This window comes from Bos grunniens, chromosome 5 (assembly GCF_055505025.1).
Source record: "Bos grunniens cultivar Pamir isolate PY7600 chromosome 5, Bosgru_T2T1.0, whole genome shotgun sequence".
NCBI classification, from domain to species: Eukaryota; Metazoa; Chordata; class Mammalia; order Artiodactyla; family Bovidae; genus Bos; species Bos grunniens.
Genome location: NC_141169.1, coordinates 60,889,755 through 60,950,702, shown reverse-complemented (window position 1 = coordinate 60,950,702; position 60,948 = coordinate 60,889,755). Strand labels below are relative to the sequence as shown.

Genomic DNA, 60,948 nt, shown 5'->3' with positions numbered 1-60,948 from the left:
TGCGGTGTATTAGGCAATCAAGTGATACATCACTGTAAACCTCTCTGTGTGTGTGTGTGTGTGTGTGTGTGAGACCTCTCTCACTAGACTGAAATTTTCTTTGGGAAGAAAACTCTCTACCGTATATTGCCTGGGAGAGCCCTGTCAGTGCTCAGGCTCTGTTTACTGACGAAACACTTTATGTCTTATATAAACCACAACTGTTAATTCTCTTTTAAAAATGCCAAGGTTTAAAAAACATGTTTTTACTTACTTTACTCGGTATGTGAAGTAAGTCAGAAAGAGAAAAACAGGGGACTTCCCCAGTAGTCCAGTGGTTAAGAATCCGCCTGCCAATGCTGGAGACATGGTTAGATCCCTGGTCCAGGAAGATCCCACATGCTGAGAGGCAACTAAACCTGTGAGTCACAACTACTGAAGCCCACGTATCCTAGACCCTATGCTCTGCAACAAGAGAAGCCACCACAATGAGAAGCCCACACACCAAAACTAGAGAGTAGCCCCACTTGCCACAACAAGAGAAAGCCCAAGTGTAGCAACAAAGACCAATGCAACAAATAAATATCTTTTAACAAAAGAGAAAAACAAATATCCTATAGTAATGCATGTATGTGGAATCTAGAAAAATGGTACAGATGAACCCATTTATAGTGTAGGAGTAGAGTCACAGTCATAGAGAATGGACATGTAGACACAAGGCAGGGAGGGGCAGTGCCATGAATTGGGAGGTCGGGATTGCCATGTGCACTGGCACGTGTAAAACAGATAGCTAGTGGGAACCTGCTATATAGCACAGGGAGCTATGTAGTGACCTAGAGGGATGAGATGGTGGGGGCGGGGTGGGAGGGAGGTTCAAGAGGGAGGGGATATATGTCTACATGTAGCCGATCTACTGTACAGTAGAGACTAACACAACATTGTAAAGCAACTATACTCCAATTGAAAAAATAAACATTTTTATTTGTATCGTTTTCTGCCAGCAAAAAATACTGCACATTTTTTGCAATGGCCAAGAGGAGGGATTCTGAATCCCACTCATCTCTTTTCCTATGAAGATCCAAAATTTGGGATACAGGTGGAAGCTGGTTTTTGGGCGGGGGAAGGCTCCAAGCAGATCTCCTCAGATGGGGCCTTAAGAAGAAAAACAAAATAGGAATAAAACAACCACATGACCCAGGAATCCCACTACTGTGCATATACCTGAGAAAGCCACAACTAAAAAAGATACATGTACCCCAGTGTTCACTGCAGCACTATTTACAATAGCCAGGACATGAAAGCAACCCAGATGTCCCATTGACAGGTGAATGGATAAAGAAGATATATGTGGTATGTATTTACAATGGAGTATTGCTGCTGCTGCTGCTGCTAAGTCGCTTCAGTCGTGTCCGACTCTTTGCGACCCCATAGACGGCAGCCCATCAGGCTCCGCTGTCCCTGGGATTCTCCAGGCAAGAACACTGGATTGGGTTGCCATTTCCTTCTCCAAAGCATGAAAGTGAAAAGTGAAAGTGAAGTCACTCAGTCGTGCCCGACTCTTAGCGACCCCATGGACTGCAGCCCACCAGGCTCCTCCGTCCATGGGATTTTCCAGGCAAGAGTACTGGAGTGGGGTGCCATTGCCTTCTCTGCAATGAAATATTACTCAGCCATAAAAGGAACAAATTTGAGTCAGTTGTAGTGAGGTGGATGAACCTAGAGCCTCTTATAAAGAATGAATTAAATCAGAAAGAGAAAAACAAATACAGTATATTAACATGTATATATGGAATCTAGAAGAATAGTACTGATGAACATATTTACAGAGAACAAATGGAGATGCAGAATAGAGAATGGGCTGGTGGACTCAGGGAAGGGCAAGGCAGGACAAATTGAGAAAGTAGCATATATACATATGCATATATATGAATATACATATACACACTATCATGTGTGAAATAGATAACTATCGGGAAGCTGCTGTTTAATATAGGGAGCCCAGCCTGGTGCTCTGTGATGACCTAGAGGAGTGGAATGGAGTGGGGGAGGATTAAGAGGGAGGAGATATATATATAAAATTATGACTAATTTTCATTGATGTACGGCGGAGAACACCACAACAATGTGAAGCAATTATCCTCCAATTAAATAAACTAAAAATAAAAAAGAAGAAAAACAGGACATTGGTACGGTGGAAGACTTCCTGGAATTTAACTGGGAGCACAGAGGGATGAGTAGAGGGTCTGAGGGAATCCCACTGTAGATTGCACCAAGGTTTCAGAGCCTGAAAGTGGGAATTGTCTTTCCTTATTTAGCTTGAGCCTTTTGAGAGTATTCCAGTAGCACCCTTGTTTCTCAGATTTGGTTATCCTTAAATCTACTAACTGCCCTAGGCAGTGTCAAAGCTTGAGAGAAAATTCTTTGTCCAGGTTACCACTGTTCATATCATATAGATCATGTATTCTAATACCCACATAGAAAAACCAAAGTGCAGAGAAATGAAGCGACTGTTTAAGTTCTATCTCTGTGCATGCTGTTCATGACAGCATCAGGAGGAGATTCCAAGTCTCTCACTCTGGTCTTCTGTCTGGTGTACCATCTTGCTTTTCTCTTATTGAGGTCAGGAGTTTGCAGGGCCAGGGAGCAGGAGCTGGATGTTGGAGGCTGTAGAGCCTCCTGTGAGAAGAGGTGGGAATTAGGCTTTTCTGTGAAGTCACTGCTGTCAGAGAATGTGCTGTGGTTGTGGTGAAAGCCTGCAATGGAAATGTAAAAGAAACACATCATGCTTTTTTTAAAAAAACTGAAGTATAGCTAATTTACAAATGTTGTGTTAGCCTCAGGTGTACAGCAGAGTAATGCAATTATATAACTGCGCTTAGTTGCTTAGTTGTGTACGACTCTTTGCAACACCATGGATTGTAGCCCACCAGGCTCCTCTATCTATTCATGGGGATTCTCCAGGCAAGAATACTGGAGTGGGTTGCTATGCCCTCCACCAGGGAATCTTCCCAACCCAGGAATCAAACCCAGGTCTCCTGCATTGCAGGAGGATTCTTTACCACTGACTCACCAGGGAAGCCCACACAGATGAATTCTTTTTATTCTTTTACATTATAGGTTATTACAAGATATTGAATATATTTCTCTGTGCTATACAACAAGACCTTGTTGTTTATCCGTTTTATGTATAGTATAGTGTGTATTGGGCTTCCCAGGTGGTGCTAGTGGTAAAGAATTTGCCTGCCAATGCAGGAGACACAAGAACTAGTTCAGTTCCTGGGTTGGGAAGATCCCTTGGAGTAGGAAATGACAACCCATTCCAGTATTCTTGCCTGGAAAATTCCATAGACAGATGAACTTGGCGGGCTACAGTCCATGAGGCTGCAAAGTCAAATACAACTGAGCAACTGAGCATACACACATAGTGTGTATCTGTTAATCCTAGACTCCTAAATTACCTCTCCTGCTCCTTCATTACTCCCTTTGGTAACCATAAGATTGCTTTCTATATCTGTGAGTTTTTTTCTGTTTTGTAAGTAAGTTTTTTTGTATCATTTTTAAGATTCCACATATAAGTGATATCATATGATACTTGTCTTTCTCTTTCTGACTTATTTCAATTAGTATGATAATTTCTAGATCCATCCATGTTGCTGCAAATGTCATTATTTCATTCTTCTTAATGGCTGAGTGATATTTCACTGTGTATATATACCATATCTTTTTTATTTGTTCATCTGTCCATGGATATTTAGGCTGCTTTCATGTTTTGGCTTCCCATGTGGCACTAGTGGTAAAGAACCTGCCTGTCACTGCAGGAGACATAAAAGATGCAGGTTCAATCCCCGGGTCAGGAAGATCCCCTGGAGAAGGAAATGGCAACACACTCCAGTATTCTTGCCTGGAGAATCCCATGGACAGAGGAGCCTGGCTATGGTGCGTAGAATTGCAGAGAGTCAGACACAACTGAAGTGACTTAGCAGGTATGCATGTTTTGACTATTTTAAGTAGTGCCATTGGGGTGCATGAATTGTCTTGAATTAGAGTTTTCTCTGGGTATATGCCCAGAGGTAGGATTGCTTGATCATATGGTAATACTATTTTTAGTTTTTAAAGGAACCTCCTTAGTGTTTTCCATAGCAGCTGCACCAATTTGCATTCCCACCAACAGTATAGGAGGGTTCCCTCTTATCCACACCCTCTACAGCATTTATTTGTACTTTTTGATGGTGGCCATTCTGACCCATGTGAGGTGATATCTCACTGTGGTTTTGATTTGCACTTCCCTAATAATTAGCAATGTTGAGCAGCTTTTTATGTCTTTGGAGAAATGTCTATTTAGGTCTTCTGCTCATTTTTGATTGGGTTGTTTGTCACATCATGCATCTTTGAGACAACTGTAGGCACTGGGTTGGTAGAAACTTCCATACCCTACCTGGGGAAATGTTTCTTGCTACTACAAGTGATCTTTAAAGTTATTTGCAGCAGCAGCAGCAGAGACATCAAAGAGTCATGTGATGTAGACTTTCTATTGAACTCAATGTTTAGAGTTATAAAATGATTACCTATACTTTTATTCTTATTCTTTTGTATAGATTACTGAGCACTGCTGGAGAAAATGACAAAACCATTGCCAATCCATGTTCTGCAACTTGAGCTGAGCCCCAACGTTATTCACCAATTCAACTACTAATATATGTTTCTATTATTCTTGTCCTTTCTCCATAGTGGTGATCTCAAACCTTTATGATCTTCCTCAGATTTCCTGCCTCACAATTTTATTGCTGACCTGACAGGTAAAAGGGAGAAAAGAGTAAGCATACATTTCTTGACCTCCTCTCCAGATGACCAATGTAACTAGTCACGCCTGTCCTTTTTCATTTCCTCTCATCTCAAAGATCTGTATCTTAGTCCCTGGCTGAACCCTCCAAAAGTGCTTTGGATCTCAGCTCATTCCCACTCTCCACTGACCTCACATCATCATTTCCCTACCCTCCTGAACCATGGTCCCCCACACTCTATTGATTCTTTTCCGCCAGCAAATATACATGCTTAAAACTTCATCATCCTAGGGAAAAAAAAAACACAAAACACTCCTTAGAGACTCTTGACCCTTTTATCTACTTGGCTTGCATAGTTTCCTATTCATTTTTCACATTAATATTATAAAGCCCTGTCACACAAATAAAAATACTCTTATCAAGTTTCCTAATCATTTTCTAGTGGAAAATCTAGTGGTATCGTTGCACTGTCTTTCCTACTAGATATTTTATGACATATGTTACTGAATACTACACCCCCTTCTCGAAACATTATTTTTGTTGTTGTTGTTTTTCAGTCGCTCAGTCATGTCCAACGTTTTGTGGCCCTATGGACTGTAGCACGCCAGGCTTCCCTGTCCTTCACTATCTCCTAGAGCTTGCTCAAACTCATGTCCAGTGAATCGGTGATGCCATCCAACCATCTCATCCTCTGTTGTCCCCTTCTCCTCCTGCCTTCAATCTTTCCCAGCATCAGGGTCTTTTCTAATGAGTCAGCTCTTTGCATCAGGTGGCCAAAGTATTGGAGTTTCAGCTTCAGCATCAGTCCTTCCAATGAATATTCAGGGTTGATTTCTTTTCTAAAGTTACTGTGTTTCACTGAATCTGATAAGCTATTGTTTGTAAGGCTTATAATTATTTTCAAGGAGGCAAGTATATGTGTGTGTGTGTGTGTAGGACAAAACTGTATATCTTACAATTACATTGGTTAACAATGCCAATTGTTAGACCCATTCTATTTCAGACATATTCAAATACAGAAAAATGTACATCTTAGAATAAGTGAAATACAGCATCTCTAACCACAATAACTCCTCCTATAATGAAATCCTATTACCCTAGCAGAAAATAGAATCTATTACTTATTTGAAATGTGTAACTCCTGAAAACTTCTTCTCTGGCAAAGCAATTCCAGTCTTTCTGTATACCTGACTTCTAGCCAAAGATGGGACATGTTTGAGAGAGGAACTGATGTGCTGGGTATTTCATGAATTGTGTAGAAAAGTATAGTCATATAGATTCTGCACAGCCTGCTTTGCTGGACATCTTGGCATTATTTTTTGCTTGTGTGAGGCTGACATCTGCTGGACAAATAACACTTGATCAGAATTTTGTATTTTAGAGTAAATTAAAATTTTTGGCAGTGAAGCTTAGCTGTGGTGCATATACTCCATGTTTTCTATTTGAATTTGGTAAGTTTGGCAGTTAATTTTCTTTTCAAATTTTGTATGCTGTGGCTGAGTCTCAGTGAGCTTTAGAATGAGAGCTTGCCCTTGGGGTATCTTTAATATGTGAGGATAAAGCCCTTTAATTAAACTAGTTGTTCTTAACCCTCACCGGGTGCCAGAATCACTGTCTGTGATAGACTGTTTATAAACATGGCCACAACAACCCTCCCATTCCACATGCCTTTTCACAGTGTGACTTTGCCACTCCTATTAAAAAAGTAAAGCATGTTTTCCTTCCTTTTGAATCTAGATTGGCTTTGCAATTTAATTTGAGCAATAACATGTGGTTGAAGGGGCATTGTACAACTTACAACATATCCTTAAAAAGAGGCATTGCAACTTCAGTTTTTGCTGAACATTCTTCCGTTAAGACTACTGAAGAATGACTCAACCCCCATGGAGAGAGTACCTGGCTGACAGTGAGCACCAAGATTCGGTCCAAGGTCAGCACCATTAGGGCGAGCCCACTTTTGACCAGATCCAGCCCAGTCAACTAGCCAAAAGCAGTTGCATAAGTGAAATCAGATGAGACAAGCAGAAGAATCCACCCAGCAAACCCACAAAATAGAAATAATAAGTAAGTTTTTCTTTAAGTCACTACATTTTGGGTGGTTTATTATACAACAATAGATGATTGATATCACTAGGAAAACTTTTAAAGAAGAATAAACAATAATAATGCCCAAGTTCAAATCTAAGAGATTTATATTTAATTCTATTAGGTGGAATCCAGGAAATAAAATATATTTTTTTAAAAAAGCTTGCAAGATTGGGAATCACTGATCTAAATATTTTATGCCCATAATTACTTTTTCCTAAAATATCATCATCATCTACAGCAGCAACATCATAACTGTTACTCCAATAAATCACATTTCTTTCACATACTCCTTGAAAGGTTTCATAGGAACAAACAAAAGTTGATTTCTGCAAGATTACTGAGCTAGTATGAGGTAGGTTATTTGACTTCATATCCTAAATTTTTTCAACTGCACATAGTAGATTGCTGCTTCTGATATTTACCTCTTTTGTGAGTGACTGATAGCTACTAGTTATGTACCTGGAGATAAAGGTAATGGGCACAAGAGAAAATAAAGTGACTAGGGCCCTAAAACCACAGATAATAAGAATTAAAGGAGTTAGTCTCATAAAGACTTTTGTGATTCAGGACCAGTAACAATGAAATTTCAGTGTTAATCAAAATTTTGGTTAACAACTGGTTAATAATCAACAATTTGATTATTATCAGACTAGGAAGTACAGTAAATAGTAATAAAACATCCAAAATGGAGGGAACCCCAAGCAAGATGATTCATTTACTTAATTCAAGAAAGATTTCAGTTCTTACTCTTGCCATATTCTCTGTGGTCCTAGGGGACAGGCAGTTGTAGCACCAGGAGACTAATTTCTGCTTAGTTTAAATACAAATCTTTAGCTAAAATTAAAAAGAATAAAAAATACCTCTGAAAGAATTAATGCTTGAAATTCACATCTAGAGGAAAGACATTTTAGCTTCAGTAACTACCTATATAATATTAATGGTCCTTCTTTGAGGAGGGAAGGAAAGCTTATGTATACCTAACCCGAGCTGCAGGATGGACCTCATAGCTTAAATGAACACATTAAGGAATTTTGCCTCAGTCCTATGATTTAGGCTGATTAGAAAGCAGCTAAAAGCAGGTGCGAGGGTATAAATCTCCATGGTTGGTTTTCACCTGCTGCAAAACTATAATGCTTCTTAAACTTCAATGTGCAAGCAAATCACCTAAGGGTCTCAGTAAAATTCGATTCATCAGATCTAAGATGGGGAAGGGCTGGGATCCCACATTTCTAACAATATCCCAAGTGATGCTAAAACTGCTATTCTGTAGACTATATTTGAATATTAGGGTAATATAGAATTTTCTCCCCGGACAACAGTTTTCAGACTGTAATCACCAAACCAACCACATCAACATCACTTGAGAACATGTTAGAGATGCAGATTCCCAGGCCCTGTCCAGACCTATTCAATCAGAAACTCTGGCAGTGAGGACCCAGGCATCTGTAGTGCCTCAAGCTTTCCAGGGGATTTTGATGCTAAAGTCTGAGAGTCACTGATTTAGAGAAGTATTTATCCAGCCATAATAGAATCACCCTACCTAAGAGCTTAACAATAAAAAAATCAGTCCCTGGGCTCCATATCAATTAAATTAGAAGGCAGGATGTGGGACACTTCATTATGAGTATTTGTAAAAATTTCAACATGTGCTTGCAATGTGCGGCCCAGTTTGAGAACCAAGAGAGACAGAGAGAGACGAGAGATCCACTTCACTTACTTCTGGAGTCTTCGCCAGCAGAAGTCTGGCAGAGGTGGTGATGTCCAGGTCTGCTGGGCCAGTGGCTCTCCTCCTCCTCACTGTTGCTTTGCACCTGTAACCAAGATCCCTGCAGAACTCAGTCAGTACCAGTGGCAGGGGAAAGTGCAGGACAGCAGGCGACTATAGGGGAAAGAGGCTGAGTGTACTTGAGAAACCTGGGCTCTTCTCTTGTGGTAGGAGCCTGGCAGTGAGGAAGGCAGGGCCAGCTCTACATTCAGTGAGAGGCGACACACATGCAAACAGGACTGCAAATCACCACGCTTCTCTTTGTGGCAAGGGTTTGAGGGATTTTCCTTGAGACTCTGGCACTTGATCATAGCACTGTCTATAGACCCAGGCAAGAGGAATCCCGAGTTTTAGAGAGCTCATGGGCTGAAGAATCAGTGGACCGAGAGAATGTGTCCACTTTGATATTGCACTACCACTTCTAGACCATGCTCTGGATGCCCACAATCCCCTCCCCAAATGCAACTCAATGGCCCCAAGCCTATTTCAGGGAAATGCATTGGTTTCGCCTGGTGTCTGTTCTCTCTAGACTGGCCTTTTTCCTAGGGTATGCACTTCTAGGCCTGAATGATAACTGGTAGATGGTTATATGCATTGGTAGGGGGGTTGTGGGGGCTTCCCAGGTGGCGCTAGTGGTAAAGAACCCAGCTGCCAATGCAGGAGATGTGAGAGATGCAGGTTCAAGCCGCAGGTCAGGAAGATCCCCTGGAGGAGGGCGTGGCAACCCACTCCAGCATTCTTGCCTAGAGAATCCCATGGACAGAGGAGCCTGGTAGGCTACAGTCCATAGGGTCACAAAGAGTCGGACATGACTGAAGTGACTTAGCGTGCATGCACACATGCAGGGGTTTTGTGGCATTTGAATATGCCAGCTGGGGTGTTCACACATGGTGTGCAAAATCCCTTATGGTGCAGGACAGACATAGGTATGGGAAGAGAAAGAGATAGGCCAGGGCTGGGATGGCTCTGCCCACGCTGCCATGTTCTAGCGCTGAAGTCCTAAGAGTGAGAATTCTAGATTTGAATCTGAACTTCTAGGTCTTCATGGTTATATACTTGCCAAGGTAGAAGAGATTTTATATAATCGTGTTTAGTCTAGTGTGTAACTGACCTTATCTTTACTCTTGTGTGTATCCCACAGATGATAGGGGTAGGTGTGTTTGATGGGAAATTTTAGTGAAGATCAGCCTGGAAGAGGAATTAGAAAAATAGTGACAAAAACTGGGTGCTCTTAAGAAACTGGGTCTATTTCTCTTTCCCCTTCCTTCTATATTAATGTTGGTTGATCAGTTGTATCCGACTCTGCAGCTCCATGGACTATAGCCCACCAGGCTCCTCTGCCCATGGAATTCTCCATGCAAGAATACTGGAGTGGGTAGCCATTCCCTTTTCCAGGGGATTTTCCCGACCTATGGATCAAACCCGGGACTCCAGCATTGCAGGCAGACTCTTTACCATCTGAGCCACCAGGGAATCCACTTTCAAAGGTTTCTGAATGTAATTCAAGACTTGGTATATCTGACAAGGAAGATATATTTTAACCCAAGGGCAGGAATCCAGAATTCATGGGCAGGAATGCCAACCTCTCCTTCACTTTCAACCCACTCACCTCCAAGTCCAAAGTGTCCTGCCACTGCTCAGTTAGAGATCGGTGCATTTCTGTTCTCTCTTGACTCTGTTTCCATTTCTGTTGGATGATGGACAAATCCAGTGATTTAACCTTCTTGCCCATGGGATTCTTCTGAAACAGACTCCTTCTTGCTCTGCTCTTTCTTATCCAGAAGGCATCATCCTTGACTGAATGGGCTTCCTTACTGGTCGCCTGTAGCCCCCAAAGCTCTCTCTTTACCTGTGCAGAGTCTGTGTTCCACTGTATATCTGCTCTGGGCAGAGAACGTGAGCAACATGGTATTTTGAGGTCAGAATCCATAGTTTCTGAAGGTTCTTGCCATGTGGACATCCCCTGCTGTGTTTCTTCTTTAAGGCAGAGGACACATGGACAGGAAGAAGTAGGCAGTTTTGTACCCTTGAAAGGAGGCACGGGATCTCCCTGTGGGCCTGGTCCAAACCCAGAGTCTTGCTGGAGGACCAACTTCTCTCCTCTCACTCTGTCCATCACTTCCCACACCACCTGGTCTAAACTGTTTCTTTTGGGAGTATGGTCGGGTGGTGAGAGCCTATCTCGTGGGCATGTGTACAGGCACATTTTGGAGATGGCTTTCCGGAGGCGCTCTCTGGGTGAGTGAGGTTCAGGCTCTGGGGACAGAATCTTGATGGATGGCACATCAGTTGGGTTGCAATTCCAGAACATGTGGGATGGTGTGAACTTTTGGACAGGTGTCTTAGACACGTAGGAGTAGAGACAGAAGAAGGCATCTGCAGTGACGGCCAGTGTTTGCACTTGCTTAAACCTGCCTGAGTGCAAGGAATGAAGATGATGAGTCTAGGAATCATCAGAAAATTACTTCTTGAATTTTTCCCTTCAATAGCTTTCCTAAAACTCAAAGTTCAGAAAGAAGATGCCAGTTTCTCTACCAATATCTCTCCCATTTAGATTTCTTAGACCTAGGATTCCCTTTCTTGACTTTTTGACTCTTTATCCCCAGTAGTCTAGAAATTAATTCTATACAGGATGAGAAACCTTTCCATATCTTGATTTAGCATATCCTTTCTGCTGTCAGTATACAATGGCCTCTATCACTATGTTTGCTTCAGCAGTCCCCAGCCTTTTTGGGACCAGAGACCAGTTCCATGGAAGACAATTTTTTCCCACGGACTTGGGGTAGAGGGATGGCTTCAGGATGATTCAAGCGCATAACGTTTATTGTGCACTTTGTTTTTATTGTTATTACATTAACTCCACCTTAGATCATCAGGCATTAGATCCCAGAGGTTGGGGACCCCTGCTTTAGATGACAAACATGACTAAAAAAGGCAAAACTAACATTGTGTTCTTAGTAAGAAAAATTTAGGGTTATGGAAATCTTCTTTGATAGAAGCAAATTTGAGAGATAGCAATTAGTAGGCAATGGACAAGGGTAGAGAAATCTAGATGGACTATATTATTTCTAATAGACTTTGCTTCTCAACGTGTGGTCAGTAGTTCAGTAGCATTGGCATTACTTGGGAACTTATGTAAATACAGAATCTCAGACTGTATCCCATGCATCTTAACAATATCCTTTCATAATTCATATGCACATCCATGTTTGAAAAGCATGTGATAAACCATTTACCCATTAAACTATAAGTGTCCTAAAGGCAAGATCATGTTCCTCTTGCCTAGCTGCTGTTCTTCCAGAATTTAACATCTGTACCTGGCACATAAAATACATTCAACAAAAACATCCTCAACCTTTAGGGTGCATAAGAGTCATATAAAGTGCTTGTGAAATACTTCCACTGAAAATCCTTATTTCAGCAAGTGGAGCTCAGGAGTATAGTTTTACCAAATTTTGAAGTTGAATCTGATACAAAAGATCTGAAACAACACTATCAGGAACACCATTATGATGGGAGGGGGTGGGCTGTAAAAGAATATTATTTGAAATATATTCTAACACAAAGAATAAAATAGAGTCTTTCATCCCTCATCAAAGTAGAGAAGCCCTCTCATATCTTTCTTCAGTATGGAATTGGGACACCTTAAGTCATTGTTTCCCTAGATGTGGTAAGATTATACATAAAGATCACTGGTGTGCTTAGATCACTGGTGTGCTTACTTAAATATTTCTGAGCCCTTCCTTCTGTGGAAGAAAAGCCAAAGAATATGAATGCTTTATAAACTCCTGCACAATTTAACATAATTAACAGAACTTCTGTCCTAAATGGAAATTGTATTAACGTAATGGCTAGAAATGGGGAACATTCACTAATTCCAACTGAGAAATAGAAAATGGTGATAAGATTTAAAGATACCAGTCCAATTTGAGTCAGCAAAAAGAGAGAAGATCTAAAAGAAAGTCACTGTGATACCAGGTCTCTTGAAAACTCTTCAAGAGAGAGAAGCAGAACTCGAAGTTCTCCATTCACTGAAGACAACAAGGAAGAAACAGACACAAGAGACAAAGGGTGAAGAGAAGCTAACCAAGAGAAAGTAGGATTTAGAGCCATTGATCCCTGTTATGACTGTCTGGAGGTTGAGAGAGAAGTAGAGCACGGGTCTGTGCTAACACTCACTGGCCAGCATGAGGCAAGGGTCTTCCATCTCAATCCTCCGCACCTGGGACTTCAGGAAGAGCTGGAAATCAATGCCTTTGGCTTGAGAGGGGGTGGTGAAAAATCGAGCAGGAATTCGAGAAGTGTCTTTGTGGTCCTCCTGACCAAAGCCCAGGCTGAAAAGAACATCTTCCGCATCTTCTTGCACCTTGTCCAGAATCTCTGAGATGCTGAAAAGTGGGGGTTTGGGTAAACACAGAAAGCTTTGAGAAGCAGGGTAATCCAGACTATCTAATAAAAGTGTCAGGACACTGAGATATCTTTCTGGCCATTTCTCTATCTACCACTGCAACCCAGAAAAGCTTTCACTTCTCTGAATCTAAATTCTCTGTCTGAAACCTGGGAATTACAATCTGGCCTTGGTTTAAAAATTGAACATGATTCTATTAGAGTACTTCAAATGACTGATTAAAATGATTACAGATGAATGAAAATTTGCTATGAGAGGGATCTGAAAAACCAAAATCAGTATAGTTGCAAAATGATCTGTGGTTGTGTTATTAACCAGTCAGTTTCCATTTGCTATAAGATATAGCTGGCTTTTGCCACGTGCTTTGTCACTTGCTTACCAGCTTGCACCAGTGGTTGGTGGAACAACCAGGCAATAAGTGTGTAAGCAACATAGAACTCATTTTATTCTCACCCTGAGGATAAAATTTTATCAATACAGCTGTGTTAGGTAGGCCTGTTTGTAGCACAATTTCAGGATAGAATCCCTGCATCTGTAGATCAAACACTTTCTCCAACATCCATCTCTGTGCAAATCGTTGCAGTACCAGGCTGGTGACACAAGAGCTCACTCACACTACATTCCAAACATCAGTGAGAGTAGGGGAGCTGTGAATTATTTGAGGCTTTGACTAATCACTGTTAATCTCTTCAGAAAGGATGCCGGTGTTCCAAACTGAAATCATCTTGTTTAAGTAAAAGCTGGATAATTGGAATCCCTGGCTCTATTCTTGTGCGTTCCTCCTAACTGCTAATTTCATCTCCATGATCCCGAGTTTCCTTATCTGAATTGTCTTCATAAGACTAGATCCCTGAGGAGGAAGGAGATCAAGGCGGCAGAGAAGGAAGATGCTGAGCTCATTGCCCTCAGTGAACACACCAAAACATATATCCACACGAGGAGCAGTTCTTGCTGAAAACAAACTGGATGGAGACTGGCAGAAAGACTCTTCAACAACTAAGGCTATAAAGAATGATCTACATGGAAGTGGGTAGGAAGAGAAGAGAAACGATCAGGTCAGGATCTGTATCCCTAGGAAGGGACACAGAGGAGGAGGGAGGTCCCAGAGGCTCAGAGATCCTCCCTGGGGAATGGATGGTTCAAACCACAAATTGGGCACCAGAGCCCTCGAGTCTGATGCTGGGCAGAGGAGTCCCATTCGCTAGCTTGAAAACCAGTAGGACTAACAGGAGGGCAGTAAGAACTGTGCTTGCAAAGATTATGCACACACTTGCTTACTCCTGAAACAGGGATGAGGAAGCAGATTCAATGTGTCTGGGGCTCTGGCCAGCTTCCTGAAACCTACACCGAGCATCACTCCAGCTCTTCTCACTTGCTAGTGCAGTGCTCCACTAGGGTGGAGGCCACTATTTATGAAGACAGTGTGTAACTGTGGGGGATGGAGCTGGCTTGGACCTGGCACTACATCTGAAAGGGGTGATGGCAGCCATTACTGTTGCTCCCAGAGGAGGCGGATCAAGAACGGGCTGAAACTCTAACTGAATGTGCCAGAATTTCTCCAGAGTGTGCCCTAGCTTGCATTGGGTACCTGCTCTGGCCCTTCTGGCTCTAGCACTGTTCCCCTCCAGGGCACAGGTACCAAAGCTGGGATGGGGGAGACCACACACTAAAAGAGAAGGGAACCAGCTCAGACCTGACCCTCAGGAATCCTGTCCAAAAACTTAGGACACAATCCTGCCCTGGATAGGGAACTGTCAGTCACTGAGCACAGAAGCCCTGGCTCACACCTAACTTTGGCTCTAGCCAACGCCCTCACCCCTGATCTCTAGCTGCACTTTCCACTAAGGTGATAGTTCCCAGCACACTCTGGGGGAAGATGTGACTTGTGCTCATTTCAGATACAGCTCTTTTATAAAGCTAGTCATCAAAGCAGTATGCTACTGGCACAAAAACAGACATACAGATCAATGGAACAGAACAGAGCCCAGAAATACACCCATGCAAGTATAGTCTAGTAATCTATGATAAAGGGGGAAAGAATATACAATGGGAAAAAAGACAGTTTCTTCAGCAAATGCTGCTGGGAAAACTGGACAGCTGCATGTAAAAGAATGAAATTAGAACATTTTCCTACCCCATATAAAAAATAAACTCAAAATGGATAAAGACAGTTCCATAAGAACAGAAACCATAAAACTCCTAGAAGAAAACACAGGCAGAACACTCTTGAACATAAATCACAGCAAAGTTTTTTTTTGATCTGTCTTATAAGGCAAAGGAAACAAAAGCAAAAAAGAACAAATGGGACCTGATTAAACTGAAAACATTTTGCACAGCAAAGGAAATCATTTACAAAATGAAAAGAAAACCTACTGAATGGGAGAAAATATTTTCAAATGATATGACTGATAATGAGTTAATATAAAATGAATATACAGCTCATACAACTCATATCAAAAAATTAAAGAACCTAATTAGAAAATGGGCAGAAGACCTGAATAGATATTTTCCCAAAGAAGACATATGGATGGCCAATAGGCACGAAAAGATGTTCATCATTGCTAATGATTAGAAAAATAAAAATCAAAACTACACCTCACACTGATCAGAATGGCCATCATCAAAAAGTCTACAAACAATACATGCTGGAGAGGGTATGGAGAAAAGGGAACTTTCTCGCACTGTTGGTGGGAATATAAATGAACACAACCACTATAGAGAACAGTATGGAGATTCCTTAAAAAGCTAGGAATAAAATTATCATATGACCCAACAATCTGCTACTCGGAATTTATCCTGAGGAAACCATAGTTGAAAAAGACACATGTACCCAAAGGCTCATTGCAGCACTGTTTACAATAGCTAGGACATGGAAGCAACCTAGATGTCCATCAACAGACGAATGGGTAAAGAAGTTGTGGTATATATAGAGATACCCTAACCCTAACTCTAACTCTAACCCTAACAACTATAGGCTAGTTGTGGCATATATATATATATATATATATATATATATATATAGTGGAATATTACTAAGCCATAAAAGGAATGCATTTGAGTCAGTTCTAATGAAGTGGATGAACCTGAAGCCTATTATACAGAATGAAGTAAGTCAGAAAGAGAAAAATAATATATTAACACACACACACATGCACACACACACACATATATGGAACCTATTGGCAGAGCAGCAATGGAGATGTAGACATAGAGAACAAATTTGTGGACACAGGGCAAGGAGAGGGTGGAACGAACTGAGGGAGTAGCATGGAAATACGTGCGTTACCATAAGTAAAACAGCCAATGAGAATTTGCTCTAAATCAAAAGGAGCTCAAACCTGGCGCCCTGTGACAACTTAGAGGGGTGGGATCAGGTAGGAGGTGGGAGGGAGGTTCAAGGGGCGGGGACATATACCAATGGCCGATTCATGCTGATGTGTGGCAGGAACCAACACAATATTGTAAAGCAATTATTCTCTGATTAAGAATGAATAAATTAAAAACCAGAAAATCAAGGGAAAAATGATGTGGTATATATCAGCCATAAAAAAGATTGAAATAAAACCATTTGCAGCAACACAGATCTAGAAATTATTATACTAAGTGAAGTAAGTCAGAGAAAGATAAATATCATATGATATTTCTTACATGTGGAATCCAAAAAAATGATACAAATGAACTTATTTACAAAATAGAAATAGACTCACAGACATAGAAAACAAGCTTATGGTTACCAAAGGGGATAGCAAGGGATGAGAGATAAGTTAGGAGTTTGGGATTAACACATATATGCTACTATATGTACAATGGGTAAACAATAAGGACCTACTGTACAACATAGGACACTATACTCAATATCTTGTAATAACCTAAGAATCTGAATAAGAATATATATATATATATATATATATATATATATATATATATATATATATATATATATATATTTGAATCACTTTGCGGTACATTTGAAGCATTGTAAATCAAATGTACTTCAAAAAAAGTTTTCTTTTAAATGCAGACATTTGAGTCTCACCCCCAGAGATTCTATGTTAACTGAATTGGGGTGTAAGGCTCAGTGAGTACAAATCACTAAAAATAGTAAATAAGCTAATAAGTCTGCGAACCAGGTTTGAGATTCAAACTTTGACTCCAAATTCCAAACAATTTTTATAATAGCACACTAGTTCTCATCATTTTCCACCTTGTTTTAGAGTTATTGGTGTGTATTTTTTTTTTCACCCTATAGAATTGTTGAGCTCCTTCAGGCAAACTTTTTATCTACTTGATTTTCAAATTCCATACAGTCATTGCCTGGCCTGAATTTGGAGATACAAAATTGCTTGAATGAATCAATATTTTATCACATCAATTGATCAATCAATTAATGGATACACTTATTGATTGTTTTGTTGTTGTTCAGTCACTAAGTCATGTCCAACTCTTTGCAACCCACGGACTGCAGCATGCCAGGTTTCCCTGTCCTTCACTATCTCTGAGAGTTTGCTGAAATTGATATCCAACTGATTGTTTACTGAGAACTTGTTATAAGTCCTGGAAATGTGATTGGACCAATATTACACTTCCTGGGGTACAAAGTTCAGGGGAGGAGACACCTGTATTTTACACACAGCAACCAGCTCTGAGTAGTAGATATTTGTGCATCCCTGCTATTCTTGAAGCATGCTGTCACCCTTGTCAAGTATGTGACTGCATAAAAGCGCTAGTAATAATATATCCCAGAAAAAAACTGGCAATGGTTCTAAGTTCCAGTCTCTTCTGCCTCTCATCTTCCCTGACCTTATAACCCTGCCAAACTTGGTACCTACCTTGAACTGGTCTTGTTGGTCCCACCAGTCATGCTGCTGGAAGCCAAACTGCAGCCAAGATCTAGTAGCTGTCCGGGCCGGGATGTCTCCAGGAAGCTCCTGCAGGGATCAATGCTAAGACACACTAATCTTGTGAGCAATCAGTCTGTACTCTGGCTTCTAGACATGCCCTGCAGGGCACAGTCACTCCCTGCTGGGTATGTTTGAACCATCTACTGTAAAAACTGAATCTATGGTCTCATTTCTGGTTGGAAATTTCACTCTCTATTGTGAAACTGCAGCTCTTTGTTTTTAATCTCTTGGACTCTGACACCCACCCCAGTTCAGTAGCTCCTGAAGGAGATATCACTCAGCCTGGCTGAAACTAACACTTACCTGGAGTAGAGTTTGCTGCTGGCGGCCAACAGTGTGGCTGGACAAGTAACAGAAAGACAAAGTTAGAAGGGGAAAGGAAAATCATCTGAGCTGCCCCTCTGAACTGAAACCTCGGCCCCTTCTGTTCCTTTCTGCTACTACTACAGGCCCATAAACCCTATGAACCCTGTTCTTTAGGAAAGTATATGAAGATTATCAAACATAGACCTGGAAGGGGGACAGACATGGCAGAGAAAAACTGGCCCCATGCCTCCGAACTTCTGAACCATGCCTGGTGTCCAGACAAGAGTTTCTCTGTCCTGAGGAGGACAGAGTCATTCAGGCCCCCAGGCTAGTGTTCCTATCTCACCACATGGGTCTCTAAGGGTCCCAGAAGACACAGGTGGGTTGATGTACCTCCATCCTTCATTTTAGCCTTTATCTTCCTCCAATGTAATCTCTCTCTTACACCCAGTACTCAGGCTGCTTGGGTCTTCTATATAGAAAACCATTTCAAAGATGTCTGGGCAGCCAACTCTAGGGTGATTTTATGTATTATCTTCCTAGGGGCCAAAGGAAAGCTCCAATGATGAACCAGTAAATGTCTTGATAGGATGGTGAGCAGACAGTTCTGGGCATGTGATGCTTTCTGAGTTTTCCATTAGATCATATGGGATTGCTCTTTCCCTGCAGAGAAGATGCCAGGGATGGGCTGCTTCTTTCTGCAGTTCTTCCCTTCCAGTCTATCTTCATTCATCCAGTGGATAGCCGCTTCTTCAATCCCAACCTGAGAGAGCTGTGCCACTTACCCTCTGCTCCAAGGCTCAAGTCATCTTCAAAGCTGGTTCCATGGCTGGGGCACCCTATCAAATAATGAGGCAAGGGCTGCAGAAAATCAGGCTTGGACTCACACACATGCTTACACACTTATATACACATCTACAACCACACAATCACATCACACATCCACACATTTGCAAAACAACCCCAGCCATACATATACAGAAATCACATTCATAATTCTGATTAAAAATAATCATGTAAAATTTTTTTTTGTTTTGTAAAATTACCTATAATTAATATGTCCCCAAATCACATAGTCAAGTACACAGTCCTTTATCAAAGAATTAGCACATGGAGGTATGCACTCAGATACATAAACATACATACACAGACACACACATTTTACAAAGCTCTTTTTCCATAGCAGTGATTATTAGCTGCTGCTGCTGTTGCTAAGTTGCTTCAGTCATGTCCGACTCTGTGAGACCCCAGAGACAGCAGCCCACCAGGCTCCCTTTTCCCTGGGATTCTCCAGGCAAGAACACTGGAGTGGGTTGCCATTTCCTTCTCCAATGCATGAAAGTGAAAAGTGAAAGTGAAGTCGGTCCGTCGTGTCTGACTCTTCGCGACCCCATGGACCGTTAGCCTACCAGCCTCCTCCGTCCATGGGATTTTCCAGGCAAGAGTACTGGAGTGGATTGCCATTGCCTTCTCTGATTATTAGCTGAGCAACCACTAACAGAAGATAACCTTTGAGGACTAGTCAGCCTGTGGGCTCTCAGCCAACACTATCTTCTGGGCCTCCTGGATTGCCTTATGACCATTAATAGGTGTTCTGCAGGCAGTGAAAATATAGCATCTTATGCACTCATATGCATGTGCATGTACACACACACAGTGATGTCACTGTCTAAGGTGGATGAACAGAAGAAAGAATAGAGCCTCTACTTACCATTGTAGTTCAACTGTCCTGCTTCCTCAAAAAACCCTTCTTCAGAGTATCTAAAAACCAAAAAGAAACACAGGTTGAAATCACTATGTTTTCAAAGGGGCTTTTCTTCACATATCTCCCACAAGTTTGTATAATTTTCTAATGAGAGTCAGTAGTATTTAAATCACTTTTATGTTGAAGAAAATGGAGAGTGATGATTTGACTGACAAATCCATAGTGGTAGTCAGCGGGCCCCATATTTTAAATTGGGCTGCCATCTATGGGGTTGCACAAAGTCGGAAGTGACTGAAGCAACTTAGCAGCAGCAGCAGCAGCAGCAGCAGCAGCCATCATGCTGACCACAGTGCCCCAAGTCAGCTTAGCAATAATTCTTCAGAAGCTAGGAAAGAAAGAATATGGAAACAAAACCGGAGAAATCTATGTACAGAAGCAGGGGTTTGAGTGCCATAAACTTTCCATTACAAATGCAAATATTGAGACTAAGAAAAAATCTTTTAGGAGATCATCTTATTTACCCACCTCTCCTTCCTTTCCTCTGAGCTCCTTTCTTGGTGAATATCATGTCTTTCAGGAAGCAGTCGGAACAGCATTTTGGTTAAAGATTATGTTTCTACATTTTGAGATATGTGCTTTATCAAACATTCACTATCTCCACAAGAACAGATGGAAGTCAGCATACACGGTAGTGAGAAACAGCTTAAACAAGGAAGAGATTCACTGTCTGAAGCAAGTGAATGAAGTTGTCTATGAAAAACCTTTGAATGGGGAACAGAGTACCTGGATTCCAGTCGTGGCTCCTTGCTGCTGCTATGTTCTCAAATATATTAAGTAAGGGGATTTAGAGGCCTAGATATTATCATTTTCTAAGTTCACTTTGTGGAGAAGGTGATGGCACCCTACTCCAGTACTCTTGCCTGGAAAATCCCATGGATGGAGGAGCCCGGTAGGCTGCGGTCCATGGGGTCGCTCAGAGTTGGACAGGACTGAGCTACTTCACTTTCACTTTTCACCTTCATGCATTGGAGAAGGAAATGGCAACCCACTCCAGTATTCTTGGCTGGAGAATCCCAGGGACGGGGAGCCTGGTGGGCTGTTGTCTATGGGGTCACACAGAGTCGGACACGACTGAAGCGACTTAGCAGCAGTAAGTTCACTTTGAGCACTGATGTGTTGTGAGTTTTATAGTTGGCTTTCCTGAAAGTTTAAAAAATGGAACTTGCACATGATGCTTTGAATATAATCTCAAATGGAGGCTGGAATAAAGAGTTGCTAAAGCGAGTTAATGGGGAAACTGACTGGAAAGCAGCCATTGGAGCTGTTCTTAAATAAGTCTTCTTTATTCAGTGATGGTGTGATCACTGACCTAGAGCCAGACATCCTGGGATGTGAAGTCAAGTGGGCCTTAGAAAGCATCACTATGAACAAAGCTAGTGGAGGTGATGGAATTCCAGTTGAGCTATTCCAAATCCTGAAAGATGATGCTGTGAAAGTGCTGTACTCAATATGCCAGCAAATTTGGAAAACTCAGCAGTGGCCACAGGACTGGAAAAGGTCAGTTTTCATTCCAATCCCAAAGAAAGACAATGCCAAAGAATGCTCAAACTACCGCACAATTGCACTCATCTCACACGCTAGTAAAGTACTGCTCAAAATTCTCCAAGACAGGCTTCAGCAATACGTGAACCGTGAATTCCTGATGTTCAAGCTGGTTTTAGAAAAGGCAGAGGAACCAGAGATCAAATTGCCAACATCCGCTGGATCATAGAAAAAGCAAAAGAGTTCCTGAAAAACATCTATTTCTGCTTTATTGACTATGCCAAAGCCTTTGACTATGTGGATCACAATAAACTGTGGAAAATTCTGAAAGAGATGGGAATACCAGACCACCTGATCTGCCTCTTGAGAAATTTGTATGCAGGTCAGGAACCAACAGTTAGAACTGGACATGGAACAACAGACTGGTTCCAAATAGGAAAAGGAGTTCGTCAAGGCTGTATATTGTCACCCTGTTTGTTTAACTTATATTCAGAGTACATCATGAGAAACGCTGGGCTGGAAGAAACACAAACTGGAATCGAGATTGCCGGGAGAAATCTCAATAACCTCAGATATGCAGATGACACCACCCTTATGGCAGAAAGTGAAGAGGAACTCAAAAGCCTCTTGATGAAAGCGAAAGTGGAGAGTGAAAAAGTTGGCTTAAAGCTCAACATTCAGAAAACGAAGATCATGGCATCCGGTCCCACCACTTCATGGGAAATAGATGGGGAAACAGTGTCAGACTTTGTTTTTCTGGGCTCCAAAATCACTGCAGATGGTGACTGCAGCCATGAAATTAAAAGACGCTTACTCCTTGGAAGGAAAGTTATGACCAACCTAGATAGCATGTTCAAAAGCAGAGACATTACTTTGCCAACAAAGGTTCGTCTAGTCAAGGCTATGGTTTTTCCTGTGGTCATGTATGGATGTGAGAGTTGGACTGTGAAGAAGGCTGAGTGCCGAAGAATTGATGCTTTTGAACTGTGGTGTTGGAGAAGACTCTTGAGAGTCCCTTGGACTGCAAGGAGATCCAACCAGTCCATTCTGAAGGAGATCAGCCCTGGGATTTCTTTGGAAGGAATGATGCTAAAGCTGAAACTCCAGTCCTTTGGCCACCTCATGCGAAGAGTTGACTCATTGGAAAAGACTCTGATGCTGGGAGGCATTGGGGGCAGGAGGAGAAGGGGACGACAGAGGATGAGGTGGCTGGATGGAATCACTGACTCAATGGACGTGAGTCTGAGTGAACTCCGGGAGTTGGTGAGGGATAGGGAGGCCTGGCGTGCTGCGATTCATGGGGTTGCAAAGAGTCGGACACGACTGAGCGACTGATCTGATCTGAATGCAGTCAACTACTAGAATGACAAGATCTACTGTTCCATTTAATGCTTGTGCTGTCAGTACACAGTAATGCAACTACTAAAGCCCACTATTAATATGACTACAATAAAACATACTATTGTTGCATTGCTAGGTAGGCCATCAATGGAAATGACTATATATATTCACCAAAAGAAATAATATATATAATAACCCAGAATCAGGAGACTCCCAAATCTCTAGTTATTTTAAAGTGGATAATTTCCATGATGGATAGATGGACAGGGCTACACAATTAAAAAGAAGGACCTATTGCTGGGTGAAAATGGGTGGATGAACATCGCAAACTTAAGGCTGAACAAAAGAAGCACACATAAAAAAGTGCATATAGTATGATTCCCTTTATATAAAGCTTAAAAAGTACAAAACTTATCTATGATGCTACAAGTCAGGGTACTGGTTACCCTTGGAAGTAGGGCAGTGAATGGAACAGGACACAAGGGGCTTCTGGAGTGTGGGCAATGTTTCACTTCAGATTTTTCAGATTTCATCACTCTATTCCCTTCGAGAAAATTCACTGAACCATATACTTAAATCCTCACTTATTTTTCAGTAAATATTTTATACTTCAATGATTTATATTGCTCTTATTTTAACAAGTTTTTTTTGAGGTACAATTGATATACAAGAAACAGTACATATTTAACATGTGTAACTTGATAAGCTTGGACATATGTAAACACTTGTGATACCACCCATCACCAATCGAAGAAACAGACATATCCAACAATTCCCAGGGTATCTTCATTTCCCTTTGACTTTTTTTTGAAATAAGAACACTTAACATGGGATCTACCCTCTACACAAATTTTGAAGTGCCCAATACCATATTGTTAACTACAGGTACCACGTTGTACAGCACTGGTCACTAGAATGTATTCATCTACCATAGCTGGAGCTTATATTCATTGAGTTGTACAATTCATATTAAAAAGAAAAATTCTACTGATGTGTATACTATACTTCAATAAAATTTACATTAAAATCCCACTGATAAAATTCCTTATTTGTCCAAAACAAAATTTGGTAACACAAGATTTGTTGGGTGCGCATCCTTTGTTTCTATTTTCTAGTTGTGCTCTAGTAGGCATTTCTATAGTCTATATAAGAGGACCAGCTCAGGCTGACCCTTGCTTTTCTTTGTGTATGTGGGATACACAACAGAAATATGGACAAAAGCCTGGATCTGTTGATGTCTTCTCACTGAGAATGGTGGTCTGACATTTCACAGCCCTCATCCAAGTCCCAGGCCTTTCATGAGTTATTGCTTAGGACATAAAATCAATGACTAGAGACTAGATCCAGAGTTTGCTCCTCTCCATATTTGCATTGAAAGGTCCCTTAGCATCATTTCATTCTGACATAGAAGGGCCAAGTTACTGCTCTTCCTATATACTGAATTCATAAACAAAGAGTACAAAGGAGTATTGAACTGTGGGAAGCATTTTAAATCCTGGGACAGTTCTTACACACCCAAACCTGCAAGCATTCCCATTAACATCATCCCTTCAATTCCCTGTATTTTGATTACCCTTAATTGACTTTTGAAGTAAAAAAATTTTGAACCAGATTATGACAATGAATAAAGACAATATGTTTAATAAACAACAGCAACAAACAAAACAAAATAAATCCTTCCTGGCCTTACCTGCCAGGGTAGAGTTAAAATAAACAACCTTGGATTATGCAGTGATATTTATTTCCTACCAAATCAACCAGGATGGGCTTATTTTTATGTTAATAAATGAGTTTAGATGAAAGGCTATATCAAGCTAGAGACATTTCTGGAGAGGAAATAAAGAGCAGGCAGTAGATTTTAAGTTCTGAGAATTCATTATCACACAAGTGATCACACTTAAACAGGTCACAGAAGCTTTCCCTCCGTGTCTGAGTAGACTGAGCCTAAAATGGGACAGCCTGTTGGGGGTGTGAGGCCTCAAATTTTAAGAGTTTCTCAGGAAAGAAATACTACAATCTGCCTTGAAGTACCTATTCCACTTAGTCAATGCTTTGAATAACTAGGGTAAATGCTTAGCCCTTCCTGTGTTCTGTTGTAGAAGTAAACAATATAATGATTCATAATGATGAATTACTTTGATCATAAGAACAGTTAGGTTTTTAACTCCTCTTCTGTCACACAGTGTAAGACTCTGATCCAAAGGGAAAAGTAATGGAGCAGGGGTCTGGAATTTAGCCGTCATTCACTATGGCTGCCAATTTCCATCCTTCTTGGTTTTAGACCAGATCCAGTCTGTGTTTCCAGACCTTCACCCTAACTTAGTCTCAGCCCAGAGAGGCACTTGACTCACAGCCCTAACCCCCACACTCACTCAATTCTTTACAGACCCCTCTCACTCATTTCAACCTCACTTCTAATTATTAGGCCCAATTAAAACTCATGTCCCTGTCTTTGAGTCCTCCAGTCAGGACACCCAACCACCAACCATGCTCAACACACCACTTTGCTGGTACTTACCCACAATCTTGCAGCCAGTCTTCAATCTTGTTGATTGGATTTCCTAGAAAAGTCAGATATCGGATCACTGTGGGGACTGAAGGATATCAGACTTCCTCCCTGGAACTCACCCTGTTCCACAAATTTATCCTTATTCAAGCCACCTCATGAACCCTTCTTATTCCCATAAAACTTTCCCTTAAGATACAAGAGTGATATACCCATGTAAAAAAACAGTGGACATCTCTTTTCTCTTGGCCTCTGGGCCCCCTTTCTCCCAGAAACTTGGGAAATACTCCAAGGTTTGGGAGCAGGGGTAGATTATTCTGTTTAAAGAAAAAAGAAAGAAAAAACAAGAAAAACCAGCACAATTTTGCTTTTGTCCTTTTTGTTTCCTATCAAATAAGCCAGGGTAGGCATATTTACATAAGATTTATTTTTTATTTTTCAATCATGTCTGTAGCATCATTTGAACCTCCAAGAAGTTCTGAGAGGCATGTGGAAAAGGTAATATTACTATTTCAGGTACTAATACTTCAATTAGACAAGTATGTTCTAGAGGGGTGAGTGACTTGCCAAAGGTCACATCAGCAACTGAGCAGCAGCCAGAGTCCAGGCACCAAGATTGAGTGTAGCTTTGTCACACATTCAACATAGAAACACTCTAAACATTCACAGAGATACCTGGCCTGGGGTCCTCACAAATACTCAAGACGACGCAAAAGTGCACCTCTTCCTCTTTCTCAATCTTATGCCCTTTCTTTTGTACACAATTCATACCTTACGTCACTGTCTTTATGGTCTTCCCTTTAGCCCATTTAACCCAGTCAAAATGAGCCACATGGAGTGAGAGTGAAAGCCGCTCAGTTGTGTCCGACTCTTTGCAACTCCATGGACTATACAATTCGCGGAATTCTCCAGGCCAGAACACTGGAGGGGGTAGCCTTTCCCTTTTCCAGAGATCTTCCTAACCCGAGGATCAAACCCAGGCCTCCCTCACTTCAGGCAGATTCTTTACCAGCTGGGCCGCAAGGGAAGCCCAAGAATACTGGAGTGGGTAGCCTCTCCCTTCTCCAGGGGATCTTCCCAACCCAGGATTCGAACCGGGATCTCCTGCATTGCAGGCGGATTCTTTACCAACCAAGCTATCAGGGAAGAAACCGGGGACCCTCTGCCCTCACGGCAGACCTGGGCATCTGCCACATATTCCCTATCTCAAGACAATATGCCTCTCTGTTTGGCCTCCTTACCTTCCTGGAAAACGTCATCCATGCCAGAGGGCTCGGCATCTGGGACATTCTGCAGGGCCGCTGCAGCCTCCTCCTCCAGGACCTGGGTCTGCCAGTGCCGGCTCTGACGGAGCCAGGCCCTGCGTCTCTCCCAGGATGTGGGGCTCAGCACAGAGCCCTCCATGGCGCCGATTCAGACTTCAGGGCCTCTGGCCACAGAGATGCTATCCTGAGAGTTGGAACACAGTGATACACCATCATCCTGTGTTCAGAATCCACCACCCCCAGGGTTGCCTCCACATTTTCCCAGCTCTGCACAAAGGAGCATAACCCTCTGCCTATTCAGGAGCTGGGAGGAGATGTCTGGTTCTTCAAAGAAAAAAAAAGGAATGCTCTGAACAACCTAAACACCGGGGCAATTTCAGATTTCTTCAAATCTGAAAACTTGAAACATCGTATGATTTAAGGGACAATGAGAAAGGGCTGCCTCTCATGATAGGTTAGCTGCCGTATTAGAAAACATTTTCTTTAATTCTTAAGAATTTTGTCTCCCAGAATATTCCATTGAAATGAAAATATCTTTAAATTTGCAATGTGTAAATTTCACTTTATTTGATCTTCATAAAGATATATGAAAGGGGAAAAATTAGATCTCAAAGGTTAAACCAATTTTCTAAAGGTCTCACAACCAGGATGTCACTCTAACTACAGTCATTCTGGGCTTGTCTTGTTTCCTGTTTAAAATAGGAATTCTCTGGGGGAAATGGGGGTGGGAGAATCCCATAATAAAAACAACACGGAGACACTGTTGTTATTGTTGTTGCTCAGTCACTAAGTCACATCCAACTCTTTGTGACCCCATGGACTGTAGCACACCAGGCTTCCCTGTCCTTCACTGTCTCCCGGAGTTTGCTCAACTTCATGTCCATTGAGTTGGTGATTCAGCTCAATAATCTCATCTGCTGTCACCCTCTTCTCCTTTTTCCTTCAACCTTTCCCAGCATCAGGGTCTTTTCTATTGAGTTGGCTCTTCACATCAAGTGGCCAAAGTATTGGAGCTTCAATTTCAGCATCAGTTCTTTCAATGAATATTCAAGGTTGATTTCATTTAATGTTGACCAGTTTGATCTCTTTGAAGTCCAAGGGACTCTCAAAGCTCTTCTCCAGCACCATGGTTCAAAAGCATCAATTCATTGCTGCACAGCCTTCTTCGTGGTCCAACTCTCACACCCATACACGACTACTAGAAAAACCATAGCTTTGACTATACGGACCTTTGTTAGCATAAAAGTGGTGTCTCTGCTTTTTAATATACTATCTAGGTTTGTCATAGCTTTCCTTCCAACGAGCAAGCATCTTTTAATTTCATGGCTGCAGTCACCTTCTGCAGTGCTTTTGGAGCCCAAGGAAATAAAATCCATCAGTGCTTCCACTTTCCCCCCTTCAATTTGCTGTGAAGTGATGGGACCAGATGCCATGATCTTAGTTTTTTTAAGGTTAAATTTCAAGCCAGCTTTTTCACTCTCCTCTTTCACCATCATCAAGCGGCTCTTTAGTTTTTCTTCACTTTCTGCCATTATAGTGGTATCATCTGCATATCTGAGGTTATTGATATTTCTGCTGGCAGTCTTGATTCCCACTTGTGATTAATCCAGCCCAGCATCTTGCATGATGTACTCTGCATATAAGTTAAATAAGCGGGGTGACAAGGGTGACAATATACAGCCTTGTCATACTCCTTTCCCAATTTTGAACCAGTCATTTCATGTCTGGTTCTAATGGTTGCTTCTTGACCTGCATACAGGTTTCTCAGGAGGCAGGTAAGGCGTTCTGGTACTCCCATCTCTAAGAATTTTCCAGTTTTTTGTGATCCACACAGTCAAATGCTTTAGTGCAGTTGATGAAGCAGATGTAGATGTTTCTTTTCTGGAATTTCTGGATCAATTAGCAGTTACCACCTTTAGAATCATCACCTTCTAATTTGTCATCTTGGGTTTTCCCCCGGCTCTGAGTTAATTCCCCAGTTCATCAGTGTGCTAATATTTCATTTAACACTGCCTGATCAACACTTGTGTGTTTTTCCAAGTGATGCATTCCGATGGCACGAGCCACTTATTTGAAGAGGAAATCAGAGGGAATGAATCATTCAACTGTGCAAATACAGCTTAAAAGATTTGAGGCTAATATACTGTAATTTGTTTATACTCTGTCCTGCCTCTTCTCCACCAGCTGCACTCACAACTTCCACAGTGAACAGGTGGAGGTGGGACCACCCCTCATCCCTCCAGCTGCCATAAACACTCCATCCTTATACCTACACCTTTATCTGTTAGAGTTAGGAAAAATAAAAGGGGGGAAAATAAGAAGAGAGCCAGTTTCCAGAGACTCCTGCTTTTCAAACTGTTAAAAACAAAACCATCAGTGAAGCATTAATTTAGGCACTAAAATAGCTATTTTTGAAAAGAACATCCTAAATAGAAAAGCCTTCCTAAGACAATAAAATTGTTTTGGATGCTTCTGTTTGTTACAGACAAAATATATTCAGAGGAAAAGGATACGTAATTACTGCTGTCTGATCTAAATTCTTTTACTTTAGGTTCAGCCTAAGGCATATTTTCCCCCAAGGAGAGATAGTAGTTGGCACTATGCAACTTTATTAACCCTTGACACTGGGCTCTTTGTCCACAGCCAGTGCCTTTGAGGGGAAATTAAATGATTGACTGAAACCTGTGATGCAGAGTGAAGCCGCAAAGAGCGATAGCAGAGAGAATTTGTTGTCCTTTGGCTAAAGCTGCTGTGAGGTGATAATACAAGGATGAAACTGCCACTGTAAAGAATTTAGGGAAAGAGTCTAAAAAGCCATCTTAGCCTGCATTTACCTGGTCCTGCACCACCATCCAAAGCATTTAATAGGTTGGCATCAGTCAGACTGGGGAAGAAAATACCAAAGGTTGACTTGCCTGTTGTCTTTAATTTCTGACTGGCCTGTTGTCTTTAATTTCCAGAGCAAATGAACCCCACCTAAATCACAGGAAATCTTCAGCTCACCAGAACTTATTTGGGGATGAGGGGAATTTAAAAGGAAGTCATAAAGGCAGGCAGAGAGGAAGGAAAGAAAGAGGGAAAGAAGTGAGAGAAGGAAGTCGGGAAGGGAGGGAAGAAGAAGTGAAGGAAGGAAGGGACGTGGATTCCCATATTCAGCCACTTGCTAAAAGTATAACCTTGGCAAATTCATCCCCTTTCTCTGGGCTCATTTTCTCAGTGTCAGAATCTCACTACCTGAGATGAGTTATGGAGGCCTCTACTTGGGTTTTAACATCCTCCATGATGTGAATCTATCCTGTATTCCTCCTACTTCTTGGAAAATACATCACACTCATATAGACTCATTTTCCCTCTGCCCCCTGAAAATGCTTATCTCTTTTTCAACTCCAGGCTTTTCACACATTGTTTTCCCCTGTCTTCCCCCTACCTCAGCCTTTGACGCACTCAACCTGCGAAGCCCAGCTATCAAGCAATTTCTCTGTGAAGCCAGGCCTGGCTTCCACAGTGTCCAGTAAACAGTCACTTCCTCGTAGTTCCTTCCCTTCTTCATTGTTCTTATCACTAACATTATATTTTACTTGTTAATCTAATTCATTATTTACTCTTCTGATTAAAATAGAAGCTCCACCAGGGCAGAGATTTTTCTCTGGGTTATTCACTGCTATGTCCCTGTTGCCTAAACAGAATCTAACTGGTTTTCTCCAATCTCAGCCACACTTGGATTATAGAGATGGGTTCATGGGGCATTGTGTGGGAACACCATAAGTACAGCAATATTCCGAGGCAGAAAGAAATAGAATTGTCTGGTTAGTGGTAGCAGAAGGAAGTGATGTTGCTGGAAGATAAGAAACTGAGTGTTTGTGGAAATCTGGAGGAAGTGGCAAATGATTATCAGGCAAGCACATCAACAGTGAGAGTGTTAGAACTGAGGGATGTATGCACACAGCTGTCAGGATGGCACCTTGGAAGGTATGGGGCGGGGGTGGCTTGTAATAGAAGGTATGGAGGTATTTCCTCTAAACAAGTCATACAAAAACACACACCTGTGTGTACAGTGGAGTTTGGTGCAGTGAAAAAAGCACTTACTGGGAGTTTAGAGACTTGGGCATTCTTCCAAACTTGCTGTCCAATTAACTGACTTCTGGTAAGTCAATCAGGTTTCTACTTGGGCATTGACTTTGTCCTCTAGAAAGTGAATTAGTGGCAATGAATATTGTAGAGTTTGCCTCTAATAGTAACATTTATGAATTTATTCTAGTTGAATTTGAAATATTTGTAGGAACAATACTGTACAAAAGAAGCATTTGTGTAGTTTTTCCTGTAAGAATTAGAAAATGGTCCAGTGGCCTCGGGAGTTACTTCCTACTTAACAAATTTACTTTCAATTAATACTAATTTATGAAGGCTTCCCTGATGACTCAAACAGTAAAGAATCTGCCTCCAATGCAGGAGACTCGGGTTTGATCCCTGGGTTTGGAAAATCCCCTGGAGAAGGGAATGATTACCCATTCCAGTATTCTTGCCTGGAGAATTCCATGGACAGAGGAGCCTGGTGGGCTACGGTCCATGAGGTAACAAAGAGACAGATATGATTGAGTGTATAACACTTTCACTTTCATGAGGTTCCAGACTTAAAACTTCCTAGTGACCTAGGAAAGTGGTAAGCCTGGATGAGGAAGGCTGAAAGAAGGAGACCAAAGGAGTGTGACTCAGTCAGGAGAGCTCATGGACGCCTGGCGCTTCTTGAACTTCTCTGATCCTTTGCCTTAGTTTATACAGGCTCATCCACCTTCCTCTCTACACAACCATATGCTATCTATCCTTTGAAGACCTCCTCAAGTCATCTCTGTTCTCTTGCCCACCTCTAGCACCCAGCACATGTACCTATGTCACGTTCAGCAAGATGTATGTGCCTACGTTTCTTGTCATTATCCACCAATGCTTGAACCTCTCCCCTAAATCTTACTCAGGACATTGCACAGTACCTCACAACAGAAGGGGCTCAGTAGACACTGTACCTGCAGAGAAGCAAGAATCGCACTGGAGCTGAAAAATTACCCTCATCTAGTCTATGTCCTAGGACAGGTCCACATGGTCTCAAATTCTAATGTATCAGTATATGTTTTATATACCTTGTAATGAAGAGGAAGAAGGCTTGGGGCATAGTCACACCAAGGCTTTGTTGCTAGAACGCAGGGCCACACAAATCTTAATGAATTTATAAGCTGAAACTATCAAATCCTCCTATCCTAAAAACAAAAACACGGAAAAAAAACTGTCTTCCAGAATTTTCCATTGTAAATTTTTACTTCTGGTTCAAAAGTTCCTTTGGAATTTGAGTACCATCTTTCTTAATGCTGGTTTATATTATAATGTTATATTTAATCTATCTTCTGTAAGGATGGATGTCTGATAAATTTTCTCTGACATTTCCATTAACTATTTCCCCCCACACCCCCCAAAAAAACAACAAAAACACCACACTGGCTTTATTGCTACTTGCTTAAATCACTCCAAAATCTTCTTTCCCCTTCTGCTACTATTTTCAGTCCTTTGTCTTTGCCTTCCCTACATTTCTCTAGAGATTTACTCCCCAAATATTTCTCCATCATCTGTTGAGTGTTCTGGAAACTGACTACAACCAAACAGAGAAGAAGTAAATTCTCTTTGTTCTGAGGATGTTATAGTTAAAAGAAAAAATTTCAGCAGATAGGATTGGAGTTAGACAAGAAGAGTCACCATTCGTGGTTTAAGACTAGGGAGTTGTTTAAGAACTTTGAAAGGAATATCTCCCACCAAAATCATCAGCAGAAGCAGTAACTTTTGTAGCAGAGAAAATCTTTATGGGTATGTGATTTTTACTACACTGAGATCATCACTTACTTCCAGTATCTCTTTTCTAAGGAATGTAGTCTGAGGTTCACTTAATATTAACATGGGCAAGTCAAAGTAATAGGTATTCATAATAACTGAGATGTATAGAGTTCCTTATATTTACCCATAAAACTTCTCCACAAACTACTTCACTTAATCCCCACAATCTCCTTGGAGCTAACTACTGTTATCTGAAGCTCAGAGTGATATGTGAGTGATCCAAGGTCATATATTTAAGATCTTGTGGTACTGAGATTTAAATTCACATTGATCTGACTCTAGTTGTATCATCTTTCCACTGGTAGTAGCATATGAGAATAACCTAAGATCACCATGTAGATGTCCGCAGTAAACGCAATTTAGGATAAAAAGAAGGAGAAACAATGTTAGTAAATTTTCTATTCCACATCATGCTACATAAACTCTCCATCTTATAATCTAGTACAGAGGAGGCAGACAAACCAAAAGTAATTTTGGCTCAACTTTGCTATCATCTTAGCAAAAGAAGAGTGACTTTGTTTGGTTAATAGCAATCAAGACCCTACGTTCTACTTTAGAAGAGAGTTTGCCTGGAATCTCACATTACTTTTAGATGGTGGTAGCATTCAGAACATTTAGCAGCACAGGAAAATCAGAGGTGACACCAGTCAGAGTCCTTGGCCTGGGTCCCACAAGCGTTATGGCTAGCATGGCACTGAATTTTTGGTGCCATCTGGGGGGTCTTGTTGGAAGCACTGGGATAGCTGAGTTAGTGATGGGCGTTCAAAGGGCTTGAAACAATGAATATTTATCATAATTTGATGTGAACATATTTTAATATTTTAACAACCATTATAGCCTACCAATCTGAACCTGCCAAATATCAGCTCCAGTTACAGATATCTTACTATGGGGATGTTTTGAAGGGGTTTAGGAAGAATGGTCAATTCTTGAGAAGGAAAACTGTAGAAAGAATGTGCACTGTGGAATCAGAATAAACCTTGTTTGAAATCACAGTTCTGCCTACTTACTGTGTATGTGTCCTTGGTGAAATTCCTTGTCCCCTCTAAACCTAAATTTTTTCATATATAAAACAGACAGAGTACCAGACTTGGGTTATTGGGATTTAAAAATCAGATAATGCATATTAAGTCCCTGATGTATAAAGGAGGTGCTTAATAAACATAGTTATTATTATTGTTAATTTTCCCTCAGTCTAAATCATTCACTAAAGTTGGAACATTTTCAGGAATAAGGAAAGAAGGAATAAGAAGTGGTTAGTAGAGTAGAGATATGTTTGTGCTCAATCATATCTGACTCTTCGCAACCCCATGGACTGTAGCCCGCCAGGCTCCTCTGTCCATGGGGTTTTCAGGCAAGAATACTGTAGTGGGTCGCCATTTCCTCCTCCAGGGGACAGGGTACAGAAGTGTGTGCCAAATCCAGAGGATGAAAGTAAGACGATGCTGTTAAGAAGAGATGAAAAATAAGCAGTAAATAGGTTCTTTGTTCTTATTTAATACTCAGAGGGATCAGAGAGATCATATAATCCCGATCCCTCATTTTGCAGTTAAGGAAACTGACAGAGAGAGACTTATCTGAAGTCACACAGAATACCGACTGTTATCAATGGAACACACACAAGTTCTGAGCCCCAGGTGTGTGCTTTCTTCCTCTATATTGCACAGCCCTCCTCCTCCACTCTTGGTTTCTAAGACCCAGCCCTGGTTTTCTCTTCAGCACTCTGGGCCTCCTCCTAGGACACGTATCAGACAGGCCTCTCTTCTCTTCTCTCTGAATTATGCCTACACCCCGAGCAGTACCTGTGAATTGGACTGAGAGTGAAAACAAGCGTGGGAGGAGAGAAAAAGGAAACGGAGTTTCCATGATGAGGCCTGTAAGACCTTCCGCAATGGGTACATCTTATCCTCGGTCACTGCCAAGACAGACATCACCACTGTTGTAAGGTGGTGTGGGAAATCCCAGGACGGCCAATTTCTCGGTTTTCGAATAGGACAAACTCCACCTCAAGCCAGGCTGACAGCCCGCCATTCTCCATACCTCCAGGCTCTCCATACCCGCCACAAGCTCTCATGTTCCTTCACAGACAGGCAATGCCTTCCCAATCTGTAACCCTTTCCCGTGTCACTGCTGTTTGGAAGACCATCAGAACAAAATTTACCCTGAGTGCTGCATTTTTGCATTCGAGAATTCTTGTGGTCTAAGGGAGCAGTTCAATCTATTCAAGGAGAAAAGAGGGATGCTATTTGATAAATAAAGCCAAGAAAAATGCCTATTCACTTTTATAACTCTTTTCCCCTTCTCTTTTCATTCCCTCCTTCCCCCCTTACCCACAAATAAGCTTAGTTGAATGCATCCTGAAAGAAGACCATCTACAGACTCTTTTTCTTTCTTCTTTACTAAAGTTGTACATTTGGAAAAAAGGAATCTTGTGCTGTCCATGTTGGGAGACACTAATTTCTTTCCTCTGGATGGGTTATCATCAGGCATCAAGAATAAGAGGCACCAGTTCATTTGGACTGGTTTACAGGCAGTTCAGTCTAGAAACAGGAGTGAGAATGAGCAGATGTCTTGATCATCGAGTTAGTTCTGTGAATTACAATCTTTAATACTTCAGTATTATTTCCTTGGTAATGAAACTCTGTCCTTCAGGTACTCACATTTACTCTTCTTTTTCTTTCACAATATCTATACCCTCTCTTCATCTTCTCAAAATCTGTGTTCAAGCTTTTTGCAGTAGGCCCAGGTATGGGCCAGACACGTAGTAGTACCATGGGTACTGGAATACCAGCCTTGGTCTTGTCCTTTAGGCAGTAAACATTTGGCAGTTATTAAGTGGAGATAGATGTCGGATCTATTTCTCTTATTATGTGAATCATGATCTGAGCTGAGAATAAATTTCCTCTCCTTTTTTTTCCCCTCTACTTTTTCTAATAGAATATGAATCAAAATGACTATGTTGGGTCTCCATGGCCACTACAGTATGTTTAATCACTGAACTCCATCTAAGTTTCAGTGGAGCAAAGGAGTTATGAGAAAAAGTTATTAGTACAGTTGGAAAGAATTTCTAAACTCCTTGGGGTGTCTGTGAGTAAAAAACCATTTGTAAAACCCCTTTCTATCTCTCTTGTCATAGCTTCAGCAAGTTATCTCTGATGATATTCTCAGTAGAGACAGATAATAAACCTGACTTACCCTCCTCATAATAATGCTTCAAGTTATAGGAAATTTATACCAGATCTTTAGGTCTAATCACTCAAGCCTAATAACAAGCTTAGACAAAAAAGTTGAAATCCTGCAACTGCCAGTCTCCTATCCTGGGTACCACTGTATGCTGTCTAGAAGTCTAGAAAGTTCTCTTTTCTCTCTATTCAGGGCCATTTGTGGTAGATGGAGTCACTGAGGCTCTCCTACAAACCCTCCTGGTCTCATCAAATCCCTTCTGGGGGGCTCTTTCATCTTGTCCTTGTTCTGCACTGGGGACTCACCTCTGCTCCTCCACCCACTGGTGGGTTCAGTAGCAAGAAGGGCATGGGAAAACCCCAGCACACTCCTCTACCTTCCCCCAAACTCATGCAGGTGGTGACATGCTCAGCCTGATTACTGCTGAGACCAGGTGTGTTGGAGGAGCAGACCTCCTCCTCACTCAGGATTACATAGATCATTAAGGGGTCAATATATTCATCAATCCGTCTCTGAGATGTACGGCTTGAACACCAACCTGAGAGGTGGTTGTTGATCTTGGGTTTTCCAGTAAATTTGGTCCAGTGTTGTCCAGCTGTATAAATTCTCCCTCTTCTCTCACCCAAGCATATATGGCTATAGTTTATCTCCTCACCAACCTTCTGCAGCTTTTGAAGAAAGAGGCCATATCCACAAAAAGCAAAGTTGACTTAGGCTAGGTACTCTCGAGAGTCAGAGTTATGAATACTAGAGCAGATGAAGGCAAGAAACTTTTCTCCTTGAGAACTTTTCAAAGCTAGAACCAGACTGAAATGAAGCAAAAGTAAGGACAGCAGGGCACAGAGAGGAACTTCTCAGGCGAGAAAGAATTCCTAAATACTAACCAGGTCATCAAAGGAACCCATGTTTTATGTCCCTGCCAAGAGTACCTCTCTGATAACAGGAAGGAAAAAAAAAAGCAAAGAGACCATGTTCCAAGAGGCACAGTGATGCATTTCTTAAGGTTGAAGTCAGGGATGTGGGAGCTTTTCTCCTGATGTTTCCCTCTTCTCTGCAGCCTGATTTTCTCTGACATGTTTCGCCCTGTCTTCGGTTGTTGTTTAGTCGCTAAGTTATGTCCGACTCTTTTGCGACCCCATGGACAGTAGCCCTCCAGGCTTCTCTGTCCATGGAATTTTCCAGGTAAAAATACTGGAGTGGGTTGTCATTTCCCCTTACTCCAGGGGATCTTCCTGATTCAGGGATTGAACCTGGGTCTCCTTTATTGCAGATGGATTCTTTACTGCTGAGCCACCAGGGAAGTTCCCCATCTCCTGGCATCATTCAAAATCAGCACAGTCTTAAAACTGAGGTGGAAGTTGTACTCACCTGTCCACTGGTAGAGAGCTGAGTTTGAGGCAATGCAGTTGTCAGTGCTGGGCACTGCCCTTCCCCTGTTTTGGGATGGAGGCGAGGACAAGGAGAAGGTATCATATTGCATATCGCACCTTTCTCTCTGTCTTCATGAAACTGCTTTTGCCGGCTTGAAAGGGGAAGCGGAAATGAGAAAATGCTCAAACACACATACACACACACACACATGCACAGTCCCCGCCTCCTACCCCAGCCACATCCTCTGTTTAGCTCGGCAGACTGACTGTAGAACAAAATATCTGAGGTCCCCGCAGCTCACCACTAAGGAGCCCTTCCCGTCAAGATCTGCAATGCTCTTTCCGAGACAATAGGAGACCTTTTCCTATTAAGGGGAAGGTACAGCTCACTGAAGGATGTGTACAGGAAAAGTCTTCTAACCATGTAACTGCCTCAAATAATTCCGTTGCCTCACGTAAAGCTTCTGTCCTCAGCAGGAGAAGTGTCTAAAAACGGTAATGCTCTCTCCCTAAAATGATCTCACATTTATTTCTGAGAAGATGCTTACGGCCCCATCACAAACTGAAGAGTCCTCTAAGCCAGAGTGCATCTGTTTTCATAACTCTTTCACACTCTCATGAAGTCCCCAGAAGCTTGTTTTCAAATACTGCACCATTGTAAGCAACTGTCTCTCTGTGTTGACTTCTTAATGTTTTATTTTTTGCTCAAACCAATTCAAAGTATTTCTTGTTAAATGACTGATTGATTTCTCACCCCCAAATCTGTCCCAGCCTGGAGACGTCTTCCATTTACTGGCTTTCAGTTTCAAGAAGACTGATTAGACTCTAGATTTTCTTCCATCCCTCTGTCACTTTCACCTCTGACCAGCATTCAGTATCCTTGACGATCCCTCACCCCATCTCCTGACACTCTTTCTTCTTTGATGTTGCACCAAGTTATCTCCTATCTCTCTTCAGGTCCTGATTCTGTTCCTTTCCTGTGTCATTTACTTACAAATATTTATCATAATATTTATCATACGAGACACACCTCTGATGTACTGCTGGAACTGACTTTCATGTGTTCATTCTTTTCTTCCCAATTTTATGGCTATAACTACAGCTGGATCTCTTTTTACCATGTTCCAAAATTTCATTTCCAATTGCCAGTGGGACAACTTCATTGGATATTCACAATATAGTTATAGTGTCATGGAAAGTAGCCTAAATTTCTGCTCAGCAAATCAACTTCTCTAAATATTATTTTCTTCAAAGACAAGTAGGATTAAAATAATAATTCTCTCTCTCTCTAATACACACAGACACACACAATACATTCATTTACATGTAGGGATAAAAATGTCTAAACCTCTTTCCCAGTATATAGTAGGTGCTAAATATAAATTTTTCAGAGAATTAACTCAAAATCCACAAGTAAAAAACCAAATCTAGCACTCCCTTGGTCTCTTTAACACTATTTATTTTTACCCTGTACAAATTAACTACAACTAACTAATGGAAGTTAAAATTGTTTTTAACCTCATTTCTGAAATTCACTACTTTCCTTAACTGTTATCTTCAACATGCTGGGGACAGGGAAAGTACCACCTCTATGTTGTCTGTTCTTGTTTAGTCAGTGAGTCACGTCCAACTCTTTTGCGACCCCCATGGACTGTATCCCACCAGGCTCCTCTGTCCATGGGATTCTCCAGGCAACAACACTGGAGTGGGTTGCCATGCCCTCCTCCAGTCTTCCCAACCCAGGGATCGAACCCGAGTCTCTTGCACTGCACGCAGATTCTCTACCACTCAGCCACCAGGGAAGCCCTGGACACATTAACTAACACCTCCAGACCTCAACTTCCTATCTGCAAAATGAAGATAATCTTCCTAAAGGACTAGTTGCAAAACTCTAGGAAAACTCTAGTCCCTGAAGCCACCAAAGTGACCTTACTCATTAAAGAAACAAATTTTCATTTCACAAAAATTCATTTCACAAGCAAATTTTGAGAGGTTTTTTTTTTTTTGTTAATTAAAAAAAGGTCTGTGATTTTTTTTTAAATAAATGTTTTCTTCTTTAAAAGCAATTGCTGAAAGACAAAGATGCTGCTGTATGATCCCTAGGAAGACAAAGAAGTCCAGAGTATTCTATGTTTGTCTTATTCCTCAATTGTAGAATATTTCTCTCTCTCCCTCTTATCTACCCTTCCTATGTCCTCTGATAACATTGTGTGTGTGTGTGTGTGTGTGTTCAGTCTTTCAGTTGTGTCCGACTCTTTGCAACCCCTTGGACTGTAGCCTGCCGGGCTCCTCTCTCCATGGAATTCTCCAGGGAAGAATACTGGAGTTGGTGGTCATTTTCTTCTCCAGGGGATCTCCCCTGCCCAGGGATGGAGCCTCTATATCTTTGACTCTCTAAAGTTTTCTCATCATATATTCCACGGGCTTCCTGAAACCTTGACCAATTGTCCTTTTTCTGCTAGATATAGTTCAAGATTTCAGGAGGTTTTTAGGAGATTCTGCTCGTTTCCCGCCACCCCCCCCACCCCCGGTTAAAAATAAAAACTCTTAAACTATCTGAGATGTAGAGTTATCTCTCTACTGCCCATGCGATTCAGTAGTTTAACGCCTTATCACATGGTCAACTTGTCATTCTAGGGTGACCTCCCTTGCTTTATGAAATTTAGTAAAAACACTGAACTGGGAGTAAAAAAGCCATCTGGCTTTAACACTAGCTATATGCTGGTTACTCAGTTTCTCTGGCTATCAGCTTCCTTTTCGACAAATAGAGAAAGATTTTGTAAGGTTCTCTTGGCTCTAGAAATCTACACATACTTTTACTCTTCTCTCCTGTACCTATGTGTGGTTTCTTACAGAAAGTGAAAATATTAAGTGAGAGATTTTTGGTAAGAAATCATTAGAAAGGCAAGAGAGAATGCGTTAGGGAACAAAGTGTTATCCATTACAAAGCTAAGTAAAAATGGCCTTTGAATATTGTCCTCCAGACATGTAACCTGATAACACTGATAAATAAGAACAGTTTCCTAGCACTGAGGTGTCCATCAAATAGCTGAGCAGGATTGGGAAAAAGTTCTGAAGCTACCAGATTGAGAGCTAGTTGGCAGGCAGCCCAGCCAGACCTGGGGCAGAGCCAGGACAGCTGCCCAGCAAGACTGTCCCAAGATGGACAAGCTGCTGCTCACAGCCGCTGCTCTGGGCCAAGCAGCTGGACCCCTCTGCCCCAGCCCAGATGCAAGCTAGTTGCTTCCATTTCAGTTCTCAGCTTTCTCTGTTTTCAGACCGTGGGGTTTGCGAGCAGCCATTTTCCACTGGGTCTGTTTCTGCAAATCACTGATGTGGGAGTTTGAATGCGTTTGTCCCTTTCCTGTACCAAAGGCTCAAAAGTAGGGGAGAGAGGGACTTCCCTGGTGATCCAGTGGTTAAGACTCTGCTTCCAGTGCAGGGGGTGCAGATTCAATCCCCAGTCAGGGAACTAAGAGCCCACATAGCCAAAATTTTTTTTAAAAAGTGGGGAGAGAGCATGGGTAGTGCCGTAGGAGAGAAAGTAAGGGTTCAACTCATGAAGAGTTTTTTGAACTTCATGAGACATTCAGACCTGCAGAGGTTCATCTTGTCCTTTTCTTTGCTTCTGTGCTTGGCAGTACAGGATTCAAAGAAATGGGATTTACTATTATTTCCTAATACACCCAGTGCTCTGAATCACTCAGTTTAACTGCAGTGAGGTTCTTCGTTCTGTTTTGCTATCTCTTCCCTGTTATAAATCCAGCAGAACTAAAGAGCAGTATGTCACCAGCCTCTGCAAAGGGCAATACTGTGGGGATCTGATGTGATAATTCTATTTGAATTGAATTTAGTTGTCTGCCATCTAAGTTCCAGAGAAAAACTAGATCCAGGGGGATACAAAGATAGACAATATAAAATGCTATCCCTTAGAAGGCTTACTCTCTTGCGTGATTAAATAATTTGGAGGAAATACATGGCTAACAAAAGAAAAAACTTATTCTTTAAGGCACAACTTCTTGAAGATTTTAGCAAGCTGACATCAGTTGTGATTCTCTCAGAAGGAGTTTTTATTTCCCAAATGTCTTAGTCTCTCTCTCTTTTTTATTTTTTTGAGGAACATCCCAAACAAATCACTCATAGGAAAGTTGTCCTCCACTACAGTCATTTCTGTTCTGCCTTCTCTAGATTAAAAAACGCTGCTCAGGTCTTTCATCACACTCGGATGGTTTGAACAGAGATTGTCTGGTAAGCCTATGTCCTACCTTTCTTCTGATCAAGCCTGTTTAATTTAGAAGTATGTCATTTAACTTAGAGGCCTCATGGGGTCTCAAGTGTGATTCATGTAGTAAGCTCAGTGTCTTAGAAGCCCTTTGAGGAGGACAGAGTCTGAGGTCCACAGGATGTGAACATAAGTGCAGTGAACGAGGAGGGATCTGGGGATTCACAGGATGGGAGTTCGAGGACTTTGGGAGCTGGGATAACCCTGTGGACTTGAGGAACAAGAAATGTGGAAACATTTTCAGCTTGGTCTTCCTAGCTAGAAGAAAGGATGGCTTCTAGGACGGTTCCTCTCTCTACCAGGAAGCTGGTACATAGTCACCGCTGATAGCAATGGTATAACTGGTGGTAAGAAAACAATGAGGGGATGAAAGAAAAGCTGTCAAAATGTTTGGGTGAAAGAGCATCTAAGGTGAGTTGGACCTTTGAGAAACTGTGCGTCAAGTGCCAGGAGGCACTTAGTGACCTCATGGACTTGGGAAACATTTAAAGCTGTGGTCTTTAGGTCCAGCACTCTAAAGTCTTTAAAAGGAGGGGGATTAAAAGCCACAACAGCAGGCAGAATTTGAAGGTTGCTTTAGATCTGATATAAGGGGAAATGCAGTGTTTGAGTGTGGGGTTTAGGGTTTAGAGGCAGAACATGAGAACTTGAGTTCTGATGAGGAAGGGGCAGGAGAAGCAGATTGCAGGAAGAGGTGGAGGGCTCTTTTCTAAGCTTACATTCTCCTCTCATCTCTACAGAAGAGAAGCCCTGAAACTCTGCGGCCATTCCACCAAAGTTAGCCTGTTCTTCCCAGCCACAGTGGACCAGAGAACCTGGGGGGCAGAGCAGATATAGAGGCAAGAGAGGGTGTGGGGCAGAACCCACTGATGGGTGGAGAACAACAAACCAGGATTTCTGCAAGGATGCTAAAAAGTTTTATCAGTGATGTGTCAGTTAATCAGAGGAAGTGGGATAACCGTCAGCTTCTGATCAGAGGCAGAGTTGCAGAGCGGGAGATGGTGTACGGTCCACCCCAGCTATTGGTCTGTGCAGGACTCTCGGCTCCAAGGAGAGTTCTCTTTGTTTAGGGTTAGAGAGAAAGAAAGAGGAAGAAGGGAGGAGAAGAAGAGAAACAGAACCTAAGACAAGTGCAGAGAGAGAATCTGAAAGGAAGTGATCCATACACAAGAGAAAGCAAAACTAGAGTGTAAAACCACCCCAACTTCAAAAGGCAAGTTGCTTTGGCCGACCGACCTCATAAAAACATCTCGTCTCTTGCAGGCACCTGCTCCTGTCACAGCTGTCCTCCTTCACCGACGGGACAGTTCCCTCCTCTGGAGCCCCCTCCTACCCTTACCTACTTGAAGTTGGCAGCAGCCAGGCCCACTTTAGAAGGTAGGAGTAAATGAGAGGGTGGGTGTGAATGAGATTTAAACTCAAGTGTTCTGTAGTCACGTTCTATCATTTTGCTGCACTCAGGATAAACTGGTTTCTTCTGAAATAGGTTTGATAAAAGCAAGGAGTCAAAAGCCTGTCCTTTAGACTTTGATCTGCATCTTTTCTGGATTTTAGGTTTCTTTCTTTTTTCTTCTTCTTCTTCTTCTTCTTTTTTTTTTTTTTTTAATATTTTTTGGCAGAGGTATGTGGGATTTTAGTTCCTTGACCAGGGATCAAACCCTAATCCCCTGCATTTCAAGGCAGATTCTTAACCACTGGATCACCAGGGAAGTCCCAAGCTTTCTTAACTATAAAATGATTAGATAAAAATAAATGGTCTTCAAGTTTCTTTCCAGTAGAACATTTTATGTTTCTAGTAATTCTAGTTACCATTTATTGAGTAAATACTCTGGGGAAAACGGTGAATATATCTTGACTCTAGACTTCAAAATTCACTTCCATAGAGTGGACTTTATAACCCACAGATAAATTAAACGAGATTTGAAGCAGAATCTCTGTGTCCTGGTGTTTCCTATTCTGCCAACTTCTGTGTACAGATGAATTTTTCAAGTAATTTTCTTTAAAGGCCACCAGGTGGCAGCCTATACTTATTCTCTGAGTTCTGCTTTGCCTAAGGTAGTAGGAGGCAACTACCAGGCCACAGTTGAAAAGGTTGACATAACCCAAACTGATGGATTATCTCAAGAGATTGGCTGGATTTAAGGGTTAAAAGAGGGCTTATTCCTAAGATTGGGTAAATTTTTATTTGAGTCAAAGTTGAATAGGATTTCAAAAGGTTCTATGAAGACCTACAAAACCGTCTCAGTTCAGTTCAGTTCAGTTGCTCAGTCGTGTCTGACTCTTTGCGTCTAGAACACCCCCCCCCCTCAAACTGTCCTTCTCATTATAGGGGACTGGAATGCAAAAGTAGGAAGTCAAGAAACACCTGGAGTAACAGGCAAATTTGGCCTTGGAGTACAGAATGAAGCAGAGTAAAGGCTAATAGAGTTTTGCAAAGAGAACACACTGGTCATAGCAAACACCCTCTTCCAACAACACAAGAGAAGACTCTGCACATGCACATCACCTGTCACACTGACTGACAATGGTTAATATTTTGCATTATCACACAGTCTCTTTTTCTGAATTTTAAGAATAATTTGCAGATGTTGTGTCACCTTAAAACAAATCTACTAATTTTCACAAGTCTAGTACAATGATCAAAATTAGGAAATCTGACAATGACACAACATTATCATCTAAGATAGATCTTATTCAAATTTAATTTTTTCCTCCATGAAGTATAGAATCACACATAGCACATAGACTTCATGTCTATTTTATCTCCTTTCATCTGGAATTGCTTTTCAATTTCCCTTTCTCTCTCGTGACCTTGACGTTTTGGAAGAGTATCGTTCTTCTGTTGTGTAGAGTGTCCCCCAGGTTGGTTTGTCTGCAGTTGCCTGAGATTGATTTTGGGTTAGACGTTAGAAAAGGAGCTCCAGCAGTCTCAGAAGAAGGCCAGGATTTCATCTCTGGTCTGTCTGATTATGAAGACTGTATCATTGCTGCTGGCTTATAAATCCACTCATTCTGATGGCCATACTAGGAGTGACCCTTGTCATTGCCTTGGTAACTGATATAACCAGTCTCTTTCTTTCGAATCAACTTTATTTGTTTACTTAGGTCACGCTGCTCAGTTTGTGGGATCTTAGTGGCTAGTGATGAAAGTAACCTTTTTGACTTTCAGTCAGAAGCATTTTCTAATTATAGCCTATGCTTTCTTCTGAGGAGGGAGGAGAGGATTTGGGGGCCTGAGGGGGAAGACATAGGGAGCAAACACTGTGGGGGGTGGAGGATTTCAGGGGTAGGGAGACCTGTGAAATCACGTTGCTCCTTCTGGCTTCCCGGATATGGGCTGCAGAGCCGCCTAGTGGTGCCTGCAGGCTTCAGGATGCAGGACACATCTGCGCCCTTCTTGGCTCGTTTTGCCAGAGCCCAGGAGATTGGCAGGGACCCTAGAGAAGACCCACTCTTCTCTTGGGGGCAGGGCAGATGCTGAGCAGCTGAGCAAGCGGGACTAGGCAGGCAGGCATGAAGGGCCATCTCCTCCAGCTAATCAGTTGTCCAGAAGCCCTGGAGCACAGCTTCCTCCCGGGCTCCCCCTTCCCTTGGGAGGCCAAGAGTTGACTTCTCTACGTTCTCACTCCCAGTGGCTCTCTAGGCCCCTTGAGAGATAGTTGCCTGGGAAAAAGAGAGCAAAAGGGCAGATGGAACCTCAAAAGGACAAAAGCAATAGAAGAACCAGGCTTCTCCTCTGATTTTTGCTTAAAAGACAGAGACCCCTAGGACAGAAGACAGAGGACAAATTTGCAAGGCCTTGCCTGGGTGGGGAAAGGTTAAAAGCTACAGAGAAAGATAGCTCTGAGAGTAAAGAAAAAGATCCCCAATAAATATCTATATGTTTTCCCACTCCCCAAATAATAGGCTGAAATGTGAGTGGGACTGGCCTAGGGTTGAAATAAAGGAAGATTTCTGTGGAATTTTGTTAAGTGTTATGTCACTTTAAGAGGGTAGATAAAGCTGATAGATCCATCTTGGATATTGAAGGAAGGATGGGCTGATGCTTGAAGGAACAGCGTTTCACAGGGAGGTGGTAATAAAGAGAGAGGCGGGCTGTCAGGATTTGAATCACTGCTTTGTCACTGACCCGCTATGTGAGTTTGGGCAAGCTGTGTAGCCTTGAAGCCTTATCTTCTCATGTAACATGGGACAATACTAATGCCCATCTCTGGTGTTGTGAGAGTGAAATAAGAGGGTGTATAAAATTTAGTATATCACCTAGTATATAACAAATGAGCAAAAAATTTAGCTGTTTGTTAGCATACTTTTTAGTTATAATGAAAAGTGCTGGGTTGAGGGTGAGGAAAACCATTCTTGTATTTGTATATCTTTCAAGATATCTAGTTCTTTTCTTGGTAAATAATATCTTCTTTCCCCTACATATCCTTTATGTAAAAAGACAGTATTGTGTGAGATCCAAGATCTGTTTCCAGTTGTGATACTAAGTCATGTTTTGAGCTAATTCAAATTATGTCACTACTCTGAGCCTCAGTTCCCCCAAATATACATGGAGAAAGTGAAAGTGTTAGTTGCTTAGTCAAGTCTGACTCTTTGTGACCCCATGGACTGTAGCCTGCCAAGCTCCTCTGTCCATGGAATTCTCCAGGCAATAATACTGGAGTGGGTAGCCATTCCCTTCTCCAGGGGATCTTCCTGACCCAGGAATGGAATCCAAGACTCCCACACTGCAGGTAGATTCTTTACTGTCTAAGCCACCAGAGAAGCCCCATACATGGAAAGGATAACACCTCTTTTGGGTTGCTAGTTAATAGCATAGTGATTTGAGTCAGATAGGCCTGGATTTAAATGATAACTTCAAACTTAGTAGCTGTCTGACTTTGAGTATTGTAATTAACACCTCTGAACTTCAGTTTCCTCCATTGTTAACCCATGGTATGGGTTATCATACCATGTATCCGGAGAAGACAATGGCAACCCACTCCAGTACTCTTGCCTGGAAAATCCCATGGACAGAGGAGCTTGGTAGGCTGCAGTCCATGGGGTGGCTAAAAGTCAGACATAACTGAGTGACTTCACTTTCACTTTTCACTTTCATGCTTTGGAGAAGGAAATGGCAACCCACTCCAGTGTTCTTGCTTGGAGAATCCCAGGGACGGGGTAGCCTGGTGGGCTGCTGTCTATGGGGTCGAACAGAGTCGGACATGACTGAAGCGACTTAGCAGCAGCAGCAGCAGCAGCATACCATGTATCTTGTTGAACTTTCAAAGGACCATTTAGGACATTAAAGTATAAGCTGCTTAACCCAGAGCTCTGCACAAAGTAGGCATCCTCAAAGTGAAATTGGTAGTTGGTAGCTTTTTGGTGTAAGTGAAATTGCCTACAAAATATTTTTCCAATCTCATTTCTTTTGCCTAAGACAAAAAGGAGATAATGAGCATGCACATTTAAAATTCTTCTTCTCTTTCCCCACTTCGATCCACTGAAAAAGTATCTGAGAATATTTGTTCAGAATTGAACCCTAACTTGCTCCTTCACTCCTGTCCCCTCTGTCCCCTTTTCTCCACACTAGCCAACAAGGCCCATCTATCAGCTCTCAAGCTCACCTTTGTCATGCAGAGTGGACTAGCTGCTAGCTACCGAGCCCCGCCCCCCCTCACACCAACACAGACGCACACATCCTGCACAACACACACATCATTTCTTAAAAGCCAAATTAAAGTCACCGTCCATCCACGAAGAGAAGCCTCTTTCCTAGCGCCTTCTCCCAGGAGAATCCTCACTTTTCATTGACATCACCCTCCACCCCCCATCCTCTCCCACAAGCACAAACCGGTCACCATCCCACTTCTCCTCCCCTACTCTATTGCTCAGTAATTATATTCTCCGCCTCCCAGTGTCATGCTAATACAGGCTCCTGACACAGCTGCCCAGATTAAATTAGAGCCCAAACCAGCAGGCTGACTAATTATATTTTCAGCCCGGAATTTTCTTCCCCCACCTTTAGGGTACGGGGCCTATGAGAAGTAAATGAGCACTGCCAATATTTGCTGAGGACATTTGACTCTTCTTGCCTGGGTGGTTTTGTCTTCCCCAGCCAATCTGGGCCCCTGGAATTAGATTAGATCAGAAAGAGAGAAGAGACTTTTACTCAAAGGACCTACCTAAATCCCATCCATCCTTCTGCCAGCTGTGCCTGGCCACTATCACCAGGCCAAGGAAGAAAGAATGGCACAGAACTCTTTCTCAAAACTGAGATTCTACTCCTACTTTTGTGAGCCCTTCCCCTCTTCCTAACTTCCAAGTCGTTTCTCCAAATATTCATTGCCACTTATCCTGCAGTGTTGTTCAGTTGCTAAGTCGTGTCCAACTCTGCGACCCCCTGGACTGCAGCACACCAGCCTTTCCTGTCCTTAACTATCTCCTGGAGTTTGTTCAAGCTCATGTCCATTGATTTGGTGATGTCATCAAACCATCTCATCCTCTGTTGCCCCCTTCACCACCTGCCCTCAATCTTTCCTGGCATCAGGGTCTTTTCTTCTACCTCTATCTCAAGTGAAAACGGCTACTTTCCTTACAGAATTCTGTTTTACAGCTTGTCCTCCAGCCTTTGCCTTCATGTTGTTTTAGTCAGTCGTGTTTGACTCTTTGCTACCCCATGGAGTGCAGCCTGCCAGAGTCCTCTGTCCATGGGATTCTCCAGGCAAGAATACTGGAGTGGGTTGCCATTCCCTTCTCCAGGGGATCTTCCTGACCAAGGTGGATTCTTCACCAGCTGAGTCACAAGGGAAGCCCAAGAATATGGGAATGGGTAGCCTATCCCTTCTCCAGCAGACCTTCCCGACCACAGAATTGAACCTGGAGTCTCCTGCATTGCAGGCAGATTCTTTACCAACTGAGCCATCAGGGAAGCCCATGTGAAAGTATGTAAAGGCATAATTCCTGCTTTGAAGAAGAGCAGGGACTTGTGATTGGTCTATGTATGTGTAGATGTGCCTTCAGTAGTTCAGGTCCACTATAAGGCTTTGTGGGGAGGTGACACAGCAGGGGAGCACATGGTGGCAGGAGCTCAGTTATTCTGAGTCCAAGAATGCCAGGACAGTGACGCCCAGAGAGAGAGAGAGACAGGGATAATTAAGGAGACAAACTGAGCTCTTCTAACTCACCATCTGTGTGTCCTAAGTTTGCACTTTCAGGAGAGGGTCTGATGAGGTCTCTTCACCAATATCCAAAATGAAATGTCCCCCTGGGGTTTTGCCCCAGGCCCTCCACAGGGGATGCGTGTCCTTCAAACATAACCTACACAAGGTCTGCCTCTGACCCTGGGTGCAGTCAGCTCCAATGTTGTGCTGCCAATTTCTAGATAAAGCCTGAATGACCCAGAGGGAGGGTATGGGGAGGGAGGATGGGGAACACAGGTATACCTGTGGCGGATTCATTTCGATATTTGGCAAAACTAATACAATATTATAAAGTTTAAAAATAAAACACTCTTAAAATTGAGATATATAAAAAATTTTTCTTACCAAAAAAAAAACCAAAAACCTGAATGATAACTTCAGGGAGAATGAGCCACCATCCTCAGTAAGGCACAGTGGACCAGACATCAAAGTAAATACAATGTACAAACTTTATTTAACAAAAGTAAGAGGTAAAGTCAAACAGGCTTTATATTAAGTCCATTTTATGTGAAGAGAAAAACTGACTAGAAGAAAATTTATCTCGAACACTGAATAGTAACCTACTTGAATTTAACTGAGCTCTGTTGCTGGGAAGAATACAGCTCACACACAGGTATGGATGAATAATTTGTACATTTTTTGAGTATTCACTGAATACTGCCTTAGATATACTTGTACATTAAATATGAAAAAGATTCAACTGCTTATCCCCAGATACACTTCTTTATAGTTGATCTTTTGGAGGAGTGGTTCTAAAGAACAGGTGGTTTTGGCTCACGAATCATGTAATGACTCCAGCCTGGACGTTCTGGACACCCAGTCTCCTCCACCCTTCTTCAAACATCAGATGGGTGTGGGTATTTGAAAAGTTCTCTGGGTAACATGACATACTGTTACTTGTAGCACTGGCCGAAGGACAAATCCGAGCTGGTAGCAACTTGCATGTCCACTTTCGGCCAAGGCAATGATTGGACCGCCAGATACTTGTTTTTAAGACCCTTCTTCAGAGTAAGTGATGGAGTATATCAGAATGAGATGATCTGGGTCTGAAATTTCATAGCCCTTCAGGATTCTGCCACTTCATCAGCTCATGCCTTGTATGGGTTTATTCATATTTTTATAGGCTGCCTTTCATACTTCTCTTCACACATGGGCCTTGTCTTCCTCCCCAGTGACACTGGGTGATCAAAAGAGTATGAACTTTGCAGTCAGGTAAGTGTGGGTAAGAGTCCCGCCATGGCACTGAACAGGTGGACACATTGTTTGGTTATATACTTTTTCTTAACTATTCAGTCCTTATCTGCAAAAGACAAAATCATGTTTCTTCATAGTTTCTTGGGGAATATTATATCAGTCAAAGTTCTTCAGGGAAACAAAACCAATTATATATATTTATTTATTGTAGGGATTGGCTCACTTGATTTTGGAGGCCGAGAAGTCCTACAACCTGTTGACTGCACACTGGAGACCAGGAAGGAAGATAATGCAATTCAGTCCAAGTCTGAAGGCCTGAGGACCAGGGTCCTGCCGAGTCCCAGTTTAAAGGCCCAGGAAACGGAAGCACCCAAATCTGAGGGCAGGAGAAGATGGATGTCCCTCAGGCAGGGAGCACAGACTTGAGATCAGCACAGTAGGCCCTTTCTACACCTTTTCATTCTGTTCAGGGGCCCAGCACGTTGGGTGACATATACCTGCACTGGTGAGGGTGATCTTTACTTAGTCTCCTATCTAAATGCAAACATTTCCCAGAAACACCCTCACAGACACACCCAGGAATGTTTTGCAGGTTATCTGGGTATCCCTTAGCCCAGTCAAGTTGACACATAAAATTAAACATCACAAATTTTAAATTAAAAAATGGTGCGAAATTGACTGGATGCATGCTAAGTTGCTTCAGTTATGTCCAACTCTGTGACTCTATGGACTGCAGCCTGCCAGGCTCCTCTGTCCATGGGATTCTTCAGGCAAGAATACTGGAGTGGGTTGCCATGCCCTCCTCCAGGGCATCTTTCTGATCCAGAGATCAAACCTGTGTCTCCTGCATTGGCATGTGGGTTCTTTACCACTAGGGCCATGTAGGGATATGCTAATTTTCTTTCTCATTTCCTTAAGCTCATAGATGATTCACAAGAGTTCATTGTAACTGTTTTCCCAGTATCTGGATCAGAGAGACACCCAACAGTTTGCTTATAAACGGACTAAAGTAGTTAAAGAAAAAAATCTTACAAAGCGCTAATGAGTATTGCAGCTACCTTCAACAACACAGAGACAATTGCAAAACAATACAAAATTTATTAAGTGTTCAGCTAACTGGCAGTGCCTTCAGAATATGGGAGAGGAACACATAATTTGTTTTTTCTTAATTTTGAACTGCTGTAGGCCTCTGCAGTTAACTAGACCAGCTGCTTCGTTAGGGCCCTTTTTATCCCTCCACTGATCTTCTCAGCCACTTCCCCTCAACATATCCCCCAGCCAAAGAATGACTTAGCCAGGAGCAAGCAGTGTGGAGGAGGAGTCTAAAAGGAGGTTAACCTTCTTGGTTGTTAAACCTGCCACGTCTTCTCTTCCAAGAAGTCTGGCTTCATAATGCAGCTCATAATTTTTTAATTGAAGAGTTACAATGTTTTTGTGTACAGCAAAGTGATTCAGTTAATGCATATATACATATATACACACACATATATATATTCTTTTTCAGATTCTTTTCCATTATAGGTTATCACAAGATATTAAATATAGTTCCTTGTGCTATACAGTAGGCTCTTGTTGCTTATTTTTTTATATATATAGTAGTGTGTATATCTTAATCCCAAGCTCTTAATTTATCCCTTTCCTACCTCTCTTTCCCCTTTGGTAACCATAAATTTGTTCTCTACGTCTATGAATCTGTTTCTCTTTTTTAAATTGTTAAAAATCATTGTATCATATTTTTAAATTCTGCATATATGTGATATCATATGATATTTGTTTTTATTCAGTGTCATCTCAGTGTGATCTTAGGAAGTTAAATCTGAAATGGGAGAGTAGTGATCACAGAGTTCACAGAGGTGTTATAATTTGCTAGAAGTAATGAAGTGAATTATTGACAAATTCAGAACTGAAACCCAAATCATTTACCTTCCAGCCTGTGTACTTTTTTTTTTCTTATTTGAACTGTGGACACGCTGTTTTGCCTATGTTTGTTTGGTTATTTCTCCTATTAAATTGAGGCTGCTAGGAAAGCAAAACAAATATTGGGCTTCCCTGGGGGATCAGATGGTAAAGAAGCTGCCTGCAATGCATGAGACCCAGGTTCAGTCCTTGGGTTGGGAAGGTGCCCTGGAGAAGGGGATGGCAACCCACTCGAGTATTCTTGCCTGGAGAATTCCATGAATAGAGGAGCCTAACGGGCTACAGTCCATGGAGTTGTAAAGAATCAGACACAACTGAGTGACTAACATTAAGTTAGAAACAAATATTGCCTCTTTCTGTTCTTCTACTATTCCTCTAAAACTTCATGAAAAGTAGGATAATCTTATGTGTATTTTCCAAATTGAGGCACTTTTGAGAATGAAAAGGAGGGACTGCTAATAATTTAGCATGATACATATTAATGAGTGAATCTACTTTACTGAAGTTCTGCTTTTCTTTTATAAATGTAAGGTATTCCTGTTCTTTAAGGAGCTTCTGTCCTCACTCCCTATATTGTTGTTGTGGTTCAGTCACCCATTCGTGTCCGACTCTTCATGACCCCATGAACTGCAGCACGCCAGGCCTCTCTGTCCCTCACCATCTCCAGGTGTTTGCCCAAGTTCATGTCCATTGCATCAGTGATGCCATCCAGCCATCTCATCTTCTGATGCCCATTTCTACTTTTGCCCTCAATCTTTCCCAGCATCAGAGTCTTTTCCATGGAGTCAGTTCTTCACATCAGAAGGCTAAATATTGGAGCTTATACTTCAGCATCAGTCCTTCCAATGAGTATTCACGGTTGATTTCCTTTAAGACTGACCAATTTGATCTCCTTGCTGTCTAAGGGACTCTCAGGAGTCTTCTGCAGCACCACAGTTTTAAAGCATAAATTTTTCAGCAGCCAGCCTTCAGCTCTCACAACCATACATGACTACTAGAAAGATCATAGCGTTGACTACACAGACCTTTGTTGGTAAAATGATGTCTCTGCTTTTCAACACTCTGTCTAGGTTTGTCATAGCTTTTCTCCCAAGAAGCAATGGTCTTCTAATTTCATGGCTGCAATCACCATTCAGAGTGAATTTAGAGCCCAAGAAGAGGAAATCTGTCACTGCTTCCACCTTTTCCCCTTCTATTTGCCATGAAGTGATGGGGCTGGATGCCATGATCTTAGTTTGGCTTTTTCAGTTTCCTCCTTTACCCCCATCAAGAGGTTCTTTAGTTTCTCTTCACTTTCTGCCTTTAGAGTGGTATCATCTGCATATCTGAGGTTGCTGATGTTTCTCCCGCCAATCTTGGTTCCAGCTTGTAAACTCTTCCAGCCTGGCATTTCTCATGATGTGTTCAGGGTAAAAGTTAAATAAATAGGGTGACAACAAATAGCCTCATTGTACTTTCTCAATCCTGAACCAGTTAGTTGTTCCACACAGGAGGTTTCTAACTGTTGCTTCTTCACTTGCATACAGGTTTCTCAGGAGACAGGTAAGATGGTCTGGCATTCCCATTTCTTTAAGAGTTTCACTCCCTATAAGCTCCATGAATAGGAATAGGAACTCTTTCAGGCCGAAGTCCTTCTGTAAACACACATTCTCTCTTTCTGTCTCTGTCCCTATCTCTTATACACACACACACACACACACACACACACAAAGACAAACAGACACACATACTTTTGTTATGGAGCATACAGAGAGATACCTAGAGAGATACCTAGCGAGATACCTAGATCTTGGGCTAATTTGGTTCCTAAGAGAGGAAAACATACCAGAAAGATACCTAGATCTTGGGCTAATTTGGTTCCTAAGAGAGGAAAATATCCTGGATAAGCCAAGGGAACTGGATTGAATGCTTCTAGAAAAGACAGAGAGGGAAGGACCTACTTCACCACCTCTTCCCTATTTTGACCCATTTTTCTTTCCCCTTTTTGCATTCAAAACAAACATTTAACATCTCATTTTAGTCTTTACTCTTGCCAAGCACATGGACATTTTACAACACATTTAATTCAATTACTTAAACAGTGTTATAAGCATTTTAAAGGCATAAGCTCCTTGAGGCCTGGAACAAAGATATTTGTTTTGAGTAAAGAATTTTCAATAAGAACTTCTCACTGAAAGACAAAAATAGAATTTCTGTGACAGCAGAGGGAAAATAGGACAGGTTGAAACCAAGATCGAATATCCTGAGTTTAAATGTCAGGAGATTATTCCTGAGAACACTTGTGAAATTAAATTTTCTAGTGTTTAAATAATTTTTCTCATTTTAATGTAAACAATAATATCATGTATTATTGAAAGAAAGTTGACAAGAAACTTGTCAACCCAATTCTCCACTAGATTCCTAGTGCCCAAAACTGTCTGGGCACTAGGTGCTCAGCAAAAGTTTATGTAATGATGGCCAGGTCATCCTGCCAGTGATGTGGGACTCTCTTTTGTTGCAGCGCACAGACTCTCTAGTTGTGGCATGCAGGCTCTATAGTTGTGGCGAGTGGGTTTAACTGCTTCATAGCATGTGACTTCTTAGTTTCCCAACTAGGGATCAAACCTATGTCTCCTGCATTGCAAGTGAATTCTTAACCACTGGACCTCCAGGCAAGTCCCTGATGTGGGATTCTTGAGATCAACTCTCACAGCTCGGTTCAACACATGTAGTAAATATAGTACATTTTGTACTACAGAAATGACATTGAAAAGAAGATAAGTTTTGACATGAGGAGAGCACTCATTCTGTAGGAGACATGAACAAACAGAACAAATTGTGATCATTTAGCACATAATAGTACTGCTACGGTAGAGGTAAAAAAATGACTGGAAGGATAGGCTCATTAAAAAGGTGGCATGCACTAGAAAAATGAATGGGTTTTTAACAGAGAATAGAAATTATTTGTTGGGAGGCAAAATAATCTAATCTGAATATAATTTGGATATGAGTAAATGGGCTTCCCTGGTGGCTCAGAGGCTAAAGCGTCTGCCTGCAATGCAGGAGACCTGGGTTCCATCCCTGGGTCAGGAAGATCCCCTGGAGAAGGAAATGGCAACCCCCTCCAGTACTCTTGCCTGGAAAATCCCACGGACAGAGAAGCCTGGTAGACTACAGTCCATGGGATCGCAGAGTCAGACACGACTGAGCGACTTCACTCACTTAATGGTTGTAGGAGACAAAGGAGGGAGCATGAGAAGATCAGGGTATTTGAGACATGCAAAGAGGCCAGGGATCCTGGAGGAGAGTGTGCAAGGTAAAGAGGACCCAAGGTCCACTCAGAAGAAGGAAAGATGTCTAAGTCACTGGAAGGACTTTGTGAGGAAAGTGTGAAGCTGTTAAAAGCTTTTGAGCAAACAGTGGCAATAGTTCTCACTTCAATGCTGGGCTGAGAACAGACTTGTATTAGGGATGTAAAGGAGAGGACCAGTCAGGAGACTATGACAATCACCCAGGTAAAAATGATGATGACTCATACCAGGGTCATAGCAGAACTGGTGGGGTTCTGAATATACTTGGAAGGTTGGACCAGCCAAAGTTTGTTGACTGGTTGGAAGAGTAAGGGAAAGAGAGTGCACAGGAATGATCTCAAGCTCTTTGGCCAGAGCCCCTAGAGAGCGGGATTTTGTCAGTGGTAACTGAGAGGTAGAAGCCTGGAGGAGGATACGATTTGGAGAGATAAGGATTCAGCTTTAGACAAGTTTAACTTGAGATGTCTCTGACTCATAACTTGGTGATAATCAAGTTGGCTGTCGAATATATGGGTCTGGCATCCAGGGGGTGGTCTGGACTGAAGATACATACTTGGGCATGAACATTTATGGCAAAGATGGCTTTAGAATATAATCATAAAGAGTTAGATGCAGGAAATTAGTATCAGTAGAGTTAGTATAGACTCAGAAAGGTAAGTTTTAGAAGGAAGTTAGAAAATATTGGGATTTCAAAGTCTGTGTTTTGAATCACCATGTTGGATAGCTTTCAGAGAGATTATAAATTCTGTGTCCTAGTGATGTGAAATGTATCTCAAGAAACCTGAAGAGACTCTTACACATTTGACTAACAACTTATTTTAAACTGGTAAAACAACATTTTAATATTAAAAAAAAAATCAAACATATCTTACTGCCTGAGGAATAACCCAAGTCTGTTGTGTTTCTTTCCTACTTTTTTTCCTTTGAATATTTGAAAATGCTGCAGTCTTCCAAAATTCTACCAAAATAAGCTATTTATATTTATTTGCTTTCCATGGCAAGGGAGATCATTGTGTTGTCAGAATCTTAGGTGTGTTTTGCTTTTTTTTTTTTTTTAGAGGGACTGGGAGGGGGTTCGGATATTTATAATGTGAAGGTGTAGTTTAAGAAAAGTGTTTCAGTGTGAGATGTGAAGATAACAGGATAAAGATAATGATATAACAGTTTAGGATTAAGAAAGAGAGAAAGGCAAGGATTACGAAGTGAGAATTTTGAAGAGTCTTAGATGGTAAGGAGTCACTTGGTACTATCATTCAATATTCATTTAAACTTTTTTCCTCCTTTCATTCAGCAAAATTCCTAAAATAAACAGTAAAGCATTTGAAATAATTTTTCTCCTGGGCAAGAGCTTCTTGAATAGGGATGTCAGGTTAATGTATACAGTAAGTTGTATGGGGGTAGAAAATTGTCAGTTCTTAGCACACATTGCAGACAATTGAGGTCACATTGTGTACAAAATTTTCCTTTGCCTCAGGATGGATCCTGGGGTAGAGATGATCCCCTGGAGGAGGAAAATGGCAACCCACTCCAGTATTCTTGCTTGAAAATTTTGATGGACAGAGGAGCATGGCAAGCTACAGTTCAAGGGGTAACAAAGAGTCAGACACAACTGAGCAACTGAAAACACACACACACACACACACACACACACACACATGTGCTCTTTATTTACTTTCTGCCATTTTTAGATGTCTTCAAAATCTGTGGTAAACACAGGGTAAAAGCTGCAAAGTTTTATTTCACAAATTTACCTAAATTGAATTAATTATTCTGCTGAGCCCAATTGAGTTATTTCCTAATTTAACTTAAATAAACAGCACAGGGGTGAATTTACTTATATACAAGGATACTTCTGATTTGAGGTTGTTTTGTTTAGATGATTTGAGGTGAAACTATGCTAGCAAAGAATTGTAGTCTCATCTTAACATACAAGTGACTTTTGGTTTTGTTTTGGTTGTTTTCAGATAAGCTCCCATCACGTCATCAAGCCATTTCAATGGATAACCTCATTCAAGTTCACTCTCCCTATGGATGTTTTATCTTTTTTTAACATGCACAAAATAATTTAGATTTTTCTGCCCAAGGGAGGAAAAAATTAGGCAGATATCTAAAGCGCTCTGTATATATGAACTTGTTATTTATTCTCTATGGTTCAAAACTGTCAGAACCTCAAAAGCTAGTATAATCATGCAACACATTTCCCAGAAACAAGTTAATTGAATTATCAATCCTAGTCAAAAATGATAAAATAAGTAAATCTGCTGATTTTCCTCAGCAGTCACAAACAAAACAAAACATCTAAGGGTGTCACCTTAAAAAATATACCCCCTTGAGGAGTTTATTATTATACACAGTTACTCATACATAGTATAAAATAAAGATTATGGGGAAAATGCACATTATTTAGAGAAAAATGCACACAAATGCCCAGTTTCCATTTGCTGCTGCATTAATAGGAATACACACAGAAGCTGTGTCTGTCTGTCTGTCTCAAGGCACAGCTCAAATTCTACCTCCTACTGGAAGCATTCCCTGAGCCACAGACACCTTCTAGAATCCTAGGGCCTTTTCCTTGATTAAAGTTATTCATATGTGTGAATAGCCTCCCTTGGACTATGAATCCCTGGAGTGTTCCAATTTTATTCACATTTGTGTCTCCAGCACCTTCCAGGATTTGAACAAGGATTTGTTGAATGAGATATAATTTTGAATTATCTCTAGTTTGGGATTTTCCGCACCATTTCTCCCTACTGTCCAAGTGCCTAAGCCTGAATCAATGGATAACCCAATGTAGTGTTAGATCAGCAAGTCTTAATTATACAGCATCAGGCATCCTAGTAGGAGAGAGGGCTCAAGGTGACTTCACTGGACTACACTTTCTCATTGATTTCTGTGACTTCAAAGGCTTTCCTTGAGAGAATGGTAGGAATCAGACTGAGTGAGAGTGGGGGAAAATCAGGTAAAAGAAAACTCTCAAGTGAGGGCTGAAGTGGGAAGAGGTGGAGGACGGGAAGTTTGCCTACATCTTCCACAGCTCCCATAGAAATTGCCCCTGGGAAGGGGGAGGGGAGTCATGGCTGGAGGCCAGGGAGGGGATAGTGAGAGGCTGACAGATGGAGCGCTCTCTTTGAGGGCTCTCTAAGGACCAACCGTTGCAAAGCTACACAATGTACAGAAGTAAATCAAATTGAGGAACATGTGCACTAAAGAAGGGAAAAGATGGGAGGGGGAAAAGGGCGCACACACAGTAGAGAGGTGACTGAGAGAGTGGGATGGAGACCCCCTCAGAGCCTGAAGAAGAGAGTGCAGAGTTAGTTAGGCAGAGAAAAAGGAAAAGGAAGCCACATCTTGGGAGGCTAGTGTTTTTCCAGAAGAGCTGGCGAGTAAAGGGAAAGATACAGGGAGGGTCACACATTCATAATATCCCCAAATCTTGGGGAACTTGGATGAATATTCCAATTATTCTCAAATGTGGGATGTGGGGGAAAGGGATAGTTAGAGAGTTGGGATGGACATGTACACATTGCTTTATTTAAAAATTTATAACCAACTTACTGTATAGCACAGGGGACTCTGCTCAATGTTATATGGCAGTCTGGATGGGAGGGAAGTTTGTGGGGAGAATGTATACATGTGTTCATGTATATATGGCTGAGTACCTATGCTGTTTACCTGAAACTATCACAAAATTGTTTGTTAATCAGCTATACCCCAATACAAAATAAAAAGGTTTTAAAAATTAGTTAATTCAATAGTTGTTAAAGAAAGTAAAATGGATAACTCACAAGGAAAAAAAAAATTTAGGTAAGACTAAATCTTCAATACCACCAATAAATAGGTAACTGCCTGGGGTAGGTTGTTGGGTGGGAAACAATATCTAGAGAAAGACTCCATCAGCTTCTTTAATAATAGGTGGCAACCCTTCCCATGAATTATTGTGGGAGGTTCCTAGAGGAGAGCAGAGTGGTTTTAGCCTGGCCTCAGCTGGTACCCACAGAAAATATTCAGAGCCTTAATTTAGCCTTTAAAGACGTTAAATCCCTTCTAGCCTAGGGGAATAAACAGCTCCCACCCTTAAAGCTGGATTTGGGCTTCTAACTCCTAGATTCATCTGGGTGAAGGTGGGAGGGGTGGGGGCTGGCTATCAGGAGGCTGAGCTGCATGTGGGAATATTTTTTCACAGGGGTTATTGGATGGGGTAGAGAAAGGTTTTGCCTTTGTCTTTGCTTTTTAACCTCTCTTTTCTCACTTTCTCCATTCACTTGTCACAGTTCATTTATAAAGCCCTCACCTTCCAATATCTCCACACCCCTCCAACTCCCCTCATTATGATCCTTTTGAGCTTAGGGAGGGTGTGGGAGGCTTTACCCCTTTAATGGTGGAGGAAAGTAAAATGAACAGAGAGAGCTAAGGTCCTAATTGGGAATGAGAAAGTTTGAAGCTTCAATGTAGAGTGTAAGTAGGGTGATCGAACAATGTACATTAAAGCTGGGATAGTTTTAAAAGTGGAAAGGGCTTTAAAAATAATTAACAGGCATTAGGTGTTCTACATCAGGTGTGAACTGCCACTGTACTAAGAAAACTAGAGCTTAGTCACTCTGGATAGGAATAAATTGGCAGGTAACCCTATAGCTGTGTATTGACTCTATGTGAATGTGTGTGTGTGAGTGTGTGTGTGTGTGTGTGTGTGTGTGTGGTTGAAGGGAGGGCAAATCTCCCCAGGTGGCACAGTGGTAAAGAATCTGCCTATGGATGCAGGAGATGCAAGAGATGTGGGTTTAATCCCTTGTCAGGATGATCACCTGGAGTAGGAAATGACAACCCACTCCAGTATTCTTGCCTGGAAAATCCCATGGACAGAGGAGCCTGACAGTCTACCGTTCATGGGGTCGCAGAGTCAGACATGACTGAGCGACTAGAGCACAGGGGTAAGATACAAAAACTATTCAACTTGTCACAGAGAATCTCTTTCTGATAACTACTTCCCTTTATGTAACAGTATGACTCCTTAGGGGATTCCCTGGTGGCTCAGATGGTAAAGAGTCTGCCTGTAATGCAGAAGACCCGGGTTTGATTCCTGAGTCAGGAAGATCCCCCGGAGAATGAAATGGCAACCCAGTCCAGTATTCTTGCCTGGAAAATCCCATGGATGAAGGAGCCTGGCCAATTAAGAGGAGGTGAGTGGTTTAGATGCTAAGTGGTGTCTGATTCTTTGCAAGTCCATGGACTGTAGCCCGCCAGGTTCCTCTGTCCATGGGATTCTCCAGGCAAGAATACTGGAGAGGGTTGCCATTTCCTTCTGCAGAGGCTTTTCCCAACCCAGGGAGGAGGAGGTGAAGTATTAACCTATTTAATTTTCATTTAAATCTATCCTCCTAATGTGTATGTATTAAAAGGATAAAATTATAATATAAATAAACAAAAGCAACATAAGAGTAAGCAGACTTTCAAAGTACAGCATTCATTTCCTAGCTGTGTGACCTTGGGCAACTTCCTTGTTCTTTCTGTTTTGTTTGCTGATATATCCCCAGGGTCTGTTGCAAGTAAGAAGCAGTCAAATATTTATTGAAGGCATGAATTAAGGGACCTTGTTTTCCTTCTTTGTTAAAAAAGTGATAACAATAGCTCCTACATCAAAGAATAGTGGCAATTAAATGAAGTAACCCAGGTAAAACTGAATTCAATGTGGACATTTAGGAAACTTGGCTGTATTTCTAATGGAGATAATGTATGCAGACGATTAATGTGACTGTATGGTGCAAATACCTTGCAAATATCAGTTTCCTCCTTGATCCCTACCTTTTCCCCATACTGTAATTATGGAATCTTAAAATACTCACCTTTGAACCCCAAAGGGCCAGAGCACTTTTTCCTTCTCTGTTGCCTGATTCCCTGTCTTCCTAGCTCATACCAGGAATTGAGGTGTCAAGAAATAAAGGTCTTCCTTGATGAGAGAATAGAAGAGCAGGAGGAAGGGGAGAATGTCTGAGAGATTCAACCAGACCTTTGTGGTTGAAAATTGTTTATTGTAGAAGTAGAATGTCAGAGTTTGGGAGCTGGACTATGTGAT

General features: G+C 41.7%; 1 protein-coding gene across 4 annotated transcripts; it reads right to left on the bottom strand.

Moving 5' to 3' along the window:
- Positions 1-939: 939 nt before the first annotated feature.
- Positions 940-37,175, bottom strand: TESPA1 (thymocyte expressed, positive selection associated 1). Of its 4 annotated transcripts, none has more exons than XM_086400777.1 (11): positions 37,013-37,175; positions 26,564-26,771; positions 25,335-25,377; positions 19,940-19,989; positions 19,014-19,067; positions 18,226-18,262; positions 17,851-17,949; positions 12,793-13,001; positions 10,223-11,028; positions 8,566-8,659; positions 940-2,732 (listed from the first exon to the last, which is right to left on the bottom strand). In XM_086400777.1, the coding sequence occupies exons 2-11, from the start codon at positions 26,724-26,726 to the stop codon at positions 2,491-2,493; spliced, it is 1,797 nt and encodes a 598-aa protein (XP_086256903.1). In that variant the 5' UTR covers positions 26,727-26,771; positions 37,013-37,175; the 3' UTR covers positions 940-2,490. The 4 variants fall into 4 exon arrangements, with proteins under 4 accessions (XP_086256903.1, XP_086256900.1, XP_086256901.1 ...); XM_086400774.1 differs by having other exon boundaries at positions 8,566-8,674; positions 17,851-17,964; positions 37,013-37,169; XM_086400775.1 differs by having other exon boundaries at positions 17,851-17,964; positions 37,013-37,169.
- Between the last annotated feature and the right edge of the window lie 23,773 nt (positions 37,176-60,948).

What these genes read in the sequence shown, in the direction of transcription:
- TESPA1 (XM_086400774.1), bottom strand. Translation starts at nt 26,726, where the DNA reads ATGGAGGGCTCTGTGCTGAGCCCCACATCCTGGGAGAGACGCAGGGCC. An exon ending in AGCAGCAAACTCTACTCCAG is followed by an intron (nt 17,965 to 18,225) that starts GTAAGTGTTAGT and finishes AGTGTGTCTTAG; the next exon opens with CATTGATCCCTGCAGGAGCT. An exon ending in CCCTTGCCTCATGCTGGCCA is followed by an intron (nt 11,029 to 12,792) that starts GTGAGTGTTAGC and finishes CCTTGCACTCAG; the next exon opens with GCAGGTTTAAGCAAGTGCAA.